This window comes from Tachyglossus aculeatus, chromosome X4 (genome assembly GCF_015852505.1).
Source record: "Tachyglossus aculeatus isolate mTacAcu1 chromosome X4, mTacAcu1.pri, whole genome shotgun sequence".
NCBI classification, from domain to species: Eukaryota; Metazoa; Chordata; class Mammalia; order Monotremata; family Tachyglossidae; genus Tachyglossus; species Tachyglossus aculeatus.
This window is the reverse complement of record NC_052098.1, coordinates 41024349-41096437: the sequence shown is the minus strand read 5'-3', so window position 1 is coordinate 41096437 and position 72089 is coordinate 41024349. Positions and strand designations below refer to the sequence as shown.

The window sequence follows — 72089 nt, the reverse complement described above, 5'->3', positions numbered from 1 at the left end:
TTCTGTCTTCTAACTCACTCATTTTTTCTGTTCTCTGGAATTCATCTCCAAGGCATATCTTGAATCTGCCCTCCAGTAGTTTCAGTGATCCCAGTCATCAGTGTTTGGAATGAATAAGGAATTTCTGTGGAAATTTTTTGGATTAGAAGTCTTTATTAAGCCCTTACTCTGTGCCAAAGCACTGTATCATGTGAGGGGAGAGATACAATAGTCGCTGTCCCATATGGGACTCACAAATTTAAGATACAGGAATGACAGGTAATAGCTACATTTTATAGATGTGTAAACCGAGGTCCAGAATGGTTAAATGGCTTTCCCAAGGTCACACAGAAGGCCAATAGCAGACCTGGGATTAGAACTCAGGTCTCCTGACTCCCCATCCTGTGAACTTTCCATGAAACCACAGTGCCTCTCTAGGCAAGATGGCATCAGCAAGGAGGAAAGGATCAGCCAAACATGGGGAAAAAGTTGAATCCCGAAAGGCAGGATGGGTGGATTTGAAGACCCGGGTGGGCTAAGCTGACCTGAAGAAAAGAGTCCTCAACCCAGCAGACATCTCAATGCAATGCTTCCATAGTCCTTGAGGGAATATTGCCCATGAATGTGGCTGATTGACTATTTTCTTACCAACTGATTAATAAAGCCAGGTCAATGATCAATAGTTGTTCAGTCAGTTTCCCCAGCAGACAACCATTTTAGGCTGTTTGGGAGACAAGTCGCTTGAAGACAGAGATCATGTCTTCTTACTCCACTGTACTCTACCAAGGACTTAATATAGTGTTCTGCATATAAGCACTCAAATACCACTGATTGATTGTACTCTGTTGAATTTCCATGTTATTTCCTCTATTTGGAAACAAGCTATTTGATGAAGTTTATGTTTTGTCTGCTTTTTCATGCTTATTCCTTAAAATGAGTACTTTCATCAAAATAGTCTGCTTCCTTCTTGCTTCCTCCTTTATTCCTCCTGTTTCTCCTCCTTTCCTACCTCTCCCAATCCTCTAGAATTTCTGATTATATTTACATACACACATATATATTCAAATACTTATTGTCATTACTCAATTTGTAAATATAGTCATGTCCACCTCCTCTGTTAGAGCATAAGCTCATTGTCGTAAGGGATTGGGTCTCAATCAGTGGAATTTATTGAACACTTACTGTGTGCAGAGCACTATTCTAAGCACAATACAGAGTTAGAAGACATGATCCTTGCCCACAGGGAGTTTACAGTCTACAAGGGGAGTCATTCTTCCCCAAGTGTTTAGTACAAAGTCACAATCTGATTGGCCAACATGTTAAAGATTTTCCCAGTGGGTTCTCTTGGGAGAGAACTGTACTATATTCCCAGAATTTCCTCTGGAGGATGAAAACCTTGTGCTAGTTCCCTTTTGCTCTCCCCACCCCACCCCGTATCTGTTAAGTCCTTACTGTGTGCCAGGCACTGTACTAAGCACTAAGGTAGATACAACTTAATCAGGTTGGACTCAGACCACGTCCCACACTGGGCTCATGGTCTCAATCTCCATTTACAGATGAGGAAACTGACGTACAGAGAAGTGAAGTGACTTGCCCAAGGTCACATGACAGGTGGCAGAGCAGGATTAGAACCCAAGTCCTTCTGACCCTGAGGTCTCATGCTCAATTCACTACCCCACTCTAATCCAACTGGAGTAATAACTCCAAGGAGTTATTACTTAGCATCAACATTTGGAAAAACCCTTTAAATTCCACCCAAAGTAAGAGGTAACATTCTTAGTCAGGAAAGACCACCTGCTGGGCTGTGACTTTCCACATAGAGCAACAGCAAGCATATCCCTCCTGTACTGGAACATTTATAAGGAGATAAATAATCCAAATTAGCCTTGAAGTGTGACCAGAATTAAACAGAACATGAACATTGAAATTCCTGGTGCATCTTTTCCAGCTTACACAGACATTATAGGGTTCATAGAAAACAAGTGACTAAATTCAAAATCTGCTAGCATGATCTGTTTAGTCTTTATACAAAATTTTTATTCAAGCACAGAGCTATGACATCCATATTAGGGAACTGGATACACATCTCTGATTACTTGGGATTTCAAGATTATAAACACTACATGAGTTAGTGAAACTGCAACTACATACCACTCAGATGGAAAGCATTTTCCCTGATAGTCAGAACTGTTATGACAGTTCTGATTGCCCAGGGCAGGTAATGTCTGGACATGTTTGTTAGTCTTTCTGCTTCAAGCTTCCATGTTGGGTTTAGGGTGTGTGTGTTGTGGGGGGTGGGGTGGGGGGAGAGAAAGAGGTGGGGGTTGGATATGGGGAAAAGATGGACAGGCAAGGGTGATGGATGTGGCTAACAGGATCTCTAATTCCAGTACATTTGGCAAGAGAACCTCAAAGAGCCAGCCATTGCAGAAGAGAATTAGACAAGCATATTAAGCACCTAATGATTGCTAAGTGCTGTACCAAGAATTTGAGAAAGTTCAAAAGAACCAGAAACCATATTCTTGTCCCAAAGAAGCTTACAATCTAATGGAGAAAGCTCTTTGCTGGGTCCCTCGTGATGACACTGGTTCTTTGCTTTTGAACTCAATGACTCGTATCCCATTTGGGTCTGTCCCTAGAGAAGACTCGGGTTTAGCTTTAGTTCTTGATTCTCCTCTAGACTGTGAGCCTGTTGTTGGGTAGGGACTGTCTCCATCTGTTGCCAAATTGTACTTTCCAAGTGCTTAGTACAGTGTTCTGCACACAGCAAGCACTCAATAAATATAATTAAATGAATAAATTCCCTGTGAAGTCTTCATTCCTTCCCACTTTGCTGCTCCCTAATCCCTGCTAGGGGATTTGCTGTGTGGACCGTTATACTCCATGGTGTGACGGGTGATACAGGGCAAGAAAACCAAGCCATCATAACCATTTTGTGTAGGTGATTCAAGGAAGTCAACATAGCTTAATGGAAAGAGCATGGGACCAGCAGTAAGTCAATAATATTTCTTGAGGACTTAATACTCAAGCACTCTACTAAGGACTTGGGAGAGTACAATTTGACGATACCAGACACGTTCCCTGCCCACAATGAACTTACAGTCTAGAGGACGAATTTACAGTACAGAGGGCAAGTTTAGGAATGTAACACACCTCCCACCATGCAATATATATCTGGTTAGTGTCATCTGTTAAACATAATTGGAAATCTGGGAGGGCAACCAACACAAGTGTACTATGGTGCCCTTGCCAGAAACAAAATCCTGGGCTAGTTGAACCACTGGTGTGACTTGGTAGAATGACATTACTTCTTGGCAATTAAACGTTTAATTGGTTAAGACAAGAAGTCTGTACTTCATTTCTTCATCTATTTTTTCTGGTAAAAAATAAGCCAATAATTTGAACAGGTTCAAAATTGCAATCATGTACAAAACTCTACCACTCCATGCTTGGCAGAAAGTCAAGCAAATATATTCATGCATGCAGAGAGCCATTTTGAAATTGATATTTATTTGTCCCTAAGGATACAGTACCTAACTCTGATGTGAATGAGAAGTGCACAGCTTGTCAGATTTGAAATAAAGATGCTTTTTACTATTAATAATGTGATTTAGCTCATTACTATCCAACTGGTGAGGTGCAATGTATGCAATTTAGGATGAATGTCACGTTGGATTTGAATGTGTGTCAGCCTGCTCTCAAGCACGTTCAGAAGGGAAATGTGCACATGCCTGGAGCCATATGACTATATGGAGGCTTCAGTGTTAGAGTTGTTTCATTCTGTGAAAGGGTTTGTGGGCAATCCCAATCCTCTACACCACAAGCTTCACGACTCACAGATGGCTACTTCAGAGGTTTTGCAGGAAGAAAAAAGGCTGAACAGAACTTCTCAGTTAACTTTCCTTCCTATTTACTAGACAAAAATCTAAGAGAATTATTAAAAGGATGAGGCATATTCAGATTATATCTTCAGTAATTATATTTCAATATTTGATCACACTGTATTTGTAGAACAATGTAGTATGCTCTTGGGAGAGTCAATATAACAGAGTTGGTAGATACATTCCCTGCCCTCAATAAGCTTACAGTCTAGGGGGGAGACGGACATTAACATAAATAAATTATGGATATGTACACAAGGCTGCAGGGCTGAGGGGGAGTGAATAAAGGGTGGAAATCCAAGCACAAGAGTAATGCAAAAGGGATTGGGGAAAAAAAAGAAAACGAGAGCTTTGTCAGGGAAGGCCTCTTGGAGGAGATGTGCCTACAATAAGGACTCGAAGGTGAAGAGAGTGATTATCTGATGATGATGGCATTTGTTAAGCACTTACTACGTGCCAAGCACTGTTCTAAGCACTGGGGTAGATACAAGGTTATCAGGTTGTCCCACGTGGGGCTCACAGTCTTAATGCCCATTTTACCGATGAGGTAACAGGCGCAGAGAAGTTAAGTGACTTGCCCAAAGTCACACAGCTGACATGAAGATATGACAGCGGATATGAAGAGGGAGGGCGTTCCAGGCCAGAGACGGGACATGGGTGAAAGGTCAGGGGCGAGACAAATGAAATTGAGGTACAGTAAGTTGGCATTAGAGGAATGATGTGTGTGGGCTCGGTTCAGTCTCATCTTCACAACATCGCTAAAATCCACCCTTTCCATTCCACCCAAACTGCTACCACCCTAAAACAGTCACTCATCATATTCCACCTGGATTACTGCACCAGCCTCCTTGCTGACCTTCCAGCCTCCTGTCTCTCCCCACTCCAGTCCATACTTGACTCTGCTACCTGGATCATTTTTCCACAAAAACGTTCAGGACATGTCACCTCAGTCCTCAAAAAAACTCCAGTGGTTGCCCATCCACCTCCACAAACAAACTCCTCACCAGTGGCTTTAAAGCAATCCACCACCTCACCCCCTCCTACCTCACCTTGCTACTCTCCTACAACCCAGCATGCACATTTCACTCCTCTAATGCCAGCCTTCTCGCTGTGTCTCGATCTCACCCATCTCACTGCCGACCCCTCGCCCACCTCCTGCCTGGAACACCCTCACTCCGCAAATCCGACAATTACTCTCCCCTGTTTCAGAGCCTTATTGAAGGCACACCTCCTCCAAGAGGCCTTCCCAGGCTAAGCCCCTTTTTCCTCTTATCCCGCGCCCTCCTGCATCTCCCTGACTTGCTCCCTTTTATTCTTCTGGCCCTTCCAGTCCCGCAGCACTTAAGTATATGCCTAATTTATTTATATTGACATCTGTCTTTCCTGCTCTAGACTGTGAGCCCATTGTGGGCAGGAAATGTGTATGTTTATTGTTGTATTGTACTCTCCTAAGTGCTTAGTACAGTGCTCTGCACACAATAAGTATGAATGAATGAAAGGAGACCAGTGAGGTAAGGTAGGAGCAGGCAAGGTGATGAGTGCTTTAAAGCCTTTGGTAGGTAGTTTCTGTTTGATGCAAAAGTGAATGGGCAATAATAATAATAATTATAATGACAATTGTGGCATTTAAGCACATAGTATGTGCCAGGCACTGTACTAAGTGCTGGGGTGGATACAAGCAAATCAGGTTGGACACAATCCCTGTCCCACATGGGGCTCACAGTCTTAATCCCCATTTTACAGCTGAGGTAACAGAGAGACAAATGTCTGAGCTGGGATTAGAACCCAGGTCCTTCTGACTCCCAGGCCTGTGCTCTGTCCACTAGGTCATGCTGCTTCTAAGGAGTGGGGAAAACATGGACTGAATGTGTTTGTAGAAAAATGATCCTAGCAGCAGAGTGAAGTATGGACTGAAGTGGGGAGACACTGGAGGCAAGGAGGCTGATACAGTAATCAAGGCAATATTCACTAACTTTTGAAGAGTACACTACAGATAGGAAGATCCTATCCATGTGGTTTGACGAAGGTTCACCAGAGCCTAGTCCTCTAGTGAGGCAGGTTTGAGTTTGGAGGGATGCAGTGTTTAGGACACCTTTACCAACCCCTCACCTTATCTGGGATGAGCAGTGCATTCCTAAATACGGCTACTTGGACATCCATGGTGGCACCAAATGCTACTGCTGCCACATTATTCATTCAATCGCATTTATTGAGCACTTACTGTGTGCAAATATAATACTGTGTGCAATAATAATAATAATAATGGCATTTGTTAAGTGCTTACTATGTGCAAAACACTGTTCTAAGCACTGGGGGAGTGATACAAGGTGATCAGGTTGCCCCGCGTGGGGCTCACAGTCTTAATCCCCATTTTACAGATGAGGTAACTGAGGCCCAGAGAAGTTAAGTGACTTGCCCAAAGTCACAAAGCTGACAAGTGGCAGAGCAGGGATTAGAACCCATGATCTCTGGTTCCCAAGCCCGTGCTCTTTCCACTGGGCCACATTGCTTCTCATGTGGCTGTACTAAGCACTTGAGAAAATCCAATATAACAGACACATTCCTGCCCACAGCAAGCTCACAGTCTAGAGGGAGAGGGAGGGAAGAGGGAGGAGCAGTAGGGAAAACACTTAGTGAATCACCATTTTACAGATGAGGAAATCTAGGCCCAGAAAAGATATTAGCAATTCAGTAAGAAACAGTGAACTGCCCTCTTGCCCCAGACTTTTTTTTTTTTAAGAGGTAGGGAGATGGGGTACACCATCAGGAGCAGGGCAGGTGCTAGAGTTGTTTTTCTGGTAATGGTGAAGGTTTGTGCTGAACTATCCACACTCTCTCACCTGGTCCCGCTTCGATCAGCAGCAGGCTTTGCAAGATGACTGATAAGGGTCAGATTATATCTGTCCATCATTTGCAACAACAAACACTGCTGTGCACTCATCCACTTTTTATGCTGCTAAGTCACTTGAAAAGCAGCATGGCTCAGTGGAAAGAGCACGGGCTTTGGAGTCAGAGTTCATGGGTTCAAATCCCGGCTCTGCCAACTGTCAGTTGTGTGACTTTGGGTAAGTCACAACTTCTCTGTGCCTCAGTTACCTCGTCTGTAAACTGGGGATTAAGACTGTGAGCCCCATGTGGGACAACATGATCACCTTGTATCCTCCCAGCACTTAAAACAGTGCTTTGTGCACAGTAAGCACTTAACAAATACCAACATTATTATTATGGTGGGAAAAAAAGGGATTTACACATCTAAATTCCTGTTTTATAGTTTTAACTACTTACCAGAAAGTCCTGGTAAAATTGATGGGCAAGGAACCTATTAATTAGCATGCAAATTAAAATGGTGAAAACATTGCAGGCTTATTGGAAAGAGAAAGGGGAAAGGGCATCAGCAAGATAATTGAGGTTATAGAAACGCTTCACCTTTGCCATAGAAATACACATTTTAGTTCATCCCTGAGCCCTAAGAGGAATAACCTTGTTTTACATGAATAGGCATGCGAGGATGCTATTCCTAATTATTAACTTTAATTCACGTTAACATTACATTTTTACCATGAGATTGTTCCATGTTTGCCTTCAGATTGGCCAGAAGCCCAGCAGCTCGTCAGTTGCTACTTAAGGATGTTGGGCTACTCTGGTTCTGCAAGCCTCTCTGCTCTGGGAGCCCTTAAGGAGGCAGGGGGTAGGGGAAAAGTTGGCTCAGTTGATTGGATAGAGGTGTGGCTTAGAGTTTCTGGGGCAGTCTCAGAGAAATGATTATTAGCCTGTGACTCCTAAAACCTTAGTCTTTACTGTATGGTACAAGCCTCACAAATTAGTTTGGCACCTACTATTGTTTCACATGATCATTGGTACTGATCAAGTGCTTTCTGTGTACAGAGTCCTGTTCTAGGTGCTTGGGAGAGTACAGAGTTGGTAGACACCTTCCCTGCCCACAGTGGTCTTAACCCATTGCTAATTAAAGGGAAAAATTATGCTGTACTCTCCCAAAAACCATAGTATGGTGCTTTTCACATAAGTGCTCAATGAATACCACTGATTGTAAATGGAATTTGCTACAGGAAAATTCCAGTAACCCTGCTCTGTGAAGACATGAGGAATAAATTCATTTTTAATGTGCTTTTGCCAAGGTTGTAGGAATCCACGTGTAATTGAAAGTGTGAGATCAGGCGATTGGAAAGGTGTGAGGTTGAGGAGGCACCAAGCTGAGCAGTGGCTCTGAGGCATCAGAACTGATGTCTCACAGCTCCAGCTCTGGAATGAGAAGGAGAAGTGAGCACATTTGGAGACTAGATAGGGTAATAAAGACTGCAGTATTCGGTAGCCAAGCTACATATCACGTCAAGGCTCAAGCACCTGTATCATGATTACAAAACTCTATCAGCCTCCTCACTAGTCTCCCAGCTTCTCTCCTTTTCATTCTAAACCTTCCCACTGCTGTTTGGATTATCTTTTTAAAATGCCAGCTGGCACATAACTTTACATGTCTTAAAACCTCCAATGACAAGTTACTTCCCACTGCATCAAGCAAAAACCTAACCATTGTCTTCAAAATTCTCACTGCCCCTCAAAGCTCTTCAAAGGTGGTGACAACTATCTTGATAAGAAGGTCTGCCAACTTGATTACTGGATTGGCCTCCTCACCCGTCTCCAGCCTCTCCGGTTTCTAGTCTATATTTCACTCTGAGGCCCTGACCATTTTCCTAAAACATCATTCTCTTTATGTCACCCCATTCCTTAAAACTTCCAGTTACCCATTCAGCCCTGCATCAAGCAGAAAGTCCTGACCAATAGCTTCAAAGTACTCAATCAGCTCTCTCTCTCTCTCTCTCTCCTGCTTACCAACTCTCTTCTCCCACTTCAGCCCACACTCTTCGTTACTTTCATGCTAGTCTACCCACAGTGCCTTGTTTTGATCTCTCCCACCACCGACCTCTTCCTCACACCCTCTCCCGAGTCTGGATTTCCCTTCCTGTTAATATCCACAGCTCTCCCCACCTTCAAAGATCTTCTGAAAATCTCATCTCCTCTAGGATGCCTTCCCTAATTTCCAATCTCACCTGTTTTTAATTCCCCCATATTGCCTGGGCTGCATTTCTGAACCATGTAAACACTTAAGTATTGACAATATTAATGTCTGTCTACATTACCTGTCTAAATGTCTTGTTTTGTTGTCTGTCTCCCCCTTTCAGACTGTGAGCCCATTGTTGGGTAGGGACCATCTCTATATGTTGCCGATTTGTACTTCCCAAGCACTTAGTACAGTGCTCTGCACACAGTAAGCACAATAAATACAATTGAATGAATGAACAAATGCAGGATGGGAATCAATCTGTTATATTGTACTCTCCCGAGTGCTTAGTACAGTGCTCTGCACACAGTAAGCTCTCTATAAATACGATTAAGTGACTAACCCCTCTAGCACTTGGGTACAGTTCTGACATACCCAATCACTTAAACACTAACTCATGTACATATCCTTTTTTCCTCTTTCCTCCCATCTGTAAATACTGCAATGTCTGTCTTCCCCAATAGATTGCAATTTAAGGGCAGGGATCATGTCTTTTAAGTCTATTATATTTTCCTAAGTGCTTAGTGCAGTGCTCTGCACACAGATGATGCTCAGTAAATAATATTGATTGATTAGTACAGAGCTTTGGATTCAATAGGAGAAGCAGTGTGGCCTAATGGAAAGGGCACAGACCTGGGAGTCAGAGGACCTGAGTTCTAATCCCAACTCCGCTGCTTTTCTGCTGTGTGATCTTGGGCAAGTCACTTCACTTCTCATCTGCAAAATGGGGATTCAATACCTGTTCTCCCTCCTACTTATATCAGAGAAGCAACATGGCTCAGTGGAAAGAGCCCAGGCTTGGGAGTCAGAGGTTGTGGGTTCTAATCCCACTTCTGCCACTTGTCACTTGTGGCTTTGGGCCAGTCACTTAATTGTACCTCAGTTACCTCATCTGGAAAATGGGGATTAAGACTGTGAGCTCCATGTGGGACAACTTGATTACCTTGTATCTCCCCCAGTGCTTAGGACAGTGCTTGGCACATAGTAAGTGCTTAACAAATACCATTGTTATTATTATGATATGGTGAGCTCTATGTGGGACCTGATTATCTTGTATCTACCCTTCCTCCTACTTAGTACAGCATTTGACATGTAGTAATCACTTAACCAATACCACTAATATTATTAATAATAGGTCCCCAGTAAGTGCCATTGATTGAGAAACATGAAGTGATATTAGACTAATTTCATTGTCAACATGAGGTTGCTAATCACTGTCATCAGTAATGTGAATTTCTTTGCTACAGTGCTACTGATGACTTTGTGGTGGTGTCAGAGGTAAAGGAATAACTCAAGTTTGTGGCTTTTCCAGTAAGCAGATTGAACTGCTATCATGGAGACCTGCTTGGGAGCTCCTGCAATGTCACTTTCCATCAAGAAGCTATAATGACAACTTTTTGCTTCAAATATGTAGCATCATCCCCTACACACAAATGCCTTTGAAGATACCACCCAGAGGGAGCTGAATAGGGTTAAAAAAAATCACATGAGATTCGAGTTGGATACCAAGTATGTCTTTTGATAACTAAAGAGGTTTGGGAAAATAGGTACTTTGGAGACTTCTGACAAGCTTCCATCTCTGATACTAATGTCAGCAGTAATAGATGCATCATATTTTAGTAGGCCACTTAGAAGTGTATTTTTTTCCTTATGAGTGGCACTATCATTGATGTGTATCTATTCACTAGAGAAACAGATTGTATAACAATTACCATCTTAAGATCATTCAAAAAGGTAGCTGTCTTTTATGAAGAATTGAAATGTAGACATAGACACTGCCCAGTAATCAGACTAAGGGAATGACACAAAAGTTGATGAATTTTGCTTGAGAAAACTTCACTGCCACATGAACAAATCTATAATCTACTATAGATTGGGTGATAAAAGAGGAAAAATAGCACTCTAAAGGAGGAAAAGTTGCCATGGCATATGGGGCTTTTAAAATGAGGAGCCAAAATGAGAGTCCTATACCCTAGGATGCCTATAAAGATTCGTAGTCATTGCTCATGTTCAAGGATAGTCCAATAAATGCTCTCAGTTCTCTTAAAGCCAACCCATACAGAAAAAAATATGTGTCTCAAAAACCACTGCAGTTGACCATCCCAATTTATTTCTCAATCTTTCTTCCTGACATCCACACTTGGCATGAACTGGGAATATCCCCAATACAGATTATTTAATTTTCTAAAGCTCACCTTCTTGCTGAATATCTGAATTTTCTTGGTCCCTGGAGCTGGAAACTAACAGATTTGCCAAACTGGATTTACTTCAACTCATTTTTTAAAAGTGAAACTATTTATGAATGTAACATGAATTATCTTCCCAGTTCAGTTACTTGTTCTTTTACCTTTCTAAGTAGTTGAATAGAAAGGACTGGTTTGTAATTTCTCAAGCCATCCTTTTTCTGTAAGTTTAAAGATGAATAAGTTCCTTTCTGTTTGTTTTTTTAATGGTATTTGTTAAGCACTTACTATGGGGTCAATACAAGATATTCAGTTTGGACGCATTCTGTGTCCTACAAGGGGTTTACATTCTTAATCCCCATTTTACAGATGAGGTAATAATAATAATGGTATTTCTTAACCATTACTATGTACCAAGCACTGTTCTAAGCGCTGAGCACTATTCTAAAGGTAACAAGCACAAAGAGGTTAAGTGACTTATCCAAAGTCACATGGCAGACAAGTGGCAGAGCCAGGATTAGAGCCCTGGTCCTCTGACTCCTAGGCCATTAGGCCTCTTTCCATTAGGCCACACTGCAGCTCATGATTTATCTTGAGCATCTAACCTCTGTAAATGGACAAAAAAAAAAAAAAGAGCGAGAATGAGCCTAGTTTTTTGTCCTGAAATGTGAGAATGGGCTATCATAAAACAGAGAGGACAGTCCATTGACTCTAAGCTCATTCAGGATGGGGATCATGTCTACCGGTCCCCCTCTCCACCCCCCCCCCCATCTTACCTCCTTCCCTTCCCCACAGCACCTGTATATATGCATGTTTGTATATATATATATATATATATATATATGTTTGTACATATGTTTGTACATATTTGTTACTCTATTTTACTTGTACATATCTATTCTATTTATTTTATTTTGTTAGTATGTTTGGTTTTGTTCTCTGTCTCCCCCTTTTAGACTGTGAGCCCACTGGTGGGTAGGGACTGTCTCTATGTGTTGCCAACTTGTACTTCCCAAGCGCTTAGTAAAGTGCTCTGCACACAGTAAGCGCTCAATAAATACGATTGATGATGATGACTCTACTGTACTGGACTCTCCCAAGCACCCAGTGCAGTGCTACAATTTTATTACTTTCACCTGGGGCAAGGGGAGGCTAGCAATTAAGAGTCTAGACTGTGCTTTTCAATGTGAGGACCACACAGTAGGCTCATTCATTCATATTTGAGCACTTACTGTCTACAAAGCACTGTGAAAAGCATTTGGGAGAGTACAGTATAAACAGATGCATTCCTGCCCACAGGGAGCTCACAGTCTAGAGTATAGGTTCATTTGGGTAGAACAGCAATGCAAAATAATAACAGATCAACATGGGCAACACCACATTTAATTACTTTTACAATGCTTACTCCTGATGCATATCTTCTTAGTTACCTCCTTGTTCCAGCCCACATCCCTTATATTTCACATGTGCCCTAGTAGAAAGGAATGAAATTGCACTGAAAAATCTTTTGCCTGCCAGAGCTTAGAAGGACTGATGGTTTGAAATGGACCCATGGAATAAATGGCATGTATTCAGAGAAGAAGCATGGCCTAGAGGAAAGAGTTTAAGCCTGGGAAATGGGAGAGCTGGGTTCTAATCTCAGCTCTGTCATTTTCCTGCTGTGTGACCTTGGACAGTCACTTAACTTTGCTGTGCCTCAGTTTTCTCATCTGTAAAAATGGGGATAAGATACACAGTCTCCCTTCCTCCTAGGTTGAGAGCCCTATGTGGGACAGGAGCTATGTCCTATCTATCTTGTATCTACCAGGGGCTTGGAACATAAGAACATCATAAATGTCATTAAGCTACATTAAGTTAGCATTTAGGATTTAGGTAATTGATAAAAATTGGTGTAAAATATTATCCACATCATTTAATCAAATGACATGAGTAAATATGCCAATCATACTCATCAGCCCATGAAACACCAAAAACCTCAGTTTACTTTGAGGAAAAATTGTTATGTGGAAGAACTGAACAACATTTACATTATAATAATGCAGCAAAATTCCAATGTATCTTGGATGGGGGCAATTTTCAGAGAAAGGGTGACAGTCACATTCCCTTCCTATATACCAGAGCTGTGAGACCTAGGCAGTCTTTCATCAACCATAGACTATGTGAGTGATTGCTTTTCTGTTGACTACAACATCTGGGATATTTCAGCTAGAATGCTTTATACTGTATCATCACCTGAAAGATTTCAAATTGTTTTTCCTCCCACTCTACCTGTGATTTTTATTATTCTTTCATTGTTCTATTTCCATTATTAATCATAATATTCCCTACTCTTTATTAAGGATTACATAAAGACTATGCATATCGTTTCCCATATTTTGGAAAGTGTCCTGCCTCACAGATGCAACCTGGTTACTTTCCTATACTGGGGAAATCATTTTGGGACTTTTCAGACTTTCAGTTCTTACAAAATACCTCTAATAACCCAATAACAAGTAGTAAAGTGCAAGAGAAACATTTGAAAGAGTCAACAGCCATTCCAGAACCACCCAGACCTCAGTGGTTTATATTTCTTTCATTGCTCCAAATGGACACAAGACAACAGGATTAAGGTCTTTCAGAATCAACTTTCCAAGCTAGGACTACTTCTCTAGATTATCCTCCCATGTCTCTATTTACCACCCACCATCCAGAAAGCCTGTCTAGCAGTATTTTTACTTGGAAAATGTATTACTACCTGAAAAAAGGACCTGATGATATAAAGCAACCCTAAAAACAAATGAGGCAATACCAAAGTGGCTGCTTTGAGGAGATAAGAGAAAGTTTTTCATAATCATAAATCACTGCAGCAGAGAGAATGGGGGACTTCACTCACCTTATCTGTTGTGGCGTTCTTAATTCTGATGTGTGGGAGGAACACACTAGAGGAGGGTGCCACCTACCAACTTCTTACAGAATCAACTCTAAATAACACCCCCACTGCAATGAAAAGTCTAGCTCTTCCTTCAGTCTAATGAATTCCCCCGATTAGCCCCTGATCTGTTTCACCCACCTCACTCCTACTCAATTAGGAATCAGTGACAATGGGGAATAGTCTCTCCTAGGCACTGCTACACCAGAGCCAGCTATAGTCAATCAACCCTTAGTATGATGTGATCATCAACCAACAAGGTACAGATGACAAAAGAAGTTGACGATAGAGTAGTAGAGGTGAACAAGGAAATATAGGTTGTAGATAGACTATAGTATTGCCCTTCTTCTTCATCACGGATAATGTAAATATACAGATAACACGACTTTTCCCTCAAAAAACTCATCATCAACTCATCCATGATGATCTCAACTGTTCTCGAGCCTTCTAACTTCTCTACCATTTTCCTCTAATAGTCTTAAGTTTCCCTTCTACTAAACCAATATGGACTTCTTAAATGAGATTATAAAGTTCATTAGGACAGAGATCATATCTACTAACTCTACTCTACTCTTTACCAAGTGCTTAGTCCAGTGTTCTGCACACAGTAGGCACTCAATAACTGCCACTGATGGTTTTCAAATTTATCAAATACCCTTTGGAACCTATTACTATTTTTGGCCTGCTCAGCTTTTGGTGGGGACAAGCTGCATATGTTAAACCTCTGTTGAGTGGAGAAGTGTTTATTTTGGTTTGTTTTCAACATTTTGTTATCTTTATCATAAGAAGCAATATGGTCTAATGGAAAGATCACAGGCCTGTGGGTTTGAATCTCGGCTCTGTCACTTTCCTGCTGTGTGACTTTGGGGAAGTCACTTAACTGCTGTGTGCCTCAGCTACCTCATCTGTAAAATGAGAATTCAATACTTGTTCCTCCCTTCAACTTAGACTGTGAGCTCCATATGGTACCTGATTATCTTGTATCTACCCCAGTGCTTAGTACAGTACTTAGTACATAGTAAGCACTTAACAGACATTACTATTATTCTCTTTAATGTCTCCAGAGCTGGAGTTTGTCCTTCCTAAAATGCAGCAACCAGAACTACATATGGTATTCCTGATGCAGGCCTACCATGGTTTTATGCTGTGGGAAAACCATTTTATTCTGTTTCTTATAGCCCCGATGATGTGCTTTCATCCTTAAAATTAAAATGATAATCTCTACTTGTGAATGCAATATAGCATTCTTCTATAGCATTTTCAATTGGATGAGTCCTAGCCAAAAATTATACTTATCTAATTCCTGGAAGCCATCAAAAAAACTAACATGCTAGATCTGAAAGCCAGAGACTGCAACAATGAGGGTTGTTAATAATCCTCTTTATTTATACTTCATTATTGCTGGCACATTATCAGTTCACTTCCAAATAATAAGTGTGGTATTTGTTAAGCACATACTATGTGCTAGATACTGTACTAAGCTCTGGGGTGGATACAAGAAAATTGTAATAGACACAGTCCCAGTCCCACGTGAAGCTCATAGTCTCAATCCTCATTTTACAGTTGAGGTAACTGAACTAAAGAGAAGTGAAGTGACTTGGCCAAGGCCATGCAGCAGACAAGTGGCAGAGCTGGGATTAGAATCCATGACCATGTGACTCCTAGGCCCATGCTCTATCCACTACACCATAATGCAAGCTATCCTCAGGAAACATATTTCAAGCATAAGAAAAACATGCATTGCCATTCCCCAAAACCTTCCTGACAATGATCCTGCCTAGCCAGGAGCAAGTAGATCATGGACAAGAAGGGAAGATTTCCTTGCCTCATAAATTGTCTATATTTACCAGCCAAATAGCCATGAAACCTATAGATCATGCTGTCTAGGGAGATTAAAGTTTCAGTGAGACTTTGATCAGAAATACTCCTCAAAAGAAAATTATTATGAATCCAGGAGTGTTTGTTCAATAGCTTTCTACAGTGGGCATTTCCCTCCATAAAAACGTTCTGGAACCAATGGCTGGGTGGTTACCCCACCCTGCTGGAAAACCCAGACAGCTGTGAGTTGTTGAGTAAATCTTTGCCATAAGGCACAGAGGGTATTGATGGTTTCACCTCATTCGGGAGGTTCTCTAGCCAATCCTCCACAAATAACCAAGGAACTAGTCTGCACTGTGGCCCACTGTGCCTCTTGATTGGCCAGGGAGCATGTGTGATTGACAGCTGAAGCCACCAGGTGGTGGAAACTGTGCCTCCTCCCCCTTGTCAATCAATCAATCAGTTGTATTTATTGAGCACTTACTGTATACACAATACTGTACTATTGTCCCATGTGGAGCTCACAGTCTCAGTCCCCATTTTACAGATGAGGTAACAGGCACAGAGAAGTTAAGTAGCTTGCCCAGAGTCACACAGCTGGGACAGTACAATACAAAAAGTAGGTATAGTCAATCCCAGCCCACAAGGAGTTTACAGACCAAAGGGAAGGATAGATATTAAAATTAATTACAGATGGATATGTTCATAAGTGCTGTGGGGCTGGGGGAGGGGTGAACATGATAACAAAAATAATCATAATTGTGGCATTATTGTGGTAACGGCAATGTAACCTGGGCATTATCCTTGACTCCTCTCTCTCATTCAATTCACATATTTGATCCATCACTAAATCCTGTCAGTCCCACCTTCATAATGTGGCTAAAATCTGCCCTGTCCTCTCCATCCAAACTGCTACCACATTAATACAATCACTCATTTTATCCCACCTGCATTACTGCATCAGCCTCCCTTCTGACCTCCCAGCCTCCTGTCTTTCCCCACTCCAACCAATGCTTCACTCTGCTGCCTGGATCATTTTTCTACAAAAATGTTCAGGACATGTCACTGACTCCTCAAAAAACTCCAGTGGTTGTCCACCCAGCACCACAGCACTTATGTACATATCTGTAATTTATTTATTTGTACTGATGTTTGTCTACCCCACCTCTAGACTATGAGCTCAATGTGGGCAGGAAATGTGCCAGTCTATTGTTATACTGTACTCTCCCAAGCACTTAGTACAGTGCTCTGCACACAGTAAGCACCCAATACGATTGAATGAATGAATGGTATTTATTAAGCACTTACTCTGTGCCAGGCAGTGTACTAAGCTCTGGGGTAGATGCAAGCAAATCGGGTTGGACACAGTCCCTGTCCCACATGGAGCTCACAGTCCTAATCCCCATTTTACAAATGAGTTAACTGAGGCACAGAAAAGTTAAGTGACTTGCCCAAGGTCACAAAGCAGACAGGTAGCAGTGCAGGGATTAGAACCCAGGTCCTTCTGACTCCCCGGCCCATGCTCTATCCTCTAGGCCATGATGCTTCTTGCTTAAACAATAATAATAATAACAATAATGGTATTAAGCACTTACTATGTGTGAAGCGCTGTTCTAAGCGCTGGGGGGGATACAAGGTGATCAGATTGTCCCATGTGGGGCTCACAGTCTCAATCCCCATTTTACAGATGAGGTAACTGAGGCACAGAGAAGTTAAGTACCTTGCCCAGAGTCACACAGCTGACAAATGGCTGTTAGGATTCGAACCCATGACCATAAAGGCCTTTCTGGACTCTGGAGGCCCTGAGGTTATTTGGGGTCAAGGGAATGAGGTGTTGAGTAAGCATAAGCAGTGGAAGAAGTTTAATTTCCCATATTTGCCTTTAGTTTAGTAATTTCGGAGGGTTTTTTTTGCATTTTTGTCAAGAGATTTGTAATTCAATCACCTATTAATAATGACCTCTCTGTGAATACACTATAATTGCATTGATTCCAAGCTAATACGAGATTCTTGTTGAGTATCTGAATAAAATTGCTAAATGTTGAGACCTGTTTACAGATTAGCCTACCAAGCACAAAATACAATAGAAGAAAATGAAAGAAAAGGAAAAGGACATGTAAGAAAAGTCTTTCAAGGGGTTTATTACATCAAATAGAATGTTTACTTGTAAATGTAGCTGTTGCTTTTCCAAAGGTTTTTTTTTCTTTAATTATGTGCTAACCTATATTTCATTCATATTTAGGCTCTCCGCTTCATTAAAATTCAAAAAGAAATGTCCTTTCAGCAAGAAAATATATAACATTTCTGACAAATGCTACCACACTGGATAAGCTCGTATAAAAGTCACTAAAAGCTTTGAGTCCTTTAAAAAGGCCCTGAGCATGCTTTCAGGTGATTAAAATTAGACAGTCCCTAGGCCAGCATAAAATATTGATACAAACTTTGTGCTCCCACACTGGGTGTTTCTGTGTTTACTATTTGTTAGGTTTACTGATATTCCTCAGAGGAAATAGGATCAAGACAAAATAGAACACTTTGGGAGTGGAGATTTATTTTTCCCTCTTCTGTGATTTTATCCCCCGCAACTACCACCCTACCCTTCTGTACCAACCATATACTTATGTGCTAACAGCCATCTATAACACATTTATACGTACCCTAGTTCTTGAGGACTCACCGAAATATCCACTTTCCTTCTTCTTCCTATCTGTAAATTATTTTAGTATCTGTCTCCACCACATGTCTGCTGTGTGACCTTGGGCAAGTCACTTAACTTCTCTGAGCCTCAGTGACCTCATCTGTAAAATGGGGATTAAGACTGTGAGCCCCACCTGGGACAACCTGATCACCTTGTATTCGCCCCCCCCCCAGCGCTTAGAACAGTGCTTTGCACATAGTAATCACTTAACAAATGCCATTATTATTAGTAGCAGTATAGATTGTAAGCTCCTTGAGGACAAGGATCATGTCTATTAGGTCTGTTGTAATCTCCCCAGTGCTTAGTGCTGTGCTCTGCATATTGTAGGAATATGACAAGAAATATGTCTGCTTGAATGATTGACCACTACAGCAGCACACCCCAAATGAAGCAAAATTAACATGAATAACTTTTAGACTTTGTTGTCAATGACTGTCAGAGAATTGTCTCTGTTTAGAATGTAAGGCCTCCATGGTGTCTTTCTCCTTTTCAGAAAGTCAAGTCACACTTATGTTTGTATTGTCTTATGCTGTTGAGTCATCTCCAACACTTAATGACTCCATGCACACATCTCTCCCAGAATGCCCCACCTCCTTCTGCAAACGTTCTGGAAGTGTATCCATAGAGTTTTCTTGATAAAAAATGCCGAAGTGGTTTACCATTGCCTTCTGTGCAGTAAACTTGAGTCTCTGCCTTCCCACCTCCCGTGCCACTGCTGCAATCTGTTGCAGATTGCATTCCACTCACTAGCCACTGCCCAAGCTAGTAATGGAATGGGTAGGCCTCTGCTTGACTTCAGTAGGAGCGGGCACAGGAAGAGTCCCAAGCCTTCAGTTATATGGGGGTGGTGACATTTAATTTCTCTGTGCTGCAGTTGCCTCATCTGTAAAATATGGATTGAGACGGTAAGCCTCATATGGGACAGGGACTGTGTTCAACCCAATTATCTTGTATCTACCTCAGCACTTATAGTGCAGTGTCTGACACATAGTAAACACTTATCAAATAGCTTAGAAAAAGCACATAGGTAACCATTACCAACTTCCCCCACCTCGGCCAAGCACAGCTCTGACCATTTCCTCATTCCTTCAATCATCAGGCTAATCTTAGCTCTATTTATTTTATTAATGATGTGTATATATCTATAATTCTATTTATTTATATTGATGCTATTGATGCCTGTTTGCTTATTTTGATGTCTGTCTCCCCCCTTCTAGGCTGTGAGCCTGCTGTGGGCAGGGATTGTCTCTGTTGCTGAATTGTACTTTCCAAGTGCTTAGTACACACTAAGCGCTCAATAAATAGGATTGAATGAATGGCAAATGGTGAGACCTTGTTTATGATGACAAAAATGCCTGATTTATTTTATTTATTCAATGCTAACATTTATTCAGTACTTTCAATGAGCAAAGCACTGTTCTAAGGTTGGGGTAGTAGAAAGAAAGTCAATTAAGTCACCATACCTGGCCCACAAGGGATTCCCAATCTAAGTAAGGAAGGATGAACATATAAAACTCAAGAGATTGGCCTGAAGGAATATTAATGTAGAAATTCAGGCAAGAGTTCCACAGAAATTTCATCCTCTTTTGCAGTTTTCTACCCATAGAATTCATCTCCTAGGAAATTCTAAAGCATAAAAGAAAATTCCAAGTGACAGTCATCATTATATGTCTTCAGAGAGAAATTTTATTCAGTTTCACTTTTGTAATTATAAGACAAAAACATATTTGGAGCAGCAACTGACTGTTTAATGCAATTTTTGAATCTGACCTTTTTCAGAAAGTAGTCCCATCTCTCTGCTTATGAAATATGTCAGGGCATTAAACCAACATTTTTGGAAGAAAACAGAAAAGGTTCTATTTCTCAGAAAAGCAAACACAAGTCAGTGTTCCCAGTGAAATATGTTTCAGTTTCAATTTCTTTTTTCTCTCAAATACCATTTGTCTTCTGTTCGCTTGTTGAGAACCTTTGTCTATGTGTTCCCTCCCCCTTGTTTGTTTACGCTGTACACTAGTCACACTTAAAAAATGGTCTTCATATAGTTGGTTTCACACCTGAATGATTTCATTTTTAAAGAAAAATTCTCAAAAAGGAATATTCGCATGCAAATGATTCAAGAAAAAATACTGAAAATAAAATTCCTAATTCTCTTTGGCTAAGAAATTAATGTTAGGGGATAGGGGGAGAGAAGACAGAAAACAAAAATCATTTTGATTTCTGCCCTTGCGTCTCTCTCTGAGTGCAGATATCCCCTAAATTACTTCCTGGCACTGAGAACCATTAGAAAGCAGTATTATATCTCATCCACACCAGAGTCCCCAGTTTGAAAGGAAAGGTTTCACTGAGACCTGCTGGTATGCTAGAGGGGAAACCTTTTTTCCTCTCTTCACCTTTGCTTCCAGGCAATTTTCTGCTTGAATATATGTTTACTTTCCCTTCTCCTGCAAGCTGCTGCCAACTCCTAAGAACAATGAATGAAACTTGGTCCACTACTTAAATCTTCGAGACCAAGAATTTGTGCCAAGGACTACGTGCGTGCGCTTATAATGGGAAGGAATGTGGTCTAGTGGAAAGAGCGTGGGCCTGAGAGTCAGAGGACCTGAGTTGTAATCCTGGCTCCTCTGCTTGCTTGCTGAGTGACCTCGGGCAAGTCACTTAACTTCTCTGTGCCTCAGTTCCCTCATCTGCAAAATGGGGGTGCAATACCTGTTCCCCCCCCCCACTTTCTTAAACTATGAGTCCCATGTGGGACCTGATTAAGAGCTGATCTACCCCAGCTCTTAGTACAGTGATTGGCATCTAGTAAATGTTTAACAAATACCACAACTATAATTCATTCCTGGCACTGCATTGACACAGTGTCACAGTCACTTTGTTGCAATTATTGAGTTTCCTTCTAAATGAGCTGCAACCCTGTCATTATTATATTATATACCACTCATTGCCCCCTGGAGAAAAATAATGAAGAAGAAGAAGGAAGAAGGAAGAAGGAAGAAGAAGAAGAAGAAGAAGAAGAAGAAGAAGAAGAAGAAGAAGAAGAACAATGGCATTGGGAGAAGCAGTGTGGCTCAGTGGAAAGAGCATGGGCTTGGGAGTCAGAGGTCATGGGTTCGAATCCCAGTTCTACCACATGTCTGCTGTGTGACCTTGGGCAAGTCACTTAACTTCTCTGAGCCTCAGTTACCTCATCTGTAAAATGGGGATTAAAACTGTAAGCCCCACGTGGGACAACGCGATCACCTTGTATCCCCCAGCGCTTTGCACATAGTAAGCGCTTAACAAATGCCATTATTATTATTATTATTATTATTATCTGTTTAGTGCTTACTATGTGCCAAGCACTGTATTAAACACTTGGGTAAATACAAGATAATCCGGTCCCACATTCTAAGTAGGAGGGAGAACAGGTATTGAATCCCCATTTTGCAGATGAAGGAATTAAGGCACAGGGAAGTGGAGTGACTTGCCTGAGGTCACACAGTAGAGCTGTGCTGGCAGAGCTGAGATCAGAAGCCATGTCCTCTGATTCCCAGGCCTGTGCTCTTTCCACCAGGTCACACTGCTTCCCATGGCTGACAGGGCTTCTGTGGTCTTCGCTGCCTATGTCAGTTAGCTATTTACAGGATTCCTGCTGAGCCTGTCCACTCTGGGAGATGCCCTAGGGAAGTAAAAAGGGAAAAGGGGAAGGACCAGGCCTGGTGGTGAAACTGAATACCTTCAGTGGGGTGTCTTCAGAATCTTGCAACACTATCCTCTTGATTAACAGAGGGGACATAGTTCAACTAGCAGAATGGGGTCAGGTAGGGGAGAGGGAGAAAGTAGACAAGAGGTCAAACCAGATCCAGAGAAAGCTATCATGCAGATACAATCGATCAATGATATTTATTGAGTGCTTACTGTGTGCAGAACACAGTACCAAGTGCTTGGGAGAGGACAGTACAATAGAGTTGGTAGATATGACCCCTGCCTTCAAGGAGGCTTACAATCTAGTGGGGGAGACAGACAATAAAATGAATTACCAGTGGAGGAAGCAGCAGAGCATAAGGATATGAACCTAAGGGCTATGCGACTGGGGGTGGAATGAGTATCGAAGTGCTCAGAAGGGAGGGCAAATTGGGCATGGAAATGAAAGGTCCCACTTGCACTGGTCTGGTTTGAGGCACCTGTCTGCCATCACTGGGTGAGCACACACCTGGAGAAATAGATCCCAAAGAATGATGATGATGTGCAGCAGCCTCAGATCCTAATTCAAGGATTCCTGTTCACATTGATTTTCATGAATTCTGCATTATATCTGTAGGTGTAGGTAAAGCAGAAACTCTGTTGGAGGGTGTTGGGGTGCATCCCCTTGTTTCTCATTGAATCAGCAATCGACAAATGCCAATTGTGCTAATTGCAAGTTCTCTTAAGGTCACATCCATTGACAAAGGGAAGTACTTCCCTATTTTTTTAATTTCAGAAAGTGGCTCCTTAGTGACTATTTAGCTGTTGTGGTTTTTTAGCAAGTTCAGTTGTCAAGGGCTCAATACTAAACAGATGTTGAGTTGGTCGCACGACCACTTCAGAAGAGTCACTGTGGTTTATTTCTCAGTAAACAGTCTCAAATGTACTTCATGCTGTTTCATCTATCTGGCATTAACTTTCAGTGACTTTCCCTCTTTGTGCTTAGGACACATTTTACCTCTATTGGCTTTGCTGTTGGCAATTTGCTTTCAATAGTGAATTAATTTTACCTTGCTATTAAACCAGTTTCGTAATGGCTGTGTCATTCCTTCACACAGTGGGCAGTAAGCACTTGGAATCTGTTACCCCAGAAGGTTATTGAGCCAGAAAATATTAATAGGCTCAAAAAAGGTCCTGATGCTAATGCCAGAAACAAGATTCTGGGTGGGACAGACAGGCAGACAATTGATCAGACCCAATATGGTGCAAAGCAATGACATATAAGGGATAGTCTTCACCTGGGCAAAAATATGGTTAGCATTCCATTTTCTTTACATTGATTTGAATTATCCAGGCTGGTCTCTAACTCCATATCAGTCTCAGTATCTATAGCCTTAACTGTGCAGCTCTACTGGGTAGAGAGCACTTCAAAAGACTTAGAGGTATGCTAAAACAAATCAATAAAAGAAAATGTTCATGGTACGAGTTCAAGTCAGATAAAGGCAATTAAAATTTCCAAAGGAGAGGATTTTAAAAAGATAAATGTATATTTACAGATGCTCATATTTATGTTTGCAAGGAACTGAACTTTATTAATAATAAAACATTTCTATAGCTACCACTACCTAGGAGGTTAAATGGCGAATTATTGAATTATACAGATAAACCAACCTTATATGCCTGTTGTTTAGGATGTGGGAAATTTTGGAATGGGTAGAGGTGGGGAAGGAAAGGAAAAAGAGCGTGTTTTCAAACATTGTTCTCTTCTTTGACAACCAGACAATGATTCAATTCTGCATTTCACCATGTCTTTGTAGACTTAGGGAAGGGGAAGAATTGAATTTAAGTAAAATGTGTGTTTCCCAACTGAAAACTAGATATTGGAGCATGGAATCTTTTATTACCATCTACTATCAAATAAATATTCCAAATTAATCTACCAGTGAATGCCATCAAACCCTCTTGAGACCATTCTGCGCTAGATCCCAAAGACCATGGCAATTCTGGGGTTAAAGGGAAGGTTCAGATCCACTCTGGGATAAATCCAAGGGTCCACCAATAACTCTCATCTGAACTGAATATCCAAGTCCCCTGCAAAGCAGGCTCCAAGTCCCAAGCTGGATTGGAGGTCCTTCATGACTGGACAGTCACCTGCATATAGCAGTCACTGGACCACTACCTCAGAGACTTTTAAAGATATTCAGAGTCTGTTGGACTGGAAGAGTTCCCCTGTGGATTGAAAGCTTATTTGGACTGCAATTTGCAGATACCTTGTTGAATCCTCAGAATGGGTTGAATGGGACTGGCCTACACACAGTTCTGTTTCACTCTGATTGTGGGGAGAAAAGGGTCAAGTGGAGCACCTTCAATTCTGTCAGCCAAGCATTCTTCAGCATGGTAGAAAGAGCACAGGACTGGGTGTCAGGAGACCTGAGTTCTAGTCCTGGCTCCACAACTTGCTTGTTGTGTCACCTTAGGCAAGTCACCTAGTTTCTCTGTGCCTCTGTTTCCTCATCTGTAAAATGGGAATAAAATACATGCTCTCCTTTCCTCTTAGACTGTGAGTCCCATGTGGCACAGTAAATGTGTTTAAATTTAGCTATCCCGAATCTACCCCAGTACCTAGTAAACACTTAATGCTATTATTAGTATTATTGTTATTATTTATTATTATTATGTCAGACAGTAGCATAAGCATGTTGGTGAATTTCTCAATATAGCCAAATTTTCTTAGCAATTTCCAGAGTCCTGAAATCATTTTGGAAGGTAAGTGAACACAATATAGAGACCTTAGTGATGCTCTCTGCATGTTTCCTGTATCAGCTGAAAAGATTGTATTTGCTGCGCTGAGCTTTGCTATATACTGGTCTTGTTTCAATATTTTGTAGGCTGTCTTCATTGTTCTAACAGTGAAGGGAAGAGGTCATGGGAGTGAAAAGTGTACTCCACCCACACAACTAATTTTCATCCAATAAACTTTAATTGCTGCAAGACTTGAGAATACTCATGGTAGTATTTTTTCACAGAACATATATATATCTATATATCTATATATATAGATATATATAGATATACATATATAAAGTAGATTAAAACAATCATTGGTTGGATGGTAATTCCCTCTGTGGTTTTGAATCAGTGGTCTCACGTTCATCTTGTGATTCCAAGATGCATCACATGAATAACCCATACTCCATTCAATATAATTCCTAATTAGAACAAACCTGTTTCATCATCATTTTCTTCTACAGGCAAATTAATTTTCATTATGTTAAGAAAAAAGTACTCGCCTACAGTAGAGGAATTGCTTTAGAAAAGTCAAAGATTTCAGGTGGTAGAACAAAGTAGTCTCCTTGACATATCCAAGCTGTAAGGTGAAGTTTTGATCATTTTAAGCATTAAAGTTTCACTAAGAACAGATAGCAGATTAATGCATGTACCATGGGTCATTAAGAAAACCATTTGATTGACGATTGTACTTCTCTCTTTTAGTTTGTGACTTTCATAACAATTGCTTCTCAAACGTTATCTGTCCAAAGGTGACATATAGATTTTCTTTAACCACAAGGAGGAACAAAGGATCTTTCATTCTCATGCCCATCATATTTTATCCTTTAAAAGTACTTTTGGTGTTTTAGTATTTTCTTTCGCTGTCAGTTTATGCTTTCATTTTTGCATGGTTACTTAGAAACTCATGTTTGCTCTATGTACATTCTCTTCTTATGCTTTACCCTGAATCTTGCCACCTCATGTTCTACAGATATCCTTATCTATTTTATTCCAAATATCGACAGTCCTGATTGAGAGTTTACTGTATGCAGCTCCCTTTCCTAGGAACTTGGAGAGTAATAATGATGCATTTGTTAAGTGCTTACTACGTGTGAAGGACTGTTCTAAGCTCTGGGGTTGATACAAGGTAATCAGGTTGTCCCACGTGGGGCTCACAGTCTTAACCCACATTTTACAGATGAGGTAACTGAGGCACAGAGAAGTTAAGTGACTTACCCCAAATCACACAGCTGGTAAGTGGTGGAGCCAGGATTAGAACCCACAACCTCTGACTCCCAAGCCCGTGCTCTTTCCACTAAGCCATGCTGCTTCTCTTCAAGAAGTAGTATTGAGAATAAATCATGTGATCCCTGCCCTCAAGGAATTTACAATCTAATGGGGAAAGCTACTGAAAAGTTAACCAATATGCAATACTTAGAGTGAGATAACAGATGTTAACAACCACTAAGCATGAACAAATGAAGCAATAGTCATGCTAGTCATATTTAATGATGACATTTATTAAGCACTTAGAGAAGCAGCATGGCCTAGTGGATAGAGCATGGGCCTGGGAGTCAGAAGGACCTGAGTTCTAATCCCAGATCTGCCACTAGTCTGCTGAGTGACCTTGGGCAAGTCACTTTGCTTCTCTGTGCCTGTTACCTCATATGTAAAATAGGAATTAAGACTGTGAGCCCCATGTGGGACAGGGACTATGTCCAACCTGATTACTGTGTATCTACCCCAGCGTTTACAACAGTGCTTGGCACATAGTAAGCACTTAAATACCATTAACAACAACAGCAAGCACTTACTATGTGCTAAGTGCTGGGGTAGCTACTAGGTTATGAGATCAGACACAATACGTGTCCCACAGAAGGCTCACAATCCATCATCCTCATTTTACAGATGAGGAAACTGAGTCCCAGAGAGGTTACGTGACTTGCCCAAGGCAACATGCTGGGTCATTTGTGCTCTGGGTATCAAATCTGGGCCTCCTGACTTGAAGTCCCAAGTTCTTTCCACTAGGCTATCCTGTCTTCTGATCGTTAAAAACATGAGTGCTGAGGTGGGTGATTGGTTAGTCTCAGATGGAAGTTGGAGGAATAATCAGGGAGTGATTCTATGATGAGGTGGCTTTTTAGGGCAGCTTTGGAGAAAGAGAGAGATATGGTTTGAAAAAATGAAACAGGGAGGGCAATCCTCATGGTTCTACTGAAACCTAAATATTCTGAATCTCATTACCTGCCTCTTTTGTATGACAGGTTTTATAGTACCAGGCTATTAAAGAATTAAAACCTGGGGAAAATCTACTTCCCTTCTCGCCAAAAACAGGGCTGTAGTTGGTCCGATATAAAAATTCGTGTGCTGAAGTTTCCAATCATCTAGTCAGGAGTTCATGTGCTATAACTGTAGTCAAAACAAGTGGCCCCAGTTTAAATATTTAGTATTTATCATATGCTTTTTACTTAGTCATGAGTCAGAAAATGATATTTTGATATTCCCAATTTTGATCATGACAGGGGCTCAACATATAAATCTAAATGAGAAATAAAGCAGTGTATTTCAAAGGAAGAGAGAGCGAGGACTTCAATTGATGGTCTGATTTGTTTAGTTGATTAATATTTTGCATATTAGCAGAAAGCACTTCTTCCTTGGTGGAACACAACTGAAACTTGAAACGCCATGTTCTAGGTCAAATGATCCCATATCCTTTCTGCATAATAAATCAGCCCACGAGGGAGCCCATAAATGTCCCAGTTGTTTACCTGAAAGGAATTAGCTGAAATTGGGATGAAAACTTGAAAAACCGTGTGGTCTAGTGGATAGAGCATGGGCCTAACCATGCTGGGGTCTAATCCCAGTTCTGCTACTTATCTGCTGTGGGTGATCTTGGGCAAGGCAGTTAACTTCTCTGTGCCTCTGTTACCTCATCTGTAAAATGGATACTAGGACTGTGAGCCCCAGCTGGGACAGGGACTGTGCAACCTGTTCGGCTTATATCTACCCCAGTACTTAGTACAGTGCCTGGCACATGGTAAGCGCTTAACAAATACCATAAAAAATGTCCCAGTTTGTGATATCTAAGGAAAACCCTCCACTCTCTTCTATCATCATCATCATCACCACCATCAACAGTATTGATCAGGTGCCTATTGGGTGCAGACAACTGTTCTCATGCTGGGGAACACTTGAAAGAAAGACACAGCCCCTGCCCTTAAGGAGTCTGCAAAGCATCTTAGTTTCCTGAAATTTCAGAAAGGCAGGATAGTTTAAGACCTGTGGAGCCAAGGTGGCTGTACTAGTGATAATTCAAGGGTCTTCACTCTAACCACTTCATATCCACATCTGTGCCCTGGAGGGCCTGGTCTCCTTGGGGGCAGGGAACACCCCAGCCTGAGTGCTATTCCCATTAAAAATGAAGATGAGCAGGGGATACACCAGAAATGAAGACATTCAGCCCAGCAGAGTGAAATTAGCACAGATTGAACTCTCCAGGCTCCTTGTCCTACCTCCAAGTAAATCCTGTACAATTCTAGTATCTTTCTTTTCTTAGTAATGTGCCCAATTCATCCCTGCCCAGGTGTGTTCTGAAACTGGGAGTGGCAAAGAGGGCAGGGATTGTTTGGCCTCTTCACGGGTTCAGATGTATTCTAGGATGACCTTGTCACGTCATTTGTGAATCCTGGCCAGACAGCCTTTAAAGGACTCTTGACCCAAGGCATTCTAGGAAGAGTGGAAATGAATCAGCAGTATCTGAGTTAAGGTCAGTCTCCATTCAGAGATTTCCAGCCAACCAGAGTAGCAGTCTCTTTTCAAAGTACCTATCCTTCTGGTTACAGTATTCTGCCCTCCTTTCAGTGTGGCTTCTGAATCATTTTCCTCTCCAGATCCAAGGTGATACATAGGTTACGAGGGAGAAATGCAACCCAGTCACGCCCTACAATTATTTAGCATCTTTCGATTTTGTTTATGTGACTTGGACAAGGCCACACAGCAAGTTAGTCACTGACTGGATTCACTCATAGGTCATGTGACTTTCATTCCAGGGCCTCATCAACTACAAATAGATTGAGAGGGTCTAACTGGGATACTTCAATTATGACCTATTATTCATGCTGTACTGCTCCCAAATCAAGTTGAGATTTTTATCGCACACTTTGTTCCTCTAATGCTAACCTTCTCTCTGTATCTCGATCTCGTCTGTCTCACACCCTCCTTCCTCATATCCGACAATTACTCTCCCCTGCTTCAAAGCCTTATTGAAGACACACCTCCTCCAAGTTGCCTTCCCTAAGTCCTCTTTTCCTTTTCTTCAATTCCCTTCTGCATCATCCTGACTTGCTCCCTTTATTCATCCCCTTCCCAGCCCCAAGGCACTTATGTACAGATCTGTAATTTATTTATATTCATGTCAGTCTCCCTCTCTTGACTGTAAGCTCATTTTGGACAGGGAATGTGTCTGTTCATTATTATATTGTATTCTCCCAAGCACTTAGTACAGTGCTCTGCACACAGTGAGCACTAAAGCATAAATGCTCATCAAATTGCAAGCTAAGTAATTTCACTCAAAATTCTGTGACAGCACTGTGACTCCCTCCTTCCTTGATTTCCTTACCTTCCTTCTTCATTTTTCTCGTGAAAAAAAAATTGGAAGGGACAGAGCCTGGAAAATTAAATGATGGAGAAGTGTCTGGTTCTTTTTGTGCCAATATGCTATGCGTCCATTTCTCTGCCTCTTTCCCCTCTGAATTTTCACCTCTCTCTTCCTCTTTCTTTCCCTCTCTCTCCTTCTTCCATCCCTCTCCTGATTTCATCTTCCTTCATCTCTGTATCCATTTGTCTCTGACTTTGTGTCTCTCTCTACTCTGTTGTTTCTTAGTGTCTCACCTCTTTATGCCTCCTTTAGATGAAGCTCCTCCTGCCCCTTCCTTTGCCTGCTGTAAATGAAATTGCAAAAAAGTGGATTTAGGATGTCAATTATAAATAAAAGGGGACAAGGAAAAGAGTTGACTGACCAATAGAGTGACTTTAAGAAACAGGAGCAAGTGATCAGAGGTGTGAGGAACAGGCCAAAGGAAGGATGGATCCTTTTTTCATTTTGAAGTGTCAGATTTTAGGGGTGGTCTTAAATCCTGGGTTTGCATGGTTTCAGAACTGTGCACTAATGAATAATAATATTAATAACAATAGTGGTGTTTTGTTAAGCGATTACTATGTATCAGGAACTGCACTAAGTGTTAGAGTAGATACAAAATGATTAGATTGGACTCAGGACTCACAGACTAAGAGGAAAGGAGAACCCGTATCTATTCCCATTTTACAGATGAGGAAACTGAAGCACAGAGCAGTTAAGTGAGTTGTCCGAAGCCACAAAGCAGGCAAGTGGCAGAGTCAGGATTAGAACCCAGGTCCTTGGACTGTCAGGCTTGTGCTCTTTCCACTAGACCATGCTGCTTCTTTAGGCAGACTATGCATTATATGCAGAATGCTCCAAGGGCACTTTTACTGTCATTTTTCCCAGCATTCCCTGTGCAGCCAGCTAAACAACATCACCTGTTTTATTCATGAAGAAAATAAGGTTTGGGAAAGTGAAGCAATGTGGTCTAATGGAAAGATCATGGGCCTGCGAGTCAAAGGACCTGGGTTCTAATCCCAACTCCACCACTTGCTTGCTGTGTGACCTTGGGCAATTAATCAATTAATCATATTTATTGAGTGCTTACTGTGAGCAGAGCACTGTACTAAGTTCTTGAGAGAATACAAAATAACAAAGTTGGTAGACACATTTTCTGCCCACCACGAACTTACAGACTTTAGTATAAATAAATGAATTTTGGATATATACGTAAGTGCTGTGGGGCTGAGGGAGGGCTGAATAAAGGGAGCAAATCAGGGTGACACAGAAGGGAGTGGGAGAAGAGGAAATGAGGGCTTAGTCAAGGAAGGCCTCTTGGATGAAATGTGCCTTCAGTAAGGCTTTGAGGTTGGGGAGAATAATTGTCTACTGGATATGAAGAGGGAGGGGCAAGTCACTTAATTTCTCTGTGCCTCAGCTTCCTCATCTGTACAATGGGGATGAAATACCTGTTCTCCCTCCCACTTAGACTGTGAATCCCATGTGGAGAAGGGATTGTGTCCAGTCTATCTTATAATCAGCACTAAAAACGGTGCTTGGTAAGAGCTCAACAAATACTGTTACTATTATCATTAGTACCTGTATAAGGCTTCCTAGGAAGCTCAAGTTTTAGCCCAGCCTTTAGATGGTTCTTTAATCCCACCTGTTCAGGACACCTTCTCATTTAGCTAGGATTAAATTATACTGGTAAAGGGTTTAACAATTTTAACATGGATGAAGAACTGATTTTCATCTACAAACACCAGGATTCACCATTTGGAGACTAACTCCCCTTTTAATTGTCAAGACTGTGAATTATTTCTTCAAGTTTTGCTACTCACTGAGATGATTGAATGATGAATTTCAAATTACAAATAAATAAGAAACTGAAGAAGGTGAAAAAAGAATATACATCCATACATCTGACCTGGTAATGGCCTTTATTTTGTTCTTATGTTCTTAATACAGTGCAAGTCTAATGAATTTCAAGACAAAAGAATTTAAACTTTTATACCATTAACATGCATAGCCTCCAGAAACATTCTGCTAAAGTAGAAAGTTTTATCAAAACATAGAAAATACCCAGCCAAAATACGGAAGCACTGAAAATGCTTTTCTTTCTTTTTTTTTCCTTTTATCACATTGCAGTTTCTGCATTTGTGTTTTTATGCAAATAGAGGCAGCTCTATATCTTGAATTTTTTTGCTTCTTGGTAGTGGGAAGTGCTGAATAAAAAATGTCAGAAATAATAGATGGCCTGAGGATTAACAGCCCTGTATTTGTGTTATGCATGGGATAGTGATAAATGAGGGAAGCAGGTCATATGGTTTCCTCTTAACCATTTTCTCACTCTTCACCAATACGGGGCTAGATTAAAAGTTGGTTGTTTAAGTGGGCCAGCTGGACTAGCAAATCCAACACCTAAGAGTTGAATGAACAGACTCAGTTGTCAATACAATGAAAAGCACTATTGCCTTCAGCACTGTACAAGGGATTACTTTGAACTATGTGGTGCTTCTAAATGATGACCCATAAAAATCACTGCTTTCGGCCAATTTTTTCAGGTATAAAATTTTGGGATTGTTTTTCAAAAATCAGTCTCACTAGGCCTATAGGAGCAGCTTCACCCTAAATGTTGCATAAAACATATTCTATATACGTACACATACCCATCTATATGAGTATGGGTGTGCATGCATGCATGCGAAGGCATACATGTTTAAGCAGAGCATGACCCTTCTGGCACTGTTGCACTTCTTACCCAGTGCCTGGTGCTTTTTTCTTTAATCCCACTGGGTGTCGCAATCTTTCCAAATCTGCTCTATGATAGTCACTCCACTTCTGATAACTGCACTCCGGGATGACCTGTGCTGCCTGCCAACTATCCACTGCTATACCACAACATTTGAGGTTTTGCTTTACTTGTGTCTTTAAATAATTTCTTCTGGCTGTCTCTCCCCAGATGATACTGTCTCCCCTGTAACTCTCTCCCAAAGGGAGCTGATTTTCTCCCATTCCCCAAGACTCCCTGGGAAAAAGGGCCTCCTTCATGTAATTGCATCCCTCAGTCCTCTCTTTCCCTTCCTTTTGAAGTCCACACCATCCAACCACTTCAACTACTCATCACCATTATTTACCATTATTTACCCCCTCCCCCAGGCTCCACCTCCAACTTTCTGAACCATTTAGACCCCTTTCTCACTTTCCTTCTCTCTTTCTCTGTCTCTACATGGGTCCTCAGGGATTTCAACATGCATGTGAATGTTCCTGATGATTTTTCTTCTGCCCTCTTCCTCTCACTCCTCAACTCCCCCAATCTCCTGCACCCCCGCCATCTCACCTACTCGCCAATTTGGCCACATGCTCTATCTAATCATCTCTATTTGCTGTACAGTCTCTAACCTTCCGGACTCTAGAATTCCACTCTCTGACCACAACCTCCTGACCTGCCTTCTCTCCCGTAGTCCCCCTCCCAACAAATCTGTTCTATTTACCCACCAAGACCAATGATCTCTTGACCTTATCCAATTTTCTAAACTCAACATGCCCCATCTGTTTTCCATACCCTACCTACCTTCTCTCAGCACACATATCCACACCCTCAACACCATCCTCTCAATGAACTAAATTCCTTCTCTCCCCTTTCCCTCCCTGTACCACCAACCCACAGCCATAGCCTTGGATTACCTCTACAGCATGCATCTTCTGCTCTTGTGCACAAAGTGTAGCATATTGCTGATAGAAATCCAGACTCCAAGCCAACCATATCCATCTCAAAGTTATCCTCACCTGCTAGTTAATCAATCAATCAATCGTATTTATTGAGTGCTTACTGTGTGCAGAGCACTGTACTAAGCGCTTGGGAAGTACAAGTTGGCAACATATAGAGACAGTCCCTACCCAACAGTGGGCTCACAGTCTAGAAGGGGGAGACAGACAACAAAACCAACCATCTGAACAAAATAAAATAAATAGAATAGATATGTATAAGTAAAATAAATAAATAAATAAATAGAGGAATAAATATGTACAAACATATATACAGGTGCTGTGGGGAAGGGAAGGAGGTAAGACGGGGGGATGGAGAAGGGGACGAGGGGGAGAGGAAGGAGGGGGCTCAGTCTGGGAAGGCCTCCTGGAGGAGGTGAGCTCTCAGTAGGGCCTTGAAGGGAGGAAGAGAGCTAGCTTGGCGGATGTGCGGAGGGAGGGCATTCCAGGCCAGGGAGATGACGTGGGCCGGGGGTCGACGGCGGGACAGGCGAGAACGAGGGACGGTGAGGAGATTAGCAGCAGAGGAGTGGAGGGTGCGGGGTGGGCTGTAGAAGGAGAGAAGGGAGGTGAGGTAGGAGGGGGCGAGGTGATGGACAGCCTTGAAGCCGAGGGTGAGGAGTTTCTGTCTGATGCACAGATTGATTGGTAGCCACTGGAGATTTTTGAGGAGGGGAGTAACATGCCCAGAGCGTTTCTGGACAAAGACAATCCGGGCAGCAGCGTGAAGTATGGATTGAAGTGGAGAGAGACACGAGGATGGGAAATCAGAGAGAAGGCTGATACAGTAGTCCAGACAGGATAGGATGAGAGCTTGAACGAGCAGGGTAGCAGTTTGGATGGAGAGGAAAGGGCGGATCTTGGCAATGTTGCGGAGCAGAGACTGGCAGGTTTTGGTGACGGCTTGGATGTGAGGGGTGAATGAGAGAGCGGAGTCGAGGATGACACCAAGGTTGCGGGCTTGTGATACGGGAAGGATGGTAGTGCCGTCAACAGTGATGGGAAAGTCAGGGAGAGGGCAGGGTTTGGGAGGGAAGACAATGAGTTCAGTCTTGGACATGTCGAGTTTTAGGTGGTGGGCAGACATCCAGATGGAGATGTCCTGAAGGCAGGAGGAGATGTGAGCCTGGAGGGAGGGGGAGAGAGCAGGGGCAGAGATGTAGATTTGGGTGTCACCAGCGTAGAGATGATAGTTGAAGCCGTGGGAGCGAATGAGGTCACCAAGGGAGTGAGTGTAGATCGAGAACAGAAGGGGACCAAGAACTGAACCTTGGGGAACCCCCACAGTAAGGGGATGGGAGGAGGAGGAGGAGCCTGCAAAAGAGACTGAGAATGAATGACTGGAGAGATAAGAGGAGAACCAGGAGAGGACGGAGTCTGTAATTAACTCTGCCTAGCAAAAATATTTCTCTGTCCTTATCACCTATCATGCCAATTGTCCATGCCGGTCATTTCAGATGTTTAACTTCTTCCTCCTCAAACCCCCTGCCCCCATCTCTTGTACCTGATGACCCACCACATCATTTGTTGATAAAATTGAAACCATTAGGCGTGAATTCTCTAAAAAAAATCCCTGCTTCTCTCCAGTCCCTTGCTCCTCCTGTCCATTCTTTGACTCTCTCATATTTCCCAGAACTATTTCAAAAGATTTCCCAGATCCCCTAAAATTCTTTCCCTTCCACTGGTGCTTCTGATCCCACTCCTCCTCAACTTGCCAAAACAAATGCCCCCTCTCTGGCCACCATTTCAACTGCTCACTTTCCAATGGCTCCTTCCCCACTGTGTTCAAGCATGCCCATGTATCCCCCAACCTAAAAACCCCTCCCTTGACCCCACAGCTCCCTCCAGCTATCACCCCATCTCCTTCCTACCATTCCTTTCCAACTTGAACTCCAACTGGCCTACTGGATAGAGCATGGACCTGGGTATCCGAGGGACCTGGGTTCTACTCCCAGCTCCATCGCTTGTCTACCATGTGACCTTGGACAAATTGCTTAACTTCCCTGTGCCTCAGCAACCTCATCTGTAAAATGGAGATGACTACTCTGAGCCCCATGTGGGACTTGGACTGTGTCCTATCAGACTGTGTCTTGTGTGCTTGTGTCTACCCCAGCTTTTAGTACGTCTGGCACATAGTAAGTATTTAACAAATACCATAAAAAAGTAATTGAGTGAGTTGCCTACACCTACTGCCTCCACTTCCTCTCCCCCAAATATCTCTCCTTGACCCCCTCCAATCTGGCTTCCACCTCCTTCATTCCACAGAAACTGCCCTCTTGAAGTTCACCAATGATCTCCTTCTTGCTAAATCCAACAGCCTCTACTCCATACTAACAATCCTTGAACTCTTAGCTACCTTTGAAACTGTCGAACACCCCCATCTCCTGGAAACATTATCCATTATCACACCTGCATATAAGTATATATGTTTGTACGTATTTATTACTCTATATATTTTATTTGCACATATTTATTCTATTTATTTTGTTTTGTTAATATGTTTTGTTTTGTTCTCTGTCTCCCCCTTCTAGACTGTGAGCCCACTGTTGGGTAGGGACTGTCTCTGTATGTTGCCAACTTGTACTTCCCAAGTGCTTAGTACAGTGCTCTGCACACAGTAAACGCTCAATAAATACGATTGAATTATCCAACCATAGCCTCACTGTTCTCCCCCTATCTCTCTAGATTCTCCTTCTCAGTCACTTTTGCAGGCTCCTCCTCTGCCTTTTACCTCCTAAATTTGGGAGTCTCTCAAGGCTCAGTTCTGGGTCCCCTTCTCTTCTCCATCTACACCTGCTCTCTTGGAGAACTCATTTGTTCTCATGGATTCAGCTACCATCTCAATACTGATGATTCTAAAATCTACCTCTCCAGACCTGACCTCTCTCCTTCTCTGCAGTCTCACATTTCCTCCTGCCTTCAGGACATCTCTACTTGGATATCCCACTGATATCTCAAATTTAACCTGTCCAAAACAGAGCACCTCATCTTCTCACACAAACTCTATCTCCCTCATGACTTTCCTATCACTGTATAAAGCAACACTATCCTCCCTGTCTTACAAGCCCATCTTGTCTTATACCATCAAGTCGTTTCCGACCCATAATGACACACAGACACATCTCTCCCAGAACGCCCCGCTCTCCATCTGCAATTGTTCTGGTAGTGTATCCATAGAGTTTTCTTGGTAAAAATACGGAAGTGGTTTAACATTGCCTCCTTTCATGCAGTAAACTTGAGTCTACGCTCTTGACTCTCTCCTGTGCCACTGCTGCCCAGCACAGGTGAGTTTGGACTTGTAGAAGATTGCCTTCCACTCACTAGCCAGTGCCCAAGCTAGGAATGGAATGGGTAGGCCTCTGCTTGACTCTCCATCCCATAGTTGAAACTGGTAGAGTACTGGAAACTCTCCAGGTGCAACCCTGAGAGGGGTACAAGCCCATAACTTTGGCATTAACCTCAACTCATCACTCTCATTCAACCCACATAGTCTGTCAGAAAATCCTTTTGGTTCTACTTTCACAACATCTCTAGAATCCACCCTTTCTTTTCCATCCAAACTACTATTATTCTGATAAAAACCCTTATAATCTCCCACTTAAACTACTGCATCAATTCCTCGCTAACCTTTTGGCATCCTGCATTTCCCCACTCCAGTCCATACTACACTTTGTTGCCAGATCACTTTTCTGAAAAAAACGTTCAGTCCAGATCTCCCCACTCCTCAAAAACTTCCAACGGTTGTCCATCTGCCTCCACAGCAAACAGAAACCCCTTACCACTGACTTAAAGGCACTCAATCGTATATCTCTCTCCTACCTAACCTCACTGATCTCCCACTACAACGCAACCTACACACTCCATTCCTCTAACACCAACGTACTTTCTATACCTCTGTCTCATCCATCCCACCACTGACCCCTTGCCCACATTCTCCCTCAGGCCTGAAACTTCGTCTTCCTTCATATCCACCACTTTCCCAACCTTCAAAACCCTTCTAAAATCAAATCTCCTCCAAGAAGCCTTGGCAAACTAAGCCCTTTATTTCTTCTATCGACCTTCCCCTCTGCATCGACTTTGAACTTAAGCCCTTTGATACTCATCCCAGCCCCATAATTGTTATGTAAATATTCTTATACTTTCAATTAATCAATCATATTCACTGAGCACTTACTGCATGCAGAGCACTGTACTAAGCACTTGGGAGAGTAATAATGATAATAAGAATAATGATAGTATTTGTTGAGTGCTTACTATGTGCAAAGCACTGTTCTACGCGCTGGGGAGGTTACAAGGTGATCAGGTTGTCCCACAGGGGGCTCACAGTTTTAATCCCCATTTTACAGATGAGGTAACTGAGGCACAGAGAAGTTAAATGACTTGCCCAAAGTCACACAGCTGACAGTTGGCAGAGCTGGGATTTGAACCCATGACCTCTGACTCCAAAGCCCGTGCTCTTTCCACTGAGCCTTGCCCACAGTGAGCTTATGGACTAGAACAGGAGACAGACATTAATATAAAAAATAAATTATGAATATGTACATAAGTGCTGTAGGGCTGTGGTAGGGGTGAATAAAGGGAGCAAATCAGGGGTATGTAGAAGGGAATGGGAGAAGAAGAAATGAAGGCTTAGTCAGGGAAGCAGACCAAGAGGAGATGTGGGGAATACTACTGATCAACGTGGGTCGGTAGAAAGAATGGGTCCATTCTCCCTGAACAGTTTCATGACACAATTCCCTGTGGCCCCTCAACTTCACATGAAAGAACCATGATCCTCCCCTGCACAAATCCTCCACTCCGGGTGTTCTGATCTTTAATTTCTTCACCATAAGCTTAAACTGGGCAGAATTCACTTACATGGATGTTTCTTAGCTCTCTCCTCTAAAATGATTCCATCCATTGGGCGTTTGGGACAAGTGAATTGACACTTTGACTCTCTCATCTTTGCAAATAGAGTGCGGCAAAGTGCCACTTCCACCAATTAATCACCTCAACCTGCACCCATCCAAGCTGTTAATGGCAGGATCATTTACATGTCAACATCTACATCTTAAGCAGATTTGTTGGCTGTCTCAACACCTCACTGAAGTCCATAGAGAAGCTCATTTAGGATAGATTATTCACCCCTTCCCAGGGAGGTCCCACAAGGTTTTTTGTGTTTAATCATTTTCAGTTTTTCGAACCCAGATTTCAAATTGGATGCAGGTGTTTTTTTGCCTTTAGGATTCACTTAGTTATGAAAAATGAGAATCTAAGGTAAAACAATTTTTAAATATTTAAAATAATCCAGAACTGGCTTTGATAGCTCCAGGGGATCAATTCCAAACAACACAGTGAAGAAATTCATGGAGCAGGATATGGCACACTCCTCCCTGGGAAATTTACAGTTAAAAACAAAAGAGAATCATGAAGTAAACTGTTAAAAAGAACTCCTCTTGGGGAAAGCATGTTTTCTATTTGAAGGAACTGAAAACATAACAATTTCCCAGAGCACAAGGTGGAATGTGCTGTTTATTTCAAACAAAATGGCAAATGCTGTGACAGTATATCTTGGCAAATAAGTGACATCCATCAGTTTTACTAACCATGCCCAGCAGCTGGGTGAAAGCCTGGGAAATAATCATTCTTGGCAATAATCATTCTTGACACCTCACGTATTTTACAATTCCATTTTGGCAATGGATCCTTTGGATGTTCTCATTATTTACTTTGTAGCAGTGTTTAGTTTGTTGTCTTCACTATTCTTTTGTGGAAAGACAGCAAGCAGGCATTCCAGAAACCTTTGATTTCCCCTATGATATTTGCCTTTCTCTGAACACAGGAGAGAAAAGTTTACACTGTTACGGAGGTGAACGGGAATGAGGCCTGGTGACTATATCTCAGAACTGTCTGAGAATTTGATCATTACCCATTCTAAATATATGGAGCGACACATCTCTGGGGTTAATTTTCCCTCTGGATTTAGCATGAAATTCACAGCCAACAATCATGACTGCATCGTTGTGATGAAGGTGCCAAAGAAACTGGAAGTTGCCTCAGCAACCCAGCTTTGATCTTGTTAAACCAAAATTTGCAGACCCAAACTAAAACTATAAGTGTGTGAAAGAAAAAGCAATAAGACTCACGCTTGGCAGATCTATCCACCTTCTTGTCTGTGTCCTTCAACACTACTTCTTGAACCCTTATCCCATCTGGTGAAGTCCTGGTGCAGGAGTGTTTTATGGCAACAAGTCCGTTTCTCCAGAATCAGTTTTTCAGTCAACATGTTTCGTTTTGCCTTAATTCTACATGGGCAAAGCTGCACACTCAGCGACTAGTAGTAATACTATACCTGTGGTATTTGTTATGAGCCTGCTATATGCTGAACACTATGCTAAGCTCTGGGATACCAGGCAATCATATCAAAAAGAGTCCCTGTGAGTCCCACATGGGGCTCACAGTGTGAGGGGGAAGGAAGCTCATTGTGGGGCGGGAATGCGTCTGTTTATTATATTGTACTTTCCCAAGTGCTTAGTACAGTGCTTTGCACACAGTAAATGCTCAATAAATAAGATTGAGTGGATTAGTGAAAGGAGAACCTTTCTTCTTCCTTTTCCCACTCCATCCCATTACCTTTCCTCTTTTTTTTCCTCCTGCTCATCACCATCATCATGATGACTGATATTATTTTGAGTCCTTATTTTGAGGTTTCAAGCACTGCTTAGTAAAGTGCTCTTCACAAAGTAATCACTTAATAAATACTATTATTACTACTACTACTACATTAGGTGTTCAGCAGAATCACAAATCAAAAGAAGTGACTTTCCCAAGGTCACACAACAGGCAAGGTTCTAGGTTTTAATTCCACCTCTTTTACTTGTCTGTCATGAGAACGTGGGAAAGTCACTTAACTTGCCAGTTCCTAGGTTTCCTCATCTGTAAAATGAGTGTTCAATACCTGCTCTCCCTCACACTTAGTCTGTGAGTTCCATGTGGGACAGGGACTGTTTCTGATCGGATTATCTTGCATCTACCCCAGAACTTAGTACAATATGTGGGACATAGTAAGAACATAATAATAAGAAGCAGCATGGTGTAATGGATAGAGACTGGGCCTGGGAATCAGAAGGTCATGGGTTCTATCTGGCTCTGCCACTTATCAGCTATGTGACTTTGAGCAAGTCACTAAACTTCTCTGAGCCTCAGTTACCTCATCTATAAAATGGTGATTAAGACTGTGAGCCTCACATGGGACAACCTCATTACCTTGTATCTACCCCAGTGCTTAGAACATTTCTTGGCACATAGTAAGCACTTAACAAATACCATCATTGTTATTTTTTTATGGTATTTGTTAAGTGCTTACTGTGTGCAAAGCATTGTTCTAAGTGCTGGGGGGGAATACAAGGTGCTCAGGTTGTCCCATGTGGGACTCACAGTCTTAATCCCCATTTTGCAGATGAGGTAACTGAGGCACAAAGAAGTTAAGTGGCTTGCCCAGGGTCACACAGCTGATAAGTGGCAGAGCCGGGATTCAAACCCATGACCTCTGACTCCCAAGCCCGCACTCTTTCCACTGAGCCATGCTGCTTTTCTATTATTAATAATGATATTCAAGTGCTTACTATGTGCCAAGTACTATACTAAGCACTGGGGTAGATACAAGATAATCAGGTCCCACATGGGGCTCTTTGAGAAAGACTTCGCTCTGCCAGTTAGTTCATCCGTTGTGGATCTAATGTCTCATTTTCTACCCCAGTGGCAAGAGGTGAGAGGAGAGACTCTCCTCTGGTCCCAACAGAAGGTAATAAGAGTTAAGGGGGTGAAAGGATCAGCCCCCAAGCCCTGCATGTCTCCAATAACCCCTTACCAATCTACGAGATGGGATCAGGGATGAGGAAAGGGGAGGGAAAACTCAAAAACTCTCATGTTAGGGAAACACCGTGACATCAGGTTTCAAGGCAGACATAGCAGCGGACTATTGGTGATTGATTTAATGTGAAATTTGTAAAGTACCAAAATTCATTATAATCGTCCCAGGTAGTATCTAAAACACCCATACATCCAATCATAAATCCCGCAGACCTCCAGATAATGGCTGTCTGTTTTGAAATTTGTGACTTGAGAAGTACATGTACAATGTTCACATGCTAAGGAAGCGTAGATTATAAATCCCTTCAAAAATAGGAATCTTGTATAAACTCCATTAGAGCATAGGACAATGAGCAACACTCTTTCTGGGTCAGGCTTATCATCCCTCCAGCTTTTTCCAACAATGACAACAACATGCCCTGCTAGACATCAATCCTTATGGATCGAGATTAACCATCTAACAACCCTAAACCTTCTTCTAATGACCCACTAGTCTATGAATGTGATAATGAATTTAATGGGAATATAAACTTGAAAACTCAAAGTAGCCTGTCCTCTTTCGTGCACCCTGTGTGTGCTTGATAAAGGTTTTCTTTTTGGAATAATTGTGGGAATGGTTCAGACTCTGTTGGGAATCACTCTATAAAACACTTGACTTTCATTCATTCATTCATTCAGTCGTGTTTATTGAGTGCTTACTGTGTGCAGAGCACTGTACTAAGTGCTTGGAAAGTACAATTCGACAACAGAGACGATCCCTACCCAAAAATGGGCTCACAGTCTACAAGGGGGAGACAAACAACAAAACAAGTAGAAAAACATCAATAGCATCAAAATAGATAAATAGAATTATACATATATATACATCATTAATAAAATAAATGAAGTAATAAATATATACAAATATACACAAGTGCTGTGGGGCAGGGAAGGGGGTAGAGCAGAGGGAGGGAGTAGGGGCCATGGAGAAGGGAGGAGGAGCAGAGGAAAAGGGGGACTAAGTCTGGGAAGGCCTCCTGGAGGAGGTGGGCTCTCAGTAGGGCTTTGAAGGGGGAAGAGAGCTAGTTCAGCAGATGTGAGGAGGGAGGGCATTCCAGGACAGATGATTGCATTCTGAATAGGGAAAAATCCAGCTGGAATTGTTTGGGACCAGGGAGTGTGTAAAGAGGAACACTGAGATGCATTTTAATGTACAAGCTCTAAACTTGAACCTAAAAATATTCATGGAAAACATTTTCCAAACCCTGAACTGAACGGAAACAAGTTTTTACATTTATAAAATCTGATGTAGAAGCAGCACAATAGACTATTTTCAGTTGTCATCCTCTAGATCGCCCCCTGGCTATCAGAAAGTGTCAGTTCTTGTCCCCTAGATCCCAATTTATTTCATAGGAAGTAGACATTGAGGAAAATCGGAGTCATTATCCCATGTAAAGAGTTTTACTCAAGGCCATGATTGCTGCTTACAATGACCCTTTTCATGTGGTGTAATTTTAATAGCATCCTCAGATATGGTCTTTATACTTAGCCATGGTAGGTTGAGGATTTTATAGCCAGGAATGGGTTTTTCCTAATCCAGACATTTTTCCCCTTTTCAATTCTTCTTTCTGCTCCTATGTCCTCCTATACAAGCCTAACACTTCCTCCCCCAGCCCCCGACACACTTGCAAGTCACGCCTTTCATATCCTAGACTGCTGTCCCCTTCTTATTTGTCACTTAACAAGGTGTTTTTAGGTCCATAATAAAAACAATAGTATTTATTAAGCACTTGCTATATGCCAAACACTGGGATAGGTGCACATATAACAATAATAATAACAATAAAGCATTTACTGGGTGTCAAGCACTGTAATAAGCACTGGGGTAGATTCCAGATAATTAGATCAAACGTCTAATTATCTAAACTCACAGTCTAAGAGGTAAGGAGAGCAGGTATCTTCTAATTTCTAATTTCTTCTAATAGGTAAGGAAACTGAAGCTCAGAGAGGTTAAGTGATTAGCCCAAGGTCACCCATCAGGCCAATGGCAAATCTGGGATTCAAACTCAGGTCTCCTGATTCTCACACCCTTACCCTTTCCACTAAGCCATACTGCCTCCTTACTTTCTGTAATAAATGAACCCTTTCAATCCCTTCAACTGTCTAAGATTCATCCTTTATGTGTCTGTGGACTTTCTACCAGGTTTCACACTGTCTCATTTTGTCGAGGATCTCTCCTGATAGGCCACAGGCTCCAGAATCTGTCCAGAGAAAGTCTCTAATCCTTTACTGGGAATGGATATTGTAAATCTTTGAATCTTTCCTTTTAAAATGTTTCCTCCTTTTTAGACTCTTTTTGATTAGCTATAAGAAAAGAGTGGAATCAAGAAGCTGCAGGGAGTAGTTTCTATTTCACTTAAAAAGAGTTGGTAAATCTTTATTAAATAGCCTGAAATCTTTTAATTCTATGTGCTCATTTGTCATTTGGGCTGAAAGCGTCAAGAAATCAGTCTGTTCTTTCCTGATTTCACCTTCTCCCCTCTCCCTTAGACACCAACTGCAGTTTATTTTTCATTCTGCTGACAAAACATCAAGGGGCTAGCTAAGAACTGTGAAGCATACTTCAACATTTGGGTTTCCACTTTGTTGAATTATTCCCATATCTCTTTGTCCTATGCCATCTAAGTAGGTTTATAAGTAGGATTATAACCTACTGAGTAGGTTGGCATTAGAGGAGTGAAGTGTGAGGGCTGGGATGTAGTAGAAGAGTAGCAAGGTGAGGTAGAAGGGGATAAGATGATTGATTAAAGTTGATGGTAATGAGTTTCTGTTTGATGTGGAGGTGGATGGGCAACCACTGGAGGTTCTTCAGGAGTAGGAAAACATGTTCTGTAGAAAAGTGATCCAGGCAGCTGTAGTGAAGTAGGGACTGGAGTGGGGAGAGACAGGAGTCAGGGAAGTCAGCAAGGAGGCTGATATCAAGGTGGAATAGGATAAATGCTCAGATTAGCATGGTAGCAATTTGAATGGAGAGGAAAGGGCAGATTTTAGCAATGTTGTGAAGATTGAACTGACAGGATTTAGTGATAGACTGAATATGTGGTTTGAATGAGAGAGAGAAGTCAAAGATAAAACTAAATAATAAATAATTACCTAATGGCAGGGCAGGAAAGGGCCAGAAAGGTAAGGGATTAACTAGGGAATGTCTTATGGATTTTGGGGGAGTGGATAAAGAGGAGGAACATGGTTAGTAGGAATTCCAGGCAGGGTGAAGGAAGTGGGCAATGGGCCTAAGACAAGGGAATTTTGAGTGAGGGACAGAAAGTTTAGTTAGAGAGAGTGAATAGCACAAGTATGGTGTAATGAGAACCAGTTCTCACTCATGGACATGGGACAGATAAGCCCAATGGGATAATTTGAAACCCTACTCACCTCTTAATGAGTTGCCCTACAGAAACTAAGACAGGAAACACTGGATCCTCATTTTTACCAATGAGCAAAATGACAGAAAAATGTAAAACTCATACAGAAAGTTCTGTCAAGCAAATGAACTGTCATTTAAAAGAAAAACAAGCATTTCTATTTCACAAAGACAAATCTATGCTCCTTTCTTGCAGTGACATTTTCTCCTGCCCTCAAAAATATATCCTCAGAGAACAAGGTAGTTCAACTGCAAGACATTTGAACATTTCTTTATTCCTACCAAAAGAGGGGCAGGAAGGACAATGCCCCATTTACTTGGACATTGATAAATAGCATAATAAGCCAAGCATTTCCTTCAATTGAAATCTTCTCCCCTTCAACCTGACCGAAATTGGTTGAAACTTTAAGCTTTCATGAAGAGAATAAGCAGGTGGGAATGATGGTTTCTCTCTGTGTAAGATCTTTTTCTACTTCTATAGAAAGAGATAATTATGCTTAATCACTAAAGGCTTATATTTTGGGCCTGGGAGAGGTGGAATATTTCGCTGACACGAATAGAATCGGTCAATCCAACTCAATCCTGTTCCAAGCCCATTCAATCAGGTTCACCAGGATGAGAAATTTCTCTCCTAAAGGAAATGCCTAACTTCCCCTTCAGTGGCCTTCCTTCTGGAAACAGTAACCGTAAGCAGTAACATTTACTAGTCAATTCCTTACAGATCAAAAGCCCTATCAATTTTTAAATTATTTTGGCAAGATCCTTAGGTTCCTTTGGGATGAAATTTTCCCTGTTAGCCAGATTGAGAGATGCCCCTAGTCTCCTTATCATAGTTCATCTTAGAAGAACAGGAAAGCATTAGAGGGAGGTTATGCAAGTTGGACTTTCCAGTAATACTGCATCCTAGTATAGACCTCCTTATTAATACTAATAATAATTATTATTATTATGGTACTTATTAAGCACTTACTATGTGCAAGGCACTGTGCCATGCACTAGGAGTCTTCCTGATTGATGACTGCTGTCTCCTGATTGGCCCAGGAGCTTGCAGGATTGAAAGCTACTGTCTAGGACTGCTAATGGTATTTGGCTGCTCCTCTTACCCTACTCCCAGCCTGCCTGGTTTCTGAGTCCTACCCTGATGTCTTCTAGGTTGTAGTCGGGGGAAGAGGCAGGATAGGGATAAAGAAACGATGTGCAGGTTGATGTGCTGATTCAGAGTCTTTGAGGTAGGTTCCAAAATGTGATCAGTGTTATTTGGCCCCAAAAAGCTTGTTGTGAGAAGGGGGCATGTCTGCTGACTGTTTTGTATTGTGCTCTACAAAGTGCTTGGCCCAGAGTAGACACTCAATTCCCCCTTCTAGACTGTGAGCCCGTTGTTGGGTAGGGACCATCTCTATATGTTGCTGACTTGTACTTCCCAAGCGCTTAGTACAGTGCTCTGTACACAGTAAGTGCTCAATAAATACGATTGAATCCATTCATTCATTCAATCGTATTTATTGAGCGCTTACTGTGTGCAGAGCACTGTACTAAGTGCTTGGGAAGTACAAGTTGGCAACATATAGAGACGGTCCCTACCCAACAATGGGCTCACAGTCTAGAAGGGGGAGACAGACAACAAAACAAAACATGTGGACAAGTGTCGTTATCAGAATAAATAGAATTAAAACTATATGCACATCATTAACAAAATAAATAGAATAGTAAAGATGTACAAGTAAAATAAAGAGTAATAAATCTGTACAAACATATATACAGGTGCTGTGGGGAGGGGAAGGAGGTAGGGTAGGGGGGATGGGAAGGAGGAGAGGAAAAAGGGAGCTCAGTCTGGGAAGGCCATTGATTGATTGTTGGGCTGCCTGGGACAATCACTGCAGATGTCTTCTGCAAGCTCAGATCAAAAGATAGATTTTCCACCAGAAATTCCCCTGAAATAGGGAATATGTCTTTTACATTGTTATACTGTACTCTCCTAAGCGCTTAGTACAGTGCTCTGCACACAGTAAGCGCTCGCTCAATAAAAACAACTGACTGACAAAAAATTAGTCTTCTCCTCCAAACACACCCAGTCATTTTCTCCTAAGGAATACCCCCTGACAGCCACCTCCCTATTCCTTAACTGCCTCTTACAAAAGAAGAATAAGGAAAGCTTTGGAGGATTTCACCCTCAAAAGAAACCAATTGTTCTGATTATGTTTAGGAGTGCTACCCCCTAACCAGAAGCCTGGCATGCCGTGGCAGCTTGAAAATAGCTTGAGCCCATCAAGGGATCAATTTGGCCTCTGGGGAGCCTACACCCTGCCAAAGCCTTCTACAAAGTCTAATTTCTTTAGAGATCATATCACTGGGAAGTAAAGAAGGTTTCACTCAGAGGACAAAGATGACTAAATCACCTTCCTTCTGTGTGTAGAGGCATGCTATAGTAAGAGTGGATGGAGGGATTAGTAGAACGGGAAAGGTAGGGAGAGATTGCTACCTTCTATTAGAATGGATACCTCCATGTAGAACGTCCCGCAAAGAAAAACCTGAATGAAAATCATACACACCTGTTTAGTCATAGCACATCCGAGCAGTGGTAACTGTTGTTTATCTCCTCAAACATGTCCAGGTTTTTTTTTTTTACCACTTTATTATTCACAGTCAGTATGGTGCAGTCAAAAAGCTAAAACACGCAAACAGATCCTGAGAAAGTTCTCCTTATGACCTCTATCGAGGTGTGTTTGTGGTAGTCCTCTTACTTTGCCAGTGTCTGGTTAATGTACCATCTGACACACTCTTGCACAAATAAACTAAAATTCTGAAGTGATTCGTGTTGTAATTAAGAAACTGAATTACAGTTTGTTGTCCTTGGAGTAATGTGAACAGATGGCAACTAAAGTTACTAAACTTGGTTCTGGTAAAACAAGATGTGTAATTAGTTTGCTGGGTCTGGCAACACTTTGTTGCTCCCCCAACTGGCAATCTACAGAACACCATCTGGGACAGCCATAAAAGACCAAGTGGGGAAAGCAGAGGCAGGAAGGGACAGGAGAAATGATCAATCAGTCAGTTAATCCATCGATCGATGGAATTTTCTGAGCACTTACTGTGGCAAAGTGCTGTACTAAACACTTGGGAAACTACAACAGAGATGGTAGACGTGATCTCTGTCCACAAGGAGCTTACAGTCTACATGGGGAGATGGTCATTAAAATAAATTGCACAAAGGGGAAATAGAGTGTAAGGATGTGTATGTAAGTGCTGCGGGTCTGGGGGTGGGGTGAATGTCACCTGTTTAAGGGGGCATAGGTGACGCAGAGGGGAGGGTGGAGAGGGGAAATGAGGGCTCAGTCAGGGAAGGTCTGTTGTTTGGAGAGCTGTGAAAGTGAGGAAAGTGATGGTCTGTCAGAGGTGGAGGGGGAGGGAGTTTCAGGCCAGAGGGAGGGTGGGGGCAAGGGGTAGGCGACGAGATAGATGAGATCGAGGTACAGTGAGTTGTTTGGCATTAAAGGAGTGCAGTGTGCAGGCTGAGTTATAGGTGGAGATTAGCAAGGTAAGGTAGGAGGGACCAAGTTAAGTGCCTTAGAGCCAAGGGTAAGGAGTTTCTGTTTGATGAGAAGGTGGATGGGCAACCACTGGAGGTTCTGCAGGAGTGGACTGAAAAGATTTGTAGAAAAATGATCCAGGCAGCAGAGTGAAATATGGACTGGATTGGGGAGAAGCAGGAGGCAGGGAGGTCAGCGAGAAGGCTGGCAAAAGAGTCATTTTGGGCCTGAATTCTTTGTGCGCTTTTCATGTATAGTAATGGATCAACTGAATGTCCAAATCACTACAATATAGGTCCATTGAAATTATACAATGTTTCCCAAACTTGAGGAACAATGATCCCAAAATGATACCCTATTTATCAATTGCTTAAGAAGTATTTCCCATAAATCTGTCTCCAAGGAAGTCAAATTCCTTTACAGAGCCAATGAAACTCACAACAACCTTCCTGTCATAGGAGACAGAAAGTATTGAGCGGTGACTACTGCTCTTGTCTTCTCCCCATCATAGCCAACTCCCTACTGAAATACAACTGGAAGGTCATAAGCCAAGTAGTGATGGGAGAATATTGTAGCAATGACCCAGCAGAAATGCAGTTGTGAGTAATAATCAATCCATCATATGTAATGAGAGCTTACTGTGTGCAAAGCACTGTACTATGCCCTTGGGAGAGTATAATACAACAATATAACATATGCATTCCCTGCCCACAATGGGTTTACAGTCTAGAGTCACAGCTTTTATGTCTGTCTCCCCTTCTAGACTGTAAGCTTTTGTGGGCAGGGAATGTGGCTATCAATTTTGTTGTGTTGTACTCTCTCAAGCGCTTAGTACAGTGCTCTGCACACAGTGAGTGCTCAATAAATATCATTGATTGATTCAAACCAAATCATTGACAACTAAGCAGCAAATTACTTCTCCAGTTGTAGATCTTAACTCTTGTGCCATCAAATCCTGAGGGAAAGCCACATTTTAATTTGTTGGCAGGGAGACTATTCTTCAAAGAGTGTCACCTTTAGTGGTAATCAAAAGCACAAACAGCACCAGGCACTGCAATCAACAAACATGACAGACCAACAAAGGATAGCCTTTGTGTGTGCATGGTGTGGTCTTCCCTCATTGGTCTTTTCAGCCACACAAAAGTGAGTTTTAACATCAGTGGAATCTTCTTTGAACCTATAGGACAACTATATATCTACAGTGGTTTCTGCCATCCTTGCTCATGTAGAGAGAAGTACTTCAATCAAGCAGTACTGATGGCCTGATATTCATTCATTTTTTCAATCATATTTATTGAGCGCTTACTGTCTGCAGAGCACAGTACTAAGCACTTGGGAGAGTACAATATAATAAAAAGGCATATTCCCTGCCCACGATGAGCTTACAGTCTAGAGGACAACATTACATGAGTGAAACACCTGCAGTGATCAGATAATAAAATTAGTTAATCAATCAATGGTATTTATTGCACACTCACATTGGGCAGAACATTCATTCCTTCATTCAATCATATTAATTGAGTGCTTACTGTGTGCAGAGCACTGTACTAAGCGCTTGGGAAGTACAAGTCAGCAACATATAGAGATGGTCCCTACCCACCAATGGGCTCACAGTCTAGAAGACTGTACTACACACTGGAGTACAATACAATTTTCTCAACAAAGTATGTAGCTAGGTCACTAGTGGAAATAGACGGGGGAAGTGGGGGGACAGGGTGTTTGAGAAGGGAGTTAAACATCTGAAACAACTGGTGAGAGCAATGGGCATGGGATTGAATAAAAATGGAGAAATAATGTTGCCAGGCAGAAGAGAGGGCAGATTTAGAGCAAGCAAGGATGAACTTCGGGTGGAAAGGTAAACCTGATATCTGGATTTCCACTAGCAGCTCTCTGCCACTCGTGCACAGGAGTGAAGGAAGCAGACTGTGGAAGTGATCTAGGGCTGTGCTTTACTGTTATAAGATAGATGAAGGGATAGGGAGCAAGTGAGTTAAGTTCAGAAGAGAGGGTAGTTTTGAGGGGAAAGTTGAGGAAAGTTGGTGTTGAGGGAAAGTTGCGGGGGAAAGATCATTTAGGAAATAAGATGTTCTGTTTTGTACTTGCTTAGTTTGAAGTGTCAGCAGGAGATTCAGGTAGACATGTCCTGAAGTCAGGAGGAAATGCAATATTGCAGATAAAGGGGAGATGTAAATTTGGAAATAATCTGCATAAAGATGGTAGTTGAAGCTTTGGAAGCAGATGAACCCTCCAAGGAAGAGGGTGTAGATGGGCAACAGAAGGGCACCCAGAACATGCATCTTGATCTAAAGCCTTCTGCTCTTGGGTTTCCCCACTTGGTTCCATGAGAGACTGTATGAAACTATTTGATTTTTTAAAAAAAATTTTTCACTTATTTTTCTCTCCACTTCTGTGGACTTCTTAAGATGGTGGTGTCTGTGGGCCTGGAGGACAGGGTCAATTTCTCTCCTTTTCCCACATAAGCTGTTGCTCTTGCAAGATCTGAAAGAGAGAAATCTCACTACTTTACTTTTTTTCAAACTGCAATTCTGGACCCTAGCTTGGTGAAACTTCCATGCATTTTTTCCCTTCTCTGTTGACCCTGTTGTCTCTCTCACTGACTCTTATTCATTTCCCCTGAAGTAGAAGAAAACAACCTCTTCCAGCAGCTCTCCCTCCTCCTTTAGGGATGAAAGTGGATCAAAACCCTCCCAGAATCAGGAAGAGGAGGGGCTGGTGTGGGACTGTTTTTCACCATGCCAAGCAGCAGCTGGAGGTTGTCAACCTCAGAGAGGGAGAAGGCAACATGAGGGAGGGGACCCAGAGCTGTTTGCATCTTAAATAGAATCCCTATTGTCAACTTACAGATGTGAAATCCCTAAGAATAGCAGTTCAATGGACCCTCAGTAGTTGAATATATGTTGCCAACTTGTACTTCCCAAGCGCTTAGTACAGTGCTCTGAACACAGTAAGTGCTCAATAAATACGATTGAATGAATGAATGAATATTGTGTTCTCTAATCAAAAGCATATCATTAGCTCCAACTCTGCCCACAGTCCATTGAAAAGTTTTCTTTAGTTGGAGGAACTGATTCACAAAATTATGCCATTTCATTGCTCATGAGTAAATGACTAAAAATAAAGGTAATTTGACAATTACTAGGATGCTATCCCAATGCTTAGAAGAGTGTTTTGCACATAAGTGCATAACAGATACCATTAAAAGAAATAGCTCAGAACCCAAGCAAATGAATAAAGTGTGGCAGATCATAGTTAGAATGAAGTTATCAGAACCCAAGATTAAAAAGTGAAATAAAGTTGAATTCTTATGATTACTGACATGCTATTTCTGCTGTGGAAAAAGGCATGTCTTGGAGCCACCCAAATGCCACATGCATTTGCAAATCTCCCACTCATTTCCCTTTACAAATGGAGCTCTGCTTTCAGAAACGGATAACTATTTGGAACTCATTTGGAATTTTCCTTTTTCTGTAATCCTAGTTGGGATTATTTTCCAGAGAATTCATTGCTTCCCATAAAATTCTAAGAAGTTGACTGCCTGAGTGTAAATATCTCACTCTTTTTCACCAATCTTGAGCCTCAGTGTAAAGATGTTACTCATGCCATCTATCTAGCATGGCTCAGTGGAAAGAGCCCGGGCTTGGAAGTCAGAGGTCATGGGTTCTAATCCCTGCTCTGCCGCTTTTCAGCTGTGTGACAAGTCACTTAACTTCTCTGTGCCTCAGTTACCTCATCTGTAAAATGGGGATTAAAACTGTGAGCCCCATGTGGGACAACCTGATCACCTTGTATCTACCCCAGCGCTTAGAACACTGCTTTGCACATAGTAAGTGCTTAACAAATACCATCATTATTATTATTATTATCAGTAATTCTATGGCAATATTTTTGTTCAGGTTTACCAGCCCTGTGTTTCTACAAGAATTAAAAAGCTTATTAATTTATTCATTTTCACAAGGTCTGCACTTAGAGGCTATAAATTTTCTTTCTCTTTGGATCAAATATAATCCTTCAAAAACTTCATGTAGTTAAATTACATACCTACTGGTTCCTATTGTGCTCTTGTAATCCTGATAATAAGGAAAGAGAAAATTTCCTTAGTTTAGAATAATTTGAACTTTTATGGGAATGGGGTTGAGAAATTAGCATGGATGTATTGAGCATTAGGTCTCTAGCTTCCTTAGTGAAGCCCTAATTTATGATCCAAAAAGACAACTAAAAAAGCAAGTTAACCCACCCTGAGCTTTCACAGATGTTTGACAATTGCTCATTACTGAGGTTTTAGGGGCTATGGGGTGTTTAACTCACCAGCATTCTGGGGAACTGGTCCTAGAGGAAATAAAGGAGAAGAGAAAAATGTAGGAGGAAGATGTGGAGGCTTAAAGAAATGTGAATAAGAGGATAAGGGGCATCATTCTGACCTTTTTGATATGGCTTTGGAAAAAGCCAGACTGCAATGAATGACAAGGCATTAAAGGAAAATGAAGAAAAGAAGCAGAGAGTCAGTGGATACTGAAAAATCCATTGTTGTCTATGCTCTTGGGACTTCAGTGGCCTATATAGGGACTTCTGTCAGGTAGCTAATGTTAATAGGCACAAGGCACAGCTGCAGCATCCCCCTCTCCCCCACCCTCTGACTGACTTGGAAGAATCGGGTTGAGGGGAGAAAGGGGCAAGATCTGACTCCATAGGGATTTGTATTTTTCATCTTTTAAGCCTAGTTACTCTGCTGAATCAGCATTATTACTTGTGTTGTTCCTCAGTTTCACATATCAGTAAAAAGCTTGGGTTTGAATTCTCTCTATCGATACATATCTGTGTTTATGAATTTATATAACTGTCTTTAGGTTTGCTACAGACAGTAAAATTTTTATCCATGCACGCAATTGGGGATGGCAAAACCTATGTACAACTGACACTCTTCACCACAAACAAACCATCTGGTAATTGCAACCTTGCCTCCCTGCATGGCCTGAGCCCTCCCCCCATGGCTGAGGAGCTCTTCCTGTCACTGGTATGCTCTGTTGCTTACCGGGCTGGGTATAAAAGCCACTGCTCTGCCTTCTCAATTCTTCTTCACCGTCACAGCTGAGCAAAACATCCAGTATCTGCACAGTCACAGCATCATTCTTGCCCCCATAGACTGCAACCAAGTGAACTCTGTGCTGACCACCCTGAATCCTCTCTGCACCATCGAGGTGATCCCATCCCTTCCTGCTTTTCAGCACCCTGGCAGGAAAGAGAATGGCACCTGAGCATGAGGTCTCATACAACCTTGGGAAAGCTAATGGCTGTAGTAGCCATTTCCCTGGCTACAGGCTTGCCATGGACTCTATATTACAAGGAGGTTGAAATCATGCTCCTCTAGCCACAACTCCCTATTGACTTTTATTTTTATTTTATGCATTTGTTCATTCATTCAATCGTATTTATTGAGTGCTTACTGTGTGTAGAGCACTGTGCTAAGCGCTTGGGAAGTACGAGTTGGCGACATATAGAGTCGGAACCTACCCAACAGTGGGCTCACAGTCTAGAAGGGGGAGACAGAGAACAAAACAAAACATATTAACAAAATAAAATAAATAGACTAAATATGTACAAGTAAAATAGAGTAATTCATTCATTCATTCAATTGTATTTATTGAGCGCTTACTGTGTGCAGAGCACTGTGCTAAGCGCTTGGGAAGTACAAGTTGGCAACATATAGAGACGGTCCCTACCCAACAGCAGGCTCACAGTCTAGAAGGGGGAGACAGACAACAAAACAAAACATATTAACAAAATAAAATAAGTAGACTAGATATGTACAAGTAAAATAAACAATAAATAAATTCGTACAAACATCTATACATATATACAGGTGCTGTGGGGAAGGGAAGGAAGTAAGGCCGGGGGGTTGGAGAGGGGGAGGAGGGGGAAAGAAAGGGGGCTCAGTCTGGGAACAAAACATATTAACAAAATAAAGTAAATGTGGACAGCTGTCAATAAAGTGCTTGGGAGGTACAAGTTGGCGACATATAGAGCCGGTCGCTACTCAACAACCGGCTCACAGTCTAGAAGGGGGAGACGCACAATCAAAACAAAACATGTGGACAGGTGTAGTAATAAATATGGACAAACATATTATGTTGCCAACTTGTACTTCCCAAGCACTTAGTACAGTGCTCTGCACACAGTAAGCGCTCAATAAATATGATTGAAGGAATATATACATATATAGAGGTCTGGATCTGACCATCCTGACCTCCCCCAACCCCACCACCCCCGGCACACTTAGCCCATCCGTTCTTCAGACGGGCTCTCACCCTCGTCGCAGACCCGGTTTGATTCATTCATTCACTCAATCGTATTTATTGAGCGCTTACTGTGTACTAAGTGCTCGGGAAGTCCAAGTCGGCAACATAGAGAGACGGTCCCTACCCAACAACGGGCTCACAGGCTAGAAGGGGGGAGACAGACAACAAAACAAAACATGGGGACAGGTGTTAAGTCGTCAGAATAAATAGAAATAAAGCTAGATGCACATCATTAACAAAATAAATAGTAAATATGGACAAGTAAAATAGGGTAATAAATCTGTACAAACATATATGCAGGTTTATGCTGTTTCATTGCTCCCCATATATTCATAAGATTGTGAGCCTCTCTAATAACAATAATAATGGCATTTATTAAGTGCTTACTATGTGCAAAGCACTGTTCTAAGCACTGGGGAGGCTACAAGGTGATCAGGTTGTCCCACAGGGGGCTCACAGACTTAATCCTCATTTCACAGATGGGGTAACTGAGGCACAGAGAAGTTAAGTGATTTGCCCAAAGTCACACAGCTGACAATTGTCCTCTCTAGGGACAGGGACTGTGACTAATTCCCTCCTATAGATTATTTCCTAGTGCTTAGTACTGGGAAACATAGTACAGTTCTCTGCACCCTGTAAGCATTGAATAAATTCCATTACTACTCCATTCCAAACTGTGTGTATAAAAGTTTATTCTTGACTCGTCTTTGAAACTGCGACATTCTCTCTCTTTCTTTTTCCTCTCTCCCTCCCTAGAGTGACCATCTTTGGTCTTCCCGCATATAGGACCAGAAGTTGTGCATGTGGGATGATACAGATTTTATAGGGCATGTGGCATAATGTGGTGATATCATAGCTCTCATTTTGCAGACATGTACTTATTTTAGCCATCCTGTAGTGTTTTTCCAGCAGAGGTAATTTCAAAAGCCCTGAGCTGCTCCAAGGAGTTTTAATTCCTCTCCCAGGTCAGTGTGAAGCCTGCAGCAACATCCAAGATATGGAATGTGGCCATAAGACCCACTGCAGAGGGAGACGCAGTGCCAAAAATTTAAAAACGTGCATAAAATTATACCGAGACATTTAAGAATTGGACGAGGAGCAATCTGAAAACTGAACTTTCTGGTATAAAACTGGATAACTAGGCCAATTTCTCTCTCTCTTAGAAATTTGGTGAGGTTATTCATCTTTTGACAGTCAGGACATGCAAGCCCAAATTTTTGGCAAGCCCAAATTCAACATCATAACAGGCTTGGTAATTGCTTGTACCAAGGAAGTTCCTTAGTAGTTCCCTCTCCGTGTTTTTCAGAGCTTATCATTGTGTTCTAGTAAAGGTGGTAGTAGTAGTAGTAGTAGTAATAATAATACTGTTGGGTACAATGCACCATACTAAGTATTTAAGAAAGTACAACAGAAGCATTAAACATTTTCCCCAGTCAAAAGAAGCTTAACTTCTAATGGGGAAGAAAGGCATATTTTTTTTGTTTACAAATAGAGATGTCACAGTAAATTGACTGTAGAATTGATTATACATCTATTCACAAATGCAGAATAGGAGCAAAAACAAATACCAGGCTATCAGCTTGACAGACTGACATGATTTTGGTGGGAGAGAAAGGTCAAATTTGGGGAACAACAGAGATTGGAGAGTCAAGAGCACAGTTAGGTTGCCTTGGGGGGGAATATGAAGAGAGGGAGCTTAGGAGTAACAGGTGATGATAATTGATATGTAAGATGGAAAGAGATGATGGGGCGCTTTGAAGCCAATCATTAGGAGTCTTTGATATGGAGGGAAATGGGAAGCCAATGGATATTTTTGAGGAGTGGAGAGATGCGTGTGCTGAATGATGCCACAAGATGACCCATGCAACACTGTGTAGTAAAGATTAGAGTGGGAAAAGGCTGGAAGCAGGGAGACAAGCGAGGAGACTAATACAATATATGGTCTTATGGTATATGAATTCTCCACCTCACTCAACTGAAAGTTGTCTCACCAGAGGACCACCTCTAGTGCTGTAATCAAGAGAAAACTAAGGCAAATAAAATAAATATGCTATGTAACCTCATGTAGTTATTGGACCTTTATAACAGCAATTGCCAGGAAGGATAGCACTTACTGCAGACAAAATGATCTGAGTAGTCCTTGTAGGACAGAATGACACCCACAATCAGATGAGGGATCAGATTACAGATTCAGTTGCAGACCACGAGGTACAAAGAATAGCAGCTCCACTGCTGATGGTTACATGACAGCCCCAGCCAAGAAGATCTGGAGCACAGTGCTGGAGAGAGAATTGAGGTGCTGGTGGAGGAGAAGACAGGATGAGTTCCTTTAGCTTCCTCTCCCTTCTTCCCTAGAAATCTTGGGTGGCATCTATTAAACACTTACTGTGTTCTAAGAGCTGGGATAGATAGAAGGCTAAGAGGTCAGATGCAGTCCCTCTCCCATAATCTATTCGATCTCCATCTTAAAGAGAGGTAAACTGAGATGCAGAGAAGTTAGGTCACTTGCATGAGGTCACACAGCCCAACAGTGGAATTAGAACCCAGGTCTCCAGACTCTCAGTCCCATGGTCCTTTCCACTAAGCCATGCTGCCTTCCCTCTCTTTCCCTTATCTGTACCTACTCCTTCCCATCCTCCTTCTCTTCCTCCTCTTTTCCTCTCTGTCTCCCCTCTTTTCTTCTCTTCATCTTCCCTCTACTCTTCTTTTCTTTCCTACTTCCTTCCCCTCTCTCTTTTCCCAGCCACCCCCTCAAAAGCCCACCTCCCATGCTCTGTCCCCTTGAAACTATCCCCAACACCCTTCCTCAAAATTTGCCCCTATGCCAAAATGAAAAATGAATACCACTATTCAAGCAATCAAAACCAAGGAATATCAAGCTTCTAGAGAAAAAAGATGTCATTAATTACAGCAATACGGCTAAAACAAGGAACTTCAGTTACATGTGCCACATAAACCCCAGAGGAGTACTTCTTTAAGACACCGTCTACCTGACAGCCATCTAGATCATGTGTGTGACAAGCAGACACCATCAAGACTAAAGTTTGATGGAAATAACTCAGTGGTTTAAAAAACTATTTGCAGCAAAGTAAGAAATACATCAATGACACCCTACAGCAGCTCTTCATGATCAAAACTAATGGAAGGCCTACAAAAACCTATGACATGAGATGTAGATCAACCTAAGAAAAATGTATAACCGAAATGGGATTGCCAAGGCTGAAGAGATCCAGGGTTGTTCTGACTGCTAGCAAACTAAAGAAACTTATTCATCACTGAACTCACTATATGACCGAATAAACAATATTGCAGCACAGTGCAAAAGATGGATGGCTATACCCTCAACAGAGTAATGAACAGTATCCTGAGACTATGGCAACAACATTTATTTCATTGTTAAAAAAGACGCAGCAGCAAGGACTGCTGGAAAGAATGGAGGCCTGGTAGTCAGAATACCTGGGTTCTAATCCTGGTTCTGCCACTTGCCTGCTGTGTGACCTCTGTGCCTCAGTTTCCTCATCTGTAAAATGGAGATTCAATACCTGTTCTCCCTCCTACTTAAACGGTGGGACCCTTGTTGGACAGAAACTGCCCAACTGATTATCTTGTATCTATCCTAGTGCTTCACTCCATTCTTCACTCTGCTGCCCTAATCATTTTTCTAAAAAAAAAAAAAAAGCCGAGTCCATATCTCCCCATTCCTCAAAACTCTCCAGTGATTGCCTCTCCATCTCCACATCATACAGAAACTCCTTACCATTGGCTTTAAGCTCTTTAATCATTTACCATTGGCTTTAATCAGCTCTCTCCATCCTACCTATCCTAGCTGATCTCCTACTTTAACCCAATCCAAACACTCGTTCATGTATTCAGTCATATTTATTGAGCACTCACTATGTGCAGAGCACTGTGCTAAGTGTTTAATCCTCCAATCCTCTATCAACCTACTCTCTTTACCTCTATCTCATCTATCCTGCCAATGACACCTCACCCTCATTCTCCCATGGGCTTGGAACTCCCTTCACATGTAACAGTCCACTACTCTCCCCACCTTCAAAGTCCTCTGAAAATCACATCTCCTCCAAGAGGCCTTCCCAAACTAAGCCCTCTATTTTCCCCATCTGCCCTCCCCTCTGCATCAATTATGAACTTGTCTTTGTAACCTTTAAGCACTTTGATATTCACCCCAGTCCCAGAATACTTATATAAATATTCTTATACTCTACTCTTTCCCCTAATCCTAATCTATTTTAATGTGTGTCTCCCCCTGTGGACTGTAAGCTCCTTGTGGGTAGGATTCGTGTCTATCAACTCTATTATATTTTACTGTCCCAAACAGTACAGTGTTCTGCCCACAGCAAATCCATTGATTAATTGATTGATTGATTGTAAGATCAGTTAACACAGTATGGAGAATTTGGTGCGGCTCTCTGCATCTTTCTTGTATCTTTGTACTGCAAAGAACATGTCTGCTGTGCCTGGCTGCCCAGAAATTAATCAATCAATGGCATTGATTTTTATGGTATTTGTTAAGTGCTTACAATGTGTCAAACACTGTTCTAAGAGCTGGGTTAGATACAAGTAAATTAGATTGGACACAGACCCTGTCCCATGGAGCTCACAGTCTAAGTAGGAGGGAGGACAGGAGAATCAAGGCACAGAGAAGTTAACTGACTTGCCCAAGGCCACGAAGCAAGCATTTGGCAGAGCAGGGATTAGAACCCAGGTTGTCTGACTCCCAGGCCCATATTCTTTCCACTAGAGCATGCTGCTTCTCTGAGTGCTTTATTGAGTGTTTACCACGTACAGAGTACTGTACTGTTTGAGCACTGTACTAAGCACATAGGCAGATAATCAGAACACAGTTAATCTCAATGTCCCGTTGCTACTGTCACAGACAGAATCCTGGACTGGTGGGACTTTTGAGCTTTCCCGGTGGTGGAGTTTCATATTTTCTTATAATCATAAGAATGATAATAATCGTAGTATTTGTTGAGTGCTTACTATGTGTCAAGCACTATACAGAGCATGGGCCTGGGAATCAGAAGGGCCTGGGTTCTAATCCTGGCTCTGCCACTAGTCTGCTGTGCGACCTTAGGAAAGTCACTTCTCTCTGCCTCAGCTGCCTCATCTGTAAAATGGGAATTATGACTGTAAGCCCCATATGGGACATCAACTGTGTCCAACCTGATTAGCTTTTATCTATCCCAGCGCTTAGAACAGTGCTTTGCACATAGTAAGCCCTTAACAAATGCCATTATTGTGTAATATATACTGATAAGAAGGGGCTGAAAACAGCTAAATCACCTTTATTCAGTCTTTTACACAGAAATATGAGATTGTCCAACAGCTACTCTGCTCACTTTCCAAGCAAATTCAGGTCACTTCCCCATGCTCAGGGCTGTACTGGACTAATCAAGTGGAATATGAAAGTTTGGGACCTTGTAATGTCACTTTGAGTAGACAATCAATCAATCAATCAATCGTATTTATTGAGTGCTTACTGTGTGCAGAGCACTGTACTAAGCGCTTAGGAAGTACAAGTCAGCAACACATAGAGACAGTCCCTACCCAACAGCAGGCTCACAGTCTAGAAGGGGGAGACAGAGAACAAAACCAAACACACTAACAAAATAAAATAAATAGAATAGATATGTACAAGTAAGATAAATAGAGTAATAAATATGTACAAACATATATACATATATACAGGTCCTGTGTGGAAGGGAAGGAGGTAAGATGGGGGGGATGGAGAGGGGGACGAGGGGGAGAGGAAGGAAGGGGCTCAGTCTGGGAAGGCCTCCTGGAGGAGGTGAGCTCTCAGTAGGGCCTTGAAGGGAGGAAGAGAGCTAGCTTGGCGGATGGGCAGAGGGAGGGCATTCCAGGGCAGGGGGATGACGTGGGCCGGGGGTCGATGGCGGGACAGGCGAGAATGAGGCACGGTGAGATTAACGGCAGAGGAGCTGAGGGTGCGGGCTGGGCTGCAGAAGGAGAGAAGGGAGGTGAGGTAGGAGGGGGCGAGGTGATGCACAGCCTTGAAGCCGAGGGTGAGGAGTTTCTGCTTGATGCATAAGTTGATTGGTAGCCACTGGAGATTTTTGAGGAGGGGAGTAACATGCCCAGAGCGTTTCTGGACAAAGACAATCTGGGCAGCAGCATGAAGTATGGATTGAAGTGGGGAGTGACATGAGGATGGGAGATCAGAGAGAAGGCTGATGCAGTAGTCCAGACGGGATAGGATGAGAGCTTGAACGAGCAGGGTAGCGGTTTGGATGGAGAGGAAAGGGCGGATCTTGGCAATGTTGCAGAGCTGAGACCGGCAGGTTTTGGTGACAGCTTGGATGTGAGGGGTGAATGAGAGAGCGGAGTTGAGGATGACACCAAGGTTGCGGGCTTGTGAGATGGGAAGGATGGTAGTGTCATCAACAGAGATGGGAAAGTCAGGTAGAGGGCAGGGTTTGGGAGGGAAGACAAGGAGTTCAGTCTTGGACATGTTGAGTTTTAGGTGGCGGGCAGACATCCAGATGGAGATGTCCTGAAGGCAGGAGGAGATGCGAGCCTGGAGAGAGGGGGAGAGAGCAGGGGCAGAGATGTAGACCTGAGTGTCATCAGCGTAGAGATGATAGTTGAAGCCGTGGGAGCGAATGAGGTCACCAAGGGAGTGAGTGTAGACAGATGGTCTCAGATCAGCTTTTTCCCTTCTCTACCTCTCATTAACCCAGTAACGATGCAGGGAAACACTAAGTCAATTACTGGAAAAAGAAAAATGTACTCTCCTTTCAGCTTGCCTTCCCGTTAGAGAAAAGGAAAATTTTGGTCAGAGAGCACAGTATGGACAGGACTGCAGATTAGATTAAAGCAGAAACCCATATCATTAGCTTGCACGGATACTGGTTCATTTTTTTTCTATTCCCCATCTCGCTTCTATTGTGCCCACAGGGGAGTATGCATTCTTCGGACTGCGAGGAAGATGAAAGTGTTCATGACCTTTTAGTCCTTTACATTTCTACTCTACTACTCCATCGATTCATCCAGGCAGCATGTGATCTCCTCAAAAGTCATCCTGGCAAGAACATTCCCTCTCCTCTATAGAGTAGCTGTTTGAGAAATTTCATTAGGAGACACCATCTTCCTGGTAGTCTCAGCGTTTCTGAATCTATATTTGTGGGGGAAGAGACCCACTTCTAGAGTTGCTTCTTGGCATGGGTGAAATGGGTTGTTTGTCAGAGCCGAATCAACCCCGAACAGTGTTCAGGCCTAATCAATTTTCAAAGCCCCCTACGTGGGATGTGATATCCTCATGCACTTCACACAGTATGTGTGGTTATTAAGTAGTGATAGGAGAGGACAGGAGAGAGAGAGAAAGAGGGAGAGACAGAGAGAGAGGGGGGAGAGAGAAAGAGAGAGCTTCCCCCCCTGGATCTCCTCCCCTGCCCTTCGACAAAGTACACTGGGTCCTGGGCTGGGGCCAGTATCTGAGCCCCGTGGAAATCCATCCTCCTCTAGCATCATGCTCAGCACTCCCACCCCACCAAACAGCATTCTCCACCATCCCTCTGGCTAGAGCAGTAGAACCCCCTGGAGGGTGGATTTGCTGATGGGTGGGACAGGGCATGACAAAGGAGTGGCAGCCTGGAGACCAGACAGGTTTGCACTATTCAGAGGTCTTCAGGTGTCCAGTCTGATTAGCTTGTGTCTATCTCAGTGCTTAGTACAGCGCCTGGCATGCAGTAAGCACTCAACAAATACCATAAAAAAAAGAGAAAAAGAACATGAATGAAGTTTGAAAGTCTCAATGCCGGTCATTACATTTCTATGTACCTGATGTGCTACAGAGATCTGCTAGAATCCTGCTGGGGAAACAGCATGGCCTAGTGGAAAGAGGACAGGCCTGAGAGTCAGGGACCTGGCTTCTAATCCTAGCTCCGCCATGTCTCTGTTGTGTGACCTTGAGCAAGTCACTTCACTTCTCTGTGCTTCAGTTACCTCATCTGTTAAATGGGGATTAAGACTGAGAGCCCCTTATGGGATATGGATTGTGTCCAAAATGATTAGCTTGTATCTACTCCAGCGCTTAGAACAGTGCCTGGCACATAATAAGTGCATAACAAATACCATGAAACAAACATAATGAAAGATAGTGAAGACAATAATTTCTGCATTTCACTTTCACATCTTTCTTTCAGAAGACATTGCTTGTTGGATGCAGTGGACCTGAAAGTGAGAGGGTCTAAACAAATTCAAACTTCTCCACATTCAAGTGCCAAGTATATGGAGTCCATTACAACTGATATTATGAAGGTTGAAAATATCAATAGGTTCAAGAGGTGTTTGGATAAATTCATGGACATGTATTAGATATTAGGCTAGTTGGATATTGGATGGTCCATCGCTAACTAATCATGAAGATGGATGGTTCCTCAAAGCACCCTGTTGCTGCTGTCAGAGACTGAGTACTGGGCTAGATGGACTATTGATTTGAGGAAGTAATGGCACTGTTTATGTTTTTACATCTCTGAAGTGTTGTGGCATTTCTTCAGAATTGTATATGTTGAATGACTAGCCTGTGCAGACGTCTGAGCATTAAATCTCTTTGCTTATAGATTTCTGAGGAAATGCCATCAGATCCAGGAATTTTATCATTTTTCATGGCTTTGACTGACGTGACGACTTCCTCTAAATTTGGAGAGAAAGCCAAGCCATCAAAATATGAGTTTTCCGGGTTTTTTGAGTCCCCATCTTAATAATAATTATGGTATTTGTTAAGCCCTTACTATTTTCCAAGCGTTGTACTAAGCACTGGGGTAGATACAAGTCCAGTGTGGGACTCACAGCTTAAGTAACAGGGAGAACAGATTTAATCTCCATTTCACAGTTGAGGAAACTAAGGCACAGAGAAGTGAAGTGACTTTCCTGAGGTCACACAGCAAGAAATTGGCAGAGCCGGGATTAGATCCCAGGTCCTCTGACTCCTGGTTTTTCCACTCTTGCCACTAGACCACACTGCTTCTCATGTGAACCCCAGTGAACACGAAATTGCATTGTGCTCTGAAATGGCTTTGGGGTTCCTTACCCAATTTTCTAGCCCCCTTCTACTTGCCCAAATCCTTCTCTGTAATTGACTGTGCTCTGGCTGATATCACCAGGAGAGTGATGGGAATCCAGGACAAATAAGCTTTCCATTTGGGAGGGGTCCTTAGGAATGAGCAGTTCCCTGCTCTAGAAGCCTTTGGGCCTTTCTCCCCTTATTTATGTGTGGGTCAAGCTGGGCTTGGATTACAAACATATATCTCAATTTCCTCCTAGTGAAGACTTCCTAATGCTTTCAAATGTGACAGTCTGGCTCTTCTGTGGAAATTTTCTCACAAACACACAAAAAAAACCTATTAATTTCACCTCTGGCCCTCGGGGTCTGAGAGAAGATGAGGAGGCCAGGGCCCACCAGAACACTGGAAAAACACTGGTGGGTTGGTGAGCACATGGACTGGTTTGGACTTTGAGGGTCACGTTGGCTACATCTGGTTCTAAGTTCTGAACCAGAAAGCACGGCATGGCAGACAGTTGTCCCTCAGCTTCTGCTGCTCAAGCTTCCCCCTCCCACATCCTCTCTTGGAGGGATTTCCCGATAAGAACTACAGAACAGTCCAGCCCTGGATGGGGTCAGATTTTGTTTTCTCATTCCTAGCTCGTGATCACCTTGAATTCATTAGGTGGCCTGAATGCAAGAATTCATTCATTCATTCATTCAATCGTATTTATTGAGCACTTACTCTGTGCAGAGCACTGTACTAAGCACTTGGGAAGTAAAATCGGCAACATATAGAGACAGTCCCTACCCAGCAACGGGCTCACAGCCTAGAAGGGGGAGACAGACAAAAAACAAACAAACAAAAAAAGTAGACGTGTCAATATCAACAGAATAAATAGAATTATAGCTAGCTATATACACATCATTAATAAAGTAAATAGAGTACTAAATATGTACAAATATACACAAGCGCTGTGGTGAGGGAAAGGGGGGGTGATGGGGAGGGGAGGAGGAGAGGAAAAAGGGGGGGCTCAGTCTGGCTCAGCAAGAATCATGCAATGAAAATCTTGTCCATAAAACTGAAATGGGGCATAATCATTTGTTTGTCAAGGGTGCTACTGATATGCAAAATCAACAGATTATCCATCTTAAAACAAACACCACACCCATCACTACAAAAGACCTTTCCCTTTGAAGACCCAGCTGTACTTGTTCATTCATCCTCTCTCCTTCATCAAGCTCTCATCCTATCCCGTCTGGACTACTGCATCAGCCTTCTCTCTGATCTCCCATCCTCGTGTCTCTCCCCACTTCAATCCATACTTCATGCTGCTGCCCGGATTGTCTTTGTCCAGAAACGCTCTGGGCACGTTACTCCTCTCCTCCAAAATCTCCAGTGGCTACCAATCAATCTGCGCATCAGGCAGCAACTCCTCACCCTGGGCTTCAAGGCTCTCCATCACATCGCCCCCTCCTACCTCACCTCCCTTCTCTCCTTCTCCAGCCCAGCCTGCACCCTCTGCTCCTCTGCCGCTAATCTCCTCACCGTACCTCGTTCTCGCCTGTCCCGCCATCGACCTCCGGCCCACGTCATCCCCCGGGCCTGGAATGCCCTCCCTCTGCCCATCCGCCAAGCTAGCTCTCTTCCTCCCTTCAAGGCCCTACTGAGAGCTCACCTCCTTCAGGAGGCCTTCCCAGACTGAGCCCCTTCCTTCCTTTCCCCCCGTCCCCCTCTCCATCCCCCCATCTTACCTCCTTCCCTTCCCCACAGCACCGGTATATATGTATATATGTTTGTACATATTTATTACTCTATTTATTTATTTTACTTGTACATATCTATTCTATTTATTTTATTTTGTTAGTATGTTTGGTTTTGTTCTCCATCTCCCCCTTTTAGACTGTGAGCCCACTGTTGGGTAGGGACTGTCTCTATATGTTGCCAACCTGTACTTCCCAAGCGCTTAGTACAGTGCTCTGCACACAGTAAGCACTCAATAAATACGATTGATTGATTGATTGATTGATTGATTGATTCAATTGTAGGCTGTGTTCCACCAAGATTGGGAGATAATCCAAATTCATCCAGTCAACATTTCAAACTGAACACAAAGTTCTGGAAGCATGATTCTTGTTCCCCTCCCTTGGAAAAAGACCAGTCTCTTGTCTCTAAGAAGAAGGACTAATAAACACAGAGGCCAGAAAGCTATTTTGGACAAGAGGTTTTGTTGATTTCAGTGTAGAGAACAAATGCATGATTTCATCACTGCCAGTAGTATTTATTTAGTGAGCATCTACTGTGATCAGAGCACCATCCTAGGCACTTGTGAACATACAATAAAAGTAAAGGGCATGGTCTCTGCTCTCGAGGACCTTATAATCTAATGGGCGGAATAGGCAGCCAAAGTTTGTACACCTACAATAGGAGTAAGAAAGCAAATAGAGTCAACTGCTAACAACAGAAGAGAGAGAAAAATGAATGAAATGAATGGAATTAACCAGGGTTGGCAAAGCCACAAAGAAGCAGCATGGCCTAGTGGATAGACCATGGGTCTTGGAGTCAGAAGGACGTGGGTCCTCTTCCTACTCTGCCATGTGCCTGCTGGGTGACCTTGGGCAAGTCACTTAACTTTTCTGTGCCTTGGCTACCTCATCTGTAAAATGGGGATTAAGATTGGGAGCCCCATGTGGGACAGGGACTGTGTCCAAACTGATTTGCTTCTATCCAACTCGGAGTTTAGAACAGTGTCTGGCCCCAAATACCATTAATATTATTATTATTATTATTAATAAATCCTCATGAACAAAGAGCCACAAACCAAAACATGGATGAGAAGCATGACCTACTGGAAAGAGGTCAGACATGGGGGTCAGGAGACCTGGGTTCTAATCCCAGCTCCACGACTTGCTGGCTATGTGAGCTTGGACAAATCACTTAACTTCTTTATTCCTCTACTTCCTCATCTCTAAAATGGGGATTCAGTTCCTGTTCTCCCTCCCGCTTAGACTGTTATCCCCATGAGGGACAGGGACTGTGTCCGACCTGCGTATCCCGTATCTACCCCAGCACTTTATACAGTGCCTGGCATGGAATAAGTACTGAACAAAAGCCACAGTTTTTTTATTACTAATGAGAGCCACAGATCAAGAAATAAATTCTTTCAAATGAAACAAAGATCAGGCTTTTGGTCTGGGGCAGTAGTGGTGAGGGTGGTGGGGAGGGGTGAGGAGTAGGTGTTTTACAATGGGGTGGCAGCAAGCAGGAGACAGTTGGGGCAAGGCTTGGCCTAGTGAATACAGCACAGGCCTGGGAGTCAGAAGGTCATGGGTTATAATTCAGGCTCCACCACTTGTCTGCTGTGTGACCTTGGGTAAGTCACTTCACTTCTCTGGGCCTCAGTTACCTCATCTGTAAAATAAAGATTAAGACTGTGTGCTCCATGTGGGACAGGGACTGTGACCAACCTTATCTGTTTGTATTCACCCCAGCGCTTAATACAGTGCCTGGAACATAGTAAGTGCTTAACAAATACCATAATTATTATTATTAAGGGGCACACTGCAGCCTGCCACTTCCTCTATAATAAAATAATAAATAGCAAAGCACAATGTGCATGACCCGCCTAGCCGTCAAACAAGACCTGCATTTGGCTCAACCCTGGAGTAAATCAATCGATATACACATAAGTGCTAAGACTGGATAATGGGATGACCTGACCAGGATTTGCCTATAAATTCCGTAAAAACTCAGAAAGAGTAAAAGGTAACATATGTCAAGTTTTACTGAACCTACATATTTGAAATTTAATTCAAGACATTTATGTTAACCAAGGATGGTTGGATTCCTCCTCTCTACTGTCATATTACACAAACCCAATCCTGAATGCTGACAGGATATATAAGGGCTGTTTTCTGATAAAAATCGAATAGGGATATATTAACATTTCTTATCTTGAAGTTGTATAGCAATTCCTTAGCTAATATTTTCCATAATGAAAATGTTAGGCCACAAGATGTTACTCTCCTTGCAAATGCAAAGACTAGACAACAAAACAAGTTTATGAACACTAATATTTGCTTAGGAGGAGGAGGAGCATTTTTAGCACATCATAAAGGAAGAGAAGATACATGAAGCCCTTGAGATGACTTACAGGTCACTTTGCTGCTTTGACCCCCCCCCCCCCCCTTCTTGCTTCCACTTGAAATGTTGAGTCATATTTTTGAAAGCTAAAACAAAGGAAAAAGAAGGTGAAGAGAGGAATAGACAGCAGGTACATCAATCAGTCATATTTATTGAATGTGTACTATGTGCAGAGCTCGGTACTAAGGGCTTGGGAGATTATAATGCAACAGAATTAGCAGACACATTCCCTGCCCCAAACAAGCTTACAGTCCGGAAGGACAGACAGACATTAATATGAATAAAACACGGTAGCTCTGGCTGGAACTTGTCCTACCAAAATCGGGATTACCAGAATTACCCTCCCAGGACTGGCCCAGCAATCAGCCAGGATCTCCTATCTGCTGATGGTGGATGGTAACATAGAGAGTTATTCTTGCCCTACTGGCCCCTTATCAGATCACAGAACATAATCCCAGTGTTTTTCACCACCTCTCCCCATCTCCATTTCAGTTCTACATCTTGCATTAAGACCTAATAAGCAGTCTCTGGAGAAATATATATGCTATGTGATCTCAGGCAAGTCACTTAACTTTTCTGTGCCTCAGTTCCCTCATCTGAAAAATGGGGATTCCATACCTGTTCTACCTCTTACTTAGACTCTGAGCCTCGAGTGGGACCTGATCATCTTGTATCTACCCCAGTGCTTAGTACATGGTTCCTTTCCCACCTAGGGCTCAAAGTCTTAACCCCCATTTTACAGATTAGGTAACTGAGACTTGCCCCAGGTCACCCATCAGACAAGTGGCAAAACAGGGATAAAAATTGTAATAATCTGTTCCTTTCTCTACCCAGATCTTAATTTCCATTGATCTTTTTAAGCCAAAACAGTTATTTTTGTGCATGCTTTTTATTGGTTGAGACACAGTTTGGACTTCCCTAGCAGGTGCTGGGGAAGCTCCCTTGTTAAATTATGAGGTCCTCAAGGGTAGGGACCATGCCTTCTATTTCACTTGCATGTTTCCACAGACTTAATTTAGGATTGGCCTACAGTAAGTGCTCAAGAAAGTGCTCAAGATTTGCCCACCACTAGAGGTATTTCATCTTCAGAAGGGCAGTGACTGGCAACACGCCAGTCGATTTAAGGATTGCCCCCATTAGATTGAAAGCTCTCTGAAAACACTGATCTCATCTTTTACTTCTCCCAAACACTTAGTACAGTGCTCTGTATACATGTGTGACTGAAAAGGCCAACATAATTCCTCTAACCATTCCCTGCCATCAACAGAAACAGTAAGACTAGTTTGATCGTCTGACCCAAGTTGTGGTTTTAAATTCACAATGTAAGTCACCCTGGATTGGACCTGGGTTTTAATCCCAGTTTTGCCGCTTGTCTGCTCTGTGACCTTGGGCCATTAACTTAACTTCTCTGTGCCTCAGTTCCTTCATCTGTAAAATGGGGATTAAGACTGTGAGGACTCTGTGGAACAGGGACTGTGTCCAACCCGATAATCTGGAATCTACCCCAGTGCTTAGAATAGTGCCTCGCACATAGCAAGTGCTTAACAAATACCACAATTTTTATTATTATTATTATTGTTATTGTTAAAAGACTTTGACATAGGCAATGAATCACCCATCCCTATGGAAGACCAGTTTAGTATAAAGCTGTTCTTTGCCTCAGATTAAAAGAGGGGGAGGTCACCAAGTCCAGATCTGTTACTTCCACATGGTCAAAGAGAGACTAGATGCTGGTGGCTGGTTTGGGCCTAAAGAACAGTAGAGTGTGTGTGTTTCCTTCAGCACATAGCTTACTGTGAGCACTCAATAAATAATCAACGATCTTTTTATTCAAGGACTTTAAGTCAGATTCTTACCATTCACCAAACCCAAATTCCCCTTGGGAAAATCTAGTGTAAAATAGCAATGTGTTTATACCTCGCCTCCTAAGACCTGTTAAAAAATTGAAAGTACTTCACCAATTTGGATCTATTTATAAAATCTTTCCCATAACCTCTTTCCATACAATCTCCCAATTATAGTAATGAACTATGACTAGGGGTGATATTGTTTAGTGATTCCAAACAAATTAGTTTGTTCAAGGAATTAGATCCTAGTCATGTCTAAGTAAATTAAGCATTGCACAAAGCCCCTGTAAATTATTTTAAACTGGAACTACTTATTGCAGGATTATCCAGCTACCCATTCTGGGTTATTTCTTTTCAGATCTTGCCAATTGTTTGGGCCTGGATAAACCTTCCACCTCTTTCAATGAAATGAAAGAAAAGTTTCGATTTTCTTGACCAACTTTTGGACAAGCCTGAGGTCTTCAGGATTGCAGGCTGTCTGCAGTGCCCCCTTGGTATACTACATTTAATGAAAAATTGATTTGTAACAGGTTTTTCAGATGCTGGAGCTAAAATGCATTGGATGCCCTATCTGACTGTTTTGGTATGCATGTCCTGACATGACAAGGTTAGAGAGCAACAAATAAAGTTGGCCTCAGATCTCATAAACAAAACCAAATTTTCAGGGTTGTTTACATTTATGTTGGCTAGGGAGGGGCATTAATTTAACCTCCAGGGGCATTTTTCTATAGAAACTGTGATATTTTATAAAATATATAATTCTTAAGAGATCATATTGCCCAGACCTCTGCCTTTAACTCAATGACTAAACCATCCAAGACAGATAGCTGTTGATCACATTTTTAAAACTCTTTGAGGATGGACATTTTGCATCCTACTTTGGTAGCTGGTCCAGTTTTTAATTACCTTGATAGATAAGTTGTTCATTATGTTTAACTGAATTCTCTCTGGCTATAATTTAAATCAATTTAACAGTAGTAAGTAGCAAAAAAAAACAGAGCATATGAGATGCACTTGAACATGATTCAATCCTACAAATAAATTGGTTACACTAAATTGGTTCAATTCTACAGTGATTGTGGTTGTTCAATAAAACATGCAATAACTGGATTGATCATTGATGAAGATATATTTCACGATATGAGGAAGGCATTGAAAACAGAGTACATGATGGTGAGAGAAAAGATTCTTGTTAGACTTGAAAAGTACCCAAGACTTCAAACTTGACTTCAAATGTTGCACAGGACTAGAAATGTTCGTGGTTTGACTTTTTTTCCTCTCAGAGCAGGTGAAATAAATGTAAAATCAGTCAATCAATACAATTTATTAAGTGGACTTACTGTGTGCAAAGCACTGTACTAAGAGCTTGGGTGAGTACAATGCAATAGAGTTGGTAGACACAACCACTGCCCACAAGAAATGTACCATCTAGAGGAGGAGAGGGGCATTTGAAATAAATTACAGACAAGGGAAATGGCAAGGTTTAAGGATATGTGCATAAGTGCTGTGGGGCTGAGATTGGGGTGATTAACAAGAGATTAAAGGGTACAGAGCTAAGGGCATAGACAATACAGAAGGGAGAACAAGTAGGGTATATGAGGATTTAGTCAGGGTAGGCCTCTTGGAGGAGATTTGATTTTTAGGAAGACTTTGAAGGTGGGGAGAGTGGTGGTCTGTCAGATAGGAAAGGTAAGGGAGTTCCAGACTAAAGGGAGGACATGGGCTGGAGAAAGGATACAAAAGAGAATCCTCCAAAAGTTGCAATATACCTACAGAAAATTATGGGGAGGGAGAAAAAGCCATTTCATTATTTACTAGCTTTAATCTATCAGAGGCTGAAAACAAGCTGGTAATCCCGAGATTTCAGACTGTTATTGACCAAAGGACCGTAAAGCACTTGAAAGATCTCTACTTCATGTAAGATAATAGGCAAGAGAAGTAATAGTGCTAAACAGTTCAAGTTGAAGCTTCAATTTTGCAACTTAAGCAAAGTATTTTATTATAGATCAAATAGGGAATGTGGGAATGTGCTAAATTAGATCCCATTCTATGTAATCCTCTACTGGCATCTAGGGCATTTTTAATAACAAACTTCATCATTGGATCATATTTTATATCATACTAGTACCTAGCTAATCTTTCTCGATTTTAGATCTGAGTGATTAGATACATGTGGATGATTCCCAAATTTCCTGCTCCAGCCCTGACATCTCTCCTTCTCTGCCACCTCACATTTCCTCCTGCCTTCAGAACTCATCTTCCCATTCAAACCATGTCCTCCCCTGGTCTTTTCCATCTCTGTAGACAATACGCTATTTTCCTTGTATCAAAAACCCTTAACCTTGGCATTATCCTTGACTCATCTCTCTCACTCAACCCATGTATTCAATCAATAGGACATAAGCTCCTTTTTTTTTTAAATGGCATTTGTCAATTGCTCACTATGTGTCAAGTACTGCTCTAAGTGCTGGGGTAGATACAAGTTAGGTCATACATAGTCCCTGTCCCACATGGAGATCACACTCTTAGTAGGAGAGAGAACAGATCTTGAATCCTTATTTTTTTTTTACAGTCGAGTAAACTGAGGCATGGAGAATGTAAGTGACTTGCCCAAGGTTA

General features: G+C 42.2%; 1 non-coding gene across 1 annotated transcript; it reads right to left on the bottom strand.

Annotated features, from left to right (window-relative positions):
• Nucleotides 1–36656: 36656 nt before the first annotated feature.
• Nucleotides 36657–36794, bottom strand: LOC119948276. Its single transcript, XR_005456683.1, has one exon. It is a non-coding gene; the product is annotated as a small nucleolar RNA SNORA7 (small nucleolar RNA).
• Between the last annotated feature and the right edge of the window lie 35295 nt (nt 36795–72089).